Source organism: Helianthus annuus, chromosome 10 (genome assembly GCF_002127325.2).
Source record: "Helianthus annuus cultivar XRQ/B chromosome 10, HanXRQr2.0-SUNRISE, whole genome shotgun sequence".
Taxonomy (NCBI): Eukaryota; Viridiplantae; Streptophyta; class Magnoliopsida; order Asterales; family Asteraceae; genus Helianthus; species Helianthus annuus.
In genome coordinates this window covers 76,517,634-76,589,722 of record NC_035442.2, presented here as the reverse complement: position 1 = coordinate 76,589,722, position 72,089 = coordinate 76,517,634, and the positions used below count along the sequence as shown (strand labels likewise).

The window sequence follows — 72,089 nt, the reverse complement described above, 5'->3', positions numbered from 1 at the left end:
ATTAAGCAAGGCTATTTATATATAATCTACTATGTTTTATAAGTTTTTATTTATGCTTACTTTAGTTTAATTAAAACCAAAGACAACTTATGTTTTTACCGGTAATTCAGTGGCAAAGGTCTAGTATTATTTCTCCGCCCATTTTCGTGGATCGATACTTGGTTCTTACCGATACTTTATTACATATATGATGGGGTACACTTGCCTCTTTCGTGTGTGTTTTGATGTAAAAGTAATAATCACTTTTATAAATTTAAAACCAATTCGTGTGTAATTTCATTGTAAAAATATGTGTAGTCACGCACGTACCAAGTTTTTGGCGCCGTTGCCGGGGAATGGCGAGTTTTAGGAACGACCCGAGTCATTGTGTTATCGGTGTATATACTTGTTAATATTTGTGTTTATTTTCATGATTATTTATTTGTTGATTTATTTGTTAATATTTCTAGCTTTTAATTCAATTTATTCATTTTCGTGATTCTTTTGTACACTTGTAAATTTTTATTCTATTTATTTGTTCAAATCCGGATTTATTTATTCATTTATTCTTTGAGTTTTCGGCTCTTAAAAATCATTTTCATACTAGCCGATTCGATTATTTTCGTTGCTTTAATTTTTATAAAAATTTCGGCCCATTTTCGGATTTTTATAAATTTTACAGCCCATATTTATACATATTCTGCTTCTATTCAGCAAAAAAAAAAAAAACAGCATTATTATATTAATAAAATATTCATTGTGTCAGTTTTTCGTTTGCAGGTTAATGTCCTCAACTCCCGCGCCCGCTATTGCTGAGCCGACTGACGAACCAGCCCATAATCTTAGAAGAAGTAAGAGGTTGCGCGAAAGGTCGCTTGTCATTGCACAACGCATAGCAAATGCAATCGACGAGCCGGTGATTATCTCTGAAGACGAAAGCTCAGGGGACGAGGAGAGAGTCGTCATGGCGGACGACGACCGACCGCTAAATGAAACAAATCAGCCCGGAAGGGCAGGCCTGGAGCCGAGTATCCTTCAGCCTACTATAGATACTCCTACTTTTGAAATTAGACCTAGTATTATTAATATGGTACAAAATTCTGTACAGTTTGACGGACGTGAGCATGAGGATCCTGGGAGACATATCGCTGCTTTTCTCGCTGTCTGTTCGACATTTAGGATTACAGGTGTTTCGGAGGATGCGATTCGGTTGAGGTTGTTTCCGTTTTCGTTACGTGACAAAGCTAGAGCTTGGCTTATGTCACTTCCTGCCCGGTGCATCAGGACCTGGAATCAGTTGGCAGAGCAGTTTATGCAGAAATATTTTCCACCTGAGAAAACGAACAAACTACGGAACCGGGTTGTTTCCTTTCGCCAGGACGAGGGCGAGTCGTTGCATGCGGCTTGGGAGAGATTCAAGGATTTGTTGATTGATGTGCCACATCATGGCTTCTCCAAGCGACAGTTGGTTTTGACGTTCTATCAGGGGCTCAGCAATAATATGCAAGAGCGATTAGACGTGAACGCGGGAGGCGATCTTGGAACTAAGACGCCGACTGAAGCGTATGATATTATAGAAAAAGCTGCGTTGAAATCCAGCTCGCGTCGGGAAGGAGATAGAAGTCGATCATCATCAACATCATCTCGCTTAGGAGTTCATGCTGTAGACGACTACACGACCATTACTGCATAAATCTCGGCTCTTACATCGAGATTCGACAGGTCCCAGATGATTGCGCATGCTGGCTCGGGATGTGACCAGTGAGGAGTGTCACACGAGCCTGGGGCATGTTTTCAGAGAGTCGTATATGGGGGCCACGAAGAAGTAGATTTTGTGAGTAATCAGGTAAGGCCGCAGAACAACCCGTACAGCAACACCTATAATCCCGGTTGGAGAAATCACCCAAATTTTGGGTGGCGAGCGAACGCAGGAAATCAGAACCCATTGGGGTTCACTCAGCGTGCTCCAGCGCCTCAGCAGGGTCAGCAGTACCAGCAGTACAACCAACCCTACCAGCAACGTCCATATTCGTACCAGAATCAGGGCACTGGGAGTAGCTCCCAGCAGCAGGCCCCTCAGTCTAGTTCCAAGCTGGAGGATATGATGGCTCAGCTTCTCTCTAGCTCTGAAAAACGATACCAACAAAGCGAAGATCGTTTTCTAGCTAACGAGGGAGAAATGAGGAGTCAGAAAGCCTCGATTCAGAATATCGAGAATCAGGTTGGTCAGCTGGCACAGATGATGTCCAAAAGACCCCCAGGCGGTCTTCCGGGTAATACAGAACCAAACCCGGGCGGACACAGAGATGTGAATGCTGTCATGACCAGGAGTGGAAAAACTACCGGACCCGTCATATCGGACTCAGCACCGATCACTGAAGCGGTCCCGACTGACACACCGGACGAGGTGCAAGCCAGGCTGCGCCCAGCAAGTACAGCACAAGTCCAGGAGCCGGTCAAAGATTACACTCCTCCAGTACCTTATCCAGGCAGGCTGAAGAAGCAGAAGAATGAAGAGCAATACGGTAAGTTCCTTGAGTTGTTTAAGCAACTACACATCAATATACCGTTTGTTGAAGCCTTGGCCCAGATGCCAAAGTATGCGAAATTCCTTAAGGATATCCTCTCGAATAAACAGAAGCTCGAGGATATATCATGTGTGGTGATGAATGAGACTTGTTCCGTCGTTCTGCAAAACCGTCTGCCCACGAAAATGGGAGATCCTGGTAGTTTCACGCTCCCGTGTTTGATTGGAAACATGTCTGTTAGCCATGCATTGGCTGACTTGGGAGCGAGTATTAACCTTATGCCGTATAAGGTTTTTACTAAACTGGATCTGGGTGAGCCGTCACCCACTAGGATGAGCATTCGGTTGGCAGACCGCTCAATAAAGTATCCGCGCGGATTTGTGGAAACATGCTTGTAAAAATCGATAAATTTGTTTTCCCCGTGGACTTTGTTATCCTTGACATGTACGAAGATTCAAGAGTACCTTTGATACTTGGACGTCCTTTCCTCAATACAGCGAGGACAATTGTTGATGTGGCAGCTGGCCAAATCACGCTCCGAGTGAATGATGAGCACGTGACATTCGATATCAAAAGATCGATGCAGCATCCGCAAAGTCACGATGACATGCTTTACTATGTCGACATTGTCGATGAATGTGTGTGCTCTCATTTTCAAGGTACTATTGACGAGATTGATTCGGACACACGTCTGTCGTGTGGGGACCTGATTGGCATTACCCAGGAGGGCCACGATTTCGAGCAGCCAGTCTATCAGATTGGTGACGATGGTTCCCAGAGTCCGGAGAGATTTCTTGAAATTGACCATGTGAAAAAGGAGGAAGCAGAGCCTTCGGTTGAAGATCCGACGCCTTTGGAGTTGAAAGAACTCCCGCCACATCTCGAGTATGCATTTCTGGACGAGGAGCGTCGCTTAGCGGTCATAATTTCGGCATCATTGGAAAAGGATGAGAAAAATCAGCTTCTCGAGGTTCTGAGACTTCATAAGAGAGTCATTGCATGGAAAATCATGGATATCAACGGCATCAATCCTTCTTTTTGTACTCACAAGATTCTGATGGAAGACGAGTACAAACCATGTGCACAGCATCAGAGACGTTTAAATCCAAATATGCAGGACGTGGTGAAGAAGGAGGTGATTAAATTGTTGGATGCCGGCATGATTTATCCTATTTCTGACTCTGTATGGGTGAGTCCAGTGCAGGTTGTACCTAAGAAAGGTGGTATGACTGTAGTCTCAAATGATAGGAATGAACTAATTCCTACCCGTACCGTCACTGGGTGGCGAGTTTGCATTGACTACCGCAAGCTCAATGATGCTACTCGCAAGGATCACTTCCCGCTTCCATTCATCGACCAGATGTTGGAACGTCTGTCGGGGAAGTTGTATTACTGTTTCCTGGACGGATTCTCTGGGTACTTCCAGATTCCTATCGCTCCTGAGGATCAGGAGAAGACTACCTTTACATGCCCCTTCGGCACATTCGCCTACCGACGGATGCCTTTTGGGTTGTGTAATGCACCAGCGACCTTCCAGAGATGCATGGTTGCAATTTTCCATGACATGATCGAGGATTCCATGGAGGTTTTCATGGATGATTTTCGGTGTTTGGGGATTCCTTCGATCACTGCTTGGAAAATTTGAGAAAGATGTTGAAGAGGTGTGAGGAGACGAATCTGGTCCTGAACTGGGAGAAATGCCACTTCATGGTGAAAGAGGGCATAGTTCTGGGACACAAGATTTCGCATGCTGGTATGGAGAGCCAAAGTGGATATCATTTCACGACTTCCGCCTCCCACCTCTGTGCGAGCGATACGGAGCTTTCTCGGTCATGCCGGGTTCTATCGGCGATTCATTAAAGATTTTTCAAAAATCGCCAGACCCATGACCCGTTTGTTGGAGAAAGACGCTCCGTTCATATTCGGAGATGATTGCTTGAGAGCCTTTGACCTTCTCAAGCAAAAGTTGATTGAGGCCCCTATTTTAGTTGCACCGGACTGGAGTCTGCCATTTGAGATTATGTGCGACGCGAGTGACTACGCTATAGGGGCCGTTCTTGGCCAAAAGAGAGAAAAGCACTTTCACCCGATCTATTATGCGAGCAAAACTCTTCACGACGCTCAAGAGCATTATACCACGACTGAAAAAGAGCTCTTGGCGGTCGTTTTCGCATTTGACAAATTTAGATTGTACTTGGTGCTTTCGAAAACCGTAGTATATACTGATCACGCTGCCATCCGATATCTCTTCAGCAAACAGGACGCTAAGCCACGTCTGATCAGGTGGATCTTGTTGCTGCAAGAGTTCGATATCGAAATTCAAGATAAAAACGGTGCGTTGAATGTAGCGGCTGACCATCTATCTTAGTTAGAGCATGGAGACATCGTGGACGCGCATTGGGATTCCATAAATGACAACTTCCCACACGAGTCTTTGATGAGTGTTGAGATATGCGATGAGTCGCCATGGTTCGCCGACCTTGCGAACTACCTTGCTTGCGGGATTCTGATTAAAGGGTTGACTCACCAGCAAAAGAGGAAATTCTTTTCGGATGTCAAGCACTACATTTGGGATGACCCTTACTTGTTTCGGGTTGGTGCTGATCAGGTGATCAGGAGATGTGTTTTAGGGAAGGAGGCGACCGATATTCTGCGCCACTGTCACGAGGGACCTACCAGAGGCCACCATGGACCCAACTTTACCGCCAAGAAAGTGTTGGATTTCGGGTTTTATTGGCCGACTATATTTCGTGATGCGCAGAGTTGGGTTAGAGCGTGCGATGCTTGCCAGAGGGCGACAAATATATCGGCACGTGATGAAATGCCTCAGAACTGGATTCAGGTTTGTGAAGTCTTTGATATCTGGGGGATAGACTTCATGGGACCATTCCCCCCCTCACGAGGTAATAAGTACATCCTGGTTGCGCTTGACTATGTATCGAAGTGGGCGGAGGCACAGGCCTTACCCACCAATGATGCCAGGGTGGTCGTGAGATTTTTGAAAAGCTTATTTGCCCGGTTCGGCGCTTCGAAAGCGCTTATCAATGACAGAGGGACGCATTTTTGCAATACTCAGCTCGAGAGAGCTTTGTCCCGTTACGGTGTGCATCACAGTCTATCCACGCCCTATCATCCACAGACAAGCGGGCAGGTGGAAGTCACGAACCGGGGGCTGAAAAGAATCCTTGAGCGGTCGGTAGGTGCAAACCGCAAGGATTGGTCGGATAAGCTTGATGAAGCGTTGTGGGCTTTCCGTACGGCTTAGAAGACGCCTATTGGGACTACTCCCTTTAGGCTTGTGTACGGAAAGGCATGCCATTTACCGGTTGAGTTGGAGCATAAAGCGATGTGGGCGCTGAAAACCGCAAATCTGGACTTAAAAGCCGGAGGTGAAGCCCGGTTTCTCCAGATTCATGAGTTGGAAGAGTTGCGACAACGCGCTTATGAGAGCTCCGTGTTGTACAAGAAGCGCACGAAGAGATTGCACGATAAACGCTTGAAGGACCACAAAGAATTCCAAGCGGGCGATCTTGTTCTTCTTTACAACTTGCGGTTGCGCTTATTTCCCGGAAAGCTTCATTCACGTTGGACAGGCCCATACACGGTTAAAGAGGTATTTCCGTATGGGACTGTTGCAATAGAGAACGCGGACGGCGTTATTTTCAAAGTAAATGGGCATCGCTTGAAGTTGTACGTTGCCGGGCCGACAGAGTCGGTGATGGAGGTCATTGAACTCCAAACCCCGCACACATCATAAGTGTGGGGAGGAGAGAGTCTACGCTGCTGACTCATGGATCAAAAATGCAGCAAGAGCGTATTTTGCGCTTTAGGGGTAGTATCGTCATTTAGGATTTATTTTTCTAGTTTTAGCTTGGAGTCTTGCTATCGACTCGTCGACAAAAAATTAGCATGAGTCTACGCTACTGACTCGCCGACAAAAATGTAGCAGGAGCGTCTTTGGCGCTATAGGGGCAAAATTGTCCGTTTTTATGTTTTTGTAGTTTTAGCGTAATTTAGGTTAGTTAGGTAGTTTCCGTTAGTTTGTACAGTTTCTATTCGTGCCGAGCGAAGGTTCTATGTTGCAATATTGTTAGAACAGTAGGCGTGTTGAAAAAATGGCGAAAAACGGCCAAAACAGTTGCTGGAAATGGCTTCTGCAGAAAAATTCTGATCTGCAGCTGATGCACGACCGTGCCAGGATTCGCACGACCGTGCGTTTCCGAGCTTCTGGCATGGTGGATCGCACCCTCAGTGCATCACCGAGAAAAATGAATGTTGTCGGCGACGCACGACCGTGCCAAACGGAGAACGACCGTGCGTCAGGCTGAGGGCAGTTTTGTCATTTGGCACTATAAATACCCTTATCTGCAGCCCCCATTCACAATTCGCGAAACCCTACCAGCACCAGGCTGTTCCAGAGCGATACTTCATCAAATCGCACGATTTTTCGCACGATCTCACACCCTTCTTCGCACGGTACGTTCCTAGTTGTAGATTTCTTGTTTCCTTGCTTTCTAGGTAGATTTCCTCCGATTCTTCAAGGGATTTATTAGGGTTCTCTTCATAAACAAATCGAAACCCTAACCCTTGTTTGAATCTTGCTTATCGTGAACACCCGGTTAAGTTTCCGACCCCTGTTTGTGCAAAAAAGTTGTTGATTTTGGGAAAATTAGGCTATTCAAAGTTCAGGGGGTTGAAATCTGCAGGTCACCAGTCGCACGGTCGTTCCTTGGATGGAACGGTCGTGCCGTTCCGGGTAAATCACGATTCAAGCTTGTTGTTCGGTGTTGCACGGTTGTGCCGATTGACCGCACGCCATGCAGTTCCGAGTTCCCTGGGCAGATGGTTTACGTCATCGGCGACGCACGACCGTGCGTATCGCCGCACGACCGTGCCGGATGCCCAGATCAGATTTACAGCTCCTTCATAATTGTGCGTTCTGCTGTTTTCGAATAAAATTTTTCCTGTTCCATGATTTCTAACTATATTCCTCGTGCAGATGAATCATCCCTTCCTACAATTCAACCCCAACGACGAGCGTGAGGCTTTATGCATTCCAAAAAGAGACGCACTATGGGCCCGGAGGGGGCAGTTCGGAGTCCCTAGATGGCTGGATTGGGAAGTAATGCAAGAGCTCAATCAGTATGACCGTTTAGAGAACATGATGAGTCGCCCACTTACAAATCTGGTCGGTTGCAACCGACCCGTTTACTTGGAGCTGACCATAGAGTTCTTTGCATCATATGCCTACGAAAAACCGGTTGCTGCTCGACGACCCAAATTCCGCCACAAGGAGCGGATAGCTTTCAGATTATGTGGTCGATGGCACAGGTGGTCGGTTGGTCGTTTGGGTAGGAGGCTCGGGATTTACACTAGAGAAGACATGGATGATCCCGATGTCTTCACAGAACAGTTCACCTTCCCTTCTGATGCAGCACGGGATGCGTTTTGGGCTGCAAATGCCGTTGGGGACCCATACAACCCAAGGATGTCAAAAGCCTCACGACTTAGAGACCCTCTGGTGCGAGTGATGCACCATGTGTTTAGCCACACTATATGCGGTCGCATGGACAGTCTTGGTAACTGTCCAACACCTAATTTAATTTTTCTATATGCATTGGTGGAGAAGGCACCCATCAACTTAGCGGCGCGAATGGTTGAATACTTTGTGAAGTGCTCAGGGAGGACTCCTAGCAGTCAGATACATGGCGGTCAGTATGTGACCGAAATTGCATACAACGAACACCTTATGACTGAGGAGGTACTTCAGGGTCTCACTCTGATAACCGAGGGGGTTCATGTTGACATCAGGTCACTGAAGGCGATGGGGGTAATTGTTGAGACTGATCACGGGGATAGGTTGAGGGGGCTCAACAACGAGGTCTGGGACCCGTTGCCCCCACTCCCAGCAGAGGAAGAGGAAGAGGATGTAGAGATGCAGGAGCAGCACGGACCGCACACACCACCGCACCACACACCGCCACACCAGCCGCAACACCATGAGTACTACCAGCATCAGGATTGGCCTGAGTTTTATCAGCAGTTCCAGCAGATGCGTGTTACGCAGGAACAGCATGGTACGTACATCGACCAGATTAGGACCAGCCAGGACCATATCCGGGCTAGTCAGGATCAGCTCAGGGCCACGCAGGATCAGCTGAGGCATAGCCAGGAGAGCTTATACCAGGGGGTGAGTGCCGGATTTTCGTACCTATTCGGGGAGATGCACCATGCATATCCCGACTACTTTCAGCACCCTCCACAGTTCCCACCGTGGAACCCACCTGGTTATGGCGGTGCGGGCCCATCCTTCACGAGAGACGATGACGGTGATGACGAGTAGGAGTTGGTGGTGATGTTAGTTGGTGGTTTTTATTATTATTTTAGTACTTGTCATTTCGGGTTTTCTTTTTGCTTAGTATGTCGAACACCCTCGGATTGTATTGTATTTTAAAACACTTTACTTTATGTTGTGTCTTTATTTGGATTGGTAGTATTTATGTAAATTATGGTTTATTTGTGTTTATTCTGTTACTGTTCTGTTTTGCTGTACCATATGACATACTTGCAGATTGTGGCTATCAAGTCTTTGACCGGAGCATATGACAGACACAGCTTTGGAAGTCTCGATTCATCAGATATCATCTTGAGGGGAGTACTATTATCCTTTTTCTCTATATTTCGGGTTTCGCATTGGGGACAATGCGAAGTTCAAGTGTGGGGAGGGGGTTAACTTTGTTAACTTTGTTTGTCCTCATATATATATATATATATATATATATATATATATATATATATATATATATATATATATATATATAAATCAAAAAATCAGAAAATCAGAAAAATCATTCAAAAATACCTGTATTTTGTATATATTTTAGTAAATAAACCGGTTGGTTGTGTTTTAGAAAGCTTCGGACTTGATAAAAACTCGACAAGCAAAATATTTTTGAAAAAGAAAACCGGAAAGCGTGACAAACAAAGAAAGACTTACATGATAGTTTTCACACTTTTACCCATTCCATCCGTTACGTGAGCATTTTGAGCCTATTGTTATATATTTGTTCATTTCGGATATAGGAGTGAGCCGGATGTTATGTGTAATATAGAACTTGTCACTAGTATGCTTGTTAAAACCATGAACTTGTGGATTTGTGTAAAAGTGATAGAGGCACTTAGATTACCCCTTTGTTGTAAACCTTGTTCTTTGTGTTGTGCTCCCCGTTCACCTTATATTACCCTTTAGGATTAACCATGTCGAGCCTTCCCGTTTACCTTTGTTTACCCATATTATCGCCCACTTAGCCAAATTTAACCTTTGTATGTTTTAAACCCTTTTTAGTGTTGAAACTCGGACAAAAATAATCGTTTAACTAGCGTTTGTTTCAGTTTATTGTATAGTTTGCTTAAAAAAACACCCTAAAATAGGGTGAAGTTGATAAAATCGAGCAATTTTGAACATTGAAATGTTAAAATTTCGTTGATAAGCTCGATTGCGCAATAGTCGCCTTTTTAAGGCATTCGTATGTATAGTTGTATACGTTATTGCTAGTTAAACGCTACTACCGAGTTTTAACCATTTTCGCCACTTTATATGTCTACTTCCATACCCTTCGCCCAAGCCTAACGTTACAACCCGTAAAGACCTCTTGATTTACACTTATTTGCATGTTAGTTGGTGGAGACGAGATCTTATGACAAGCTTATGATATTACATGTTTCATTGACGAGGCATTGAGTGTTTGCACATATACATTATATGTATGTTTCATAAATAAAACCGAGTGTGTGTGAACATTGTGAGTCGCGTGAAGATTAACATGTTGAGTCGATTAAATGTGAAGTCACGGCTTTTTGGTTGTCGCTTTATAATTGCATATGCTTGTTGGGTTTGAGTCTTTTGATGTTGTCTTTCGACAAACCGGCTAACCGTTTATAGTAGTTTTCAATAAAATAGTGTAAATTATCGTTCTTGTTTGTTTCCGTCTTTTATTGCTTTTTAGTTCAGCTTGCTTGAGGACAAGCAAGGTTCAAGTGTGGGGAGATTTGATATTCGCTAATTTACACATATTTTAGTCCCCCGTTTTACCCCTATTTTATGCGTTTTCGGCCGTAAAACCGTCATTCGGATACTTAATTATCTACATTTTTGTTTACAGGCCTAAAACAACATACCAGACAAGATGATAGCGAAAACGAGGACTTTCCGGACAAAACGACGAAGCTGTGAAACTGCTGTTAGAAAACTGACCTGGGCGTTTGGAACGGTCGTGCGACCTCATGCACGACCGTGCGTCACCGATGACCTATGAATGACCGGCAAAGAACGAGGCGTGCAACTCCGAGTGCAAGGCATTGAAGGCCAACCCGAAATCGCACGGTCGTGCCGTATGCGGATCGGTCGTGCATATCCGACGATCAAACAAGACCTCGGAACTGAACGACCAAAGAACCAAGCGTGCAACTAAGACTTCAGTGAGGAACGGCCGTGCCAAATGAAGAACGCCCGTGCGAGACCGAAGACCAGTCAACGATCTGTGACGTCACGTAGTATGGTGGACCACCACCAATAATTGCTTAAAGTGCACGGTCGTGCGATCGGAAGAACGACCGTGCAACATCGAAAAAGCATAAAAACAGAACAGAACTATTCTATTGTAACTCTGGAATTTTGGAGAGCTTTGCAGGCGACTTTGAGGCTCCGAAGGCTTCTGCTTTCACTTGGATTCAAGCCACATTGCCCGGTTTTGCTCATTTACTATCCGGATTCTTAATCTTGTGCTTGTTTATGGTTGGGTTTTCTAATCTTTCCATGTTTTTGTTAATCTTTCAAGCATTCAGATTAATATTTATGTATTATTGTAGCCTTTGGGCAAAAACACAACAATCCCTTGCTTGATTATAACCATTAGTATGTTAATCTTTGTTTCTAATGACACTTTGAAGTATTTTCTATGATTATCTTTGATGATTAGTTTGCAACCTTGTTATTGATATTGATTTCTTGATTATAAGTAATTGTGTTGGATGATTGGTGCTTGGTTAGGTAAGATAGTTGAAGAATGAAGCTTATTTAATCATGTATTAGTAAACTTTAAACTTTGTTAACTAGCTTAACTTGGTTAAAATGTGGGCACCATGATACTCTAACGGGTTAGTGGTTTAATAAAATGTAATTATTGTTAATCAAGAAAGCTTGCCTTCACGAAAGGACTCTAACGGGTTAGATGGTGTTGTTACGAATTCTTGCCATGATTTGTTAGCTTAGTTAGTAGTTTCGGCCAAAATTGCTATCTTGGTGAATTTATGCGTAAGATTTGTAAAATGAACTCGGTTGTGATTTAATCTGGTTTATGCTTGTCTCGGTGGTTGCATTGTGTTTATCGGTGTTGCTTTCCTTGATTAAGTGAGGTTAGAAAACTCCTAACGGATGACTAACTTATTTTTAGGAGATTTTCATATACATTTATTTATCAATTGCACGTTAAAGAACAATTTTAGGTGGTTAAAGTGTGTTTATCGTTTTAACTTTCCGAATGATTGTCATGTTAGGATTCCCGAAAGGGATACTAATTGTCTCGAAATGGAAAATTGACCGAATGCTTCTAGTGCCAAAACTGACTTAGTTGACATGCTGTGGTTGTATATTAAGCAAGGCTATTTATATATAATCTACTATGTTTTATAAGTTTTTATTTATGCTTACTTTAGTTTAATTAAAACCAAAGACAACTTATGTTTTTACCGGTAATTCAGTGGCAAAGGTCTAGTATTATTTCTCCGCCCATTTCCGTGGATCGATACTTGGTTCTTACCGATACTTTATTACATATATGACGGGGTACACTTGCCTCTTTCGTGTGTGTTTTGATGTAAAAGTAATAATCACTTTTATAAATTTAAAACCAATTCGTGTGTAATTTCATTGTAAAAATATGTGTAGTCACGCACGTACCAACTCTTACGATCAATCTTGGATCCCGAGACAACTCGCACACTCTATGATGGACAATGGATGATGGTGGTGGATGATGGTGTTGTGATGGTGGTGGGTGGTGGGTGAAGTGTGAGAGAGGTGGTGTGCTAAGGGATGAGTTGAAATGGCTCCAAGCACTCCTATTTATAGGCTGAACAGAAGCCTGGGCACGACCCCGTGTCCGTCTGACACTCTCTGTCTTCATTAACTGTAATTCGCAATTACAATAAATGCGCCTGCAACATTCTGACCACGCCCCCGTGTCCACTGGGCACGGCCCCGTGGTGGGCAGTAGAAGCTTCTATAGGTTTGTCTTTTCTGCTGCTTCTTGGCACGGCCCCGTGCTCGCTGAGCACGGGGCGTGTTCAGTCTTCTGGCTTCTCTGTTTTGCTTGGGAGATGCTGTCGAGGGGTCAGGCAATCCACTTTTGTTCCTTTTCTTGTATTTATGTTAGATTTTGCTATCTTTTTGCTTCTTTTGTTATTTTGAGCTCATTTGATCCTGAAAACACAAAAGGAAGACAAAAGCATACTTTTTCCAACATTAGTACTAAAAAAGGGTTAGTTTTAAACCACAATTGATGTACTTTATATGTTGCATTTTGTGCACATCAGCAACCTTCAACTGATAATATCCCAATCGTAGATCGATCTTCATGTAGCAACTGGATCCCGGTAGCTTGATCGAACAAATCGTCAATCCTGGGTAAAAGGGTATCGATTCTTGATAGTCAACTTGTTCAGCTCTCTGAAATCCTCTCACATCCTGAAGGATCCATCCTTCTTCCTCTTCAACAAAATAGATGCGCCTCAAAGCAAAAAGCTTGATCGAATGAAACCCTTGTCCAGTAGCTCTTGAAACTGACTTGACATTTCTATCATTCTCAGACGGTGCTTAATCTATCAGGAGATTGTGAAATTGGGCGTAGCACCGGGTACCAGATCGATTCGGAATTCGATCTGTCTCACAGGGGGCAATCCAGGTAAGTCTTTTTAGGAGAAACTTCTGGATAATTGCGAACAATAGGAATCTCTCCGATATTTGGCCTTCATATCCATCACATTAACAAAGAACGCATGATAGCTTTTTCGCAACAACTTGAGCATCCTCAAAACACTGACGACTCTCAACCATCAACACTCGACAATCGATGCCCGATCGGTCTTTGTGAATAACTTCCGCCTTTCCACTATCATCAGGACGAGGTATCCTAGCTAGCTTCTTCAAGCGATAGTTCCCACTCCGCTCTTGGATAGTCAATCCATTCTCACATCCGCGTCAAGGCTCCCCAGCTCCACTGGAAATATACCCACACTAGAACTACGATCACCTAACTAAACACTATAATCGCGAACGACCTCATCAGTAACGATAGCAGGATCGACGTGCTTTCCCAACATTCATCTTGGAAGCTTTACCCTCGACATTCTGACCCCTCATTTCAGACACTCTCTCTTGAAATGTCCTTGCTCACCACACTCGTAGCATCTCTCGAGCGTAACTCCATCCAACGTACTCTTAGCATAGTATTCGCAAGTCAGATGTCTAGTCCGACCACATCTGGCGCACTTTCTCCGCTCATCCTCGTGAGTCTTCCTCTCAAGACCACTCCTGCCATCCCTGGCATTATACTTTCCCGACTCTCTAGGGTTAGCTACACACGCTTCTCCAATCTGCGTTCCTCACCACGCTTCTCAACGGTATCTTTCCTCGAACTCTCAGACTTTCGCTTTCGCGAATCCCCAGATCTTGGCTCGGAATGCGGAATTATTTGAATGGTCGACCCGCTATGACGACCCGACATCACGCATACCATTGCCATGTCATTGCATAGGGTGGCAATAAATGATCTTGGGTTACAACCCTGGAGTGTTTTATGTGTACAACTATGTACAGTTCACAAAGTTAATGAAAAATCAGAATTACGCTCCGATTATGTCATAACACGGGAACTACTAAAACTTCCCGATCATTATATCACCTGAAGGGTTTCCGATCTGTGTCCCATCAAAATTTTGGTTAGCATCACACTGTTCCATGGCAGTATTAACGTGTTGGGCTATGAGTTGTGCCAACTCTTTTGGGGTAATAGGTAGTCCAGAACCTTGTCTCACTTCTGGCGGCATTTCATCGTTTCTATTATTACAACATAATATCAACATAATACGATATCCTAAATAATTCAATCATTAAATGCAAGTGAACCATACATTGCGCATGTATGATATCCACATTTTAATGAGAACAATTTTTAAACCAAAAGGAACTCATTTGATTTATATCAGAAATTTACAAAACTTGTTTTTAGTACAAAGACTAATCAGAATTCGGCGTGTCTACATCAACACCCGCAATAAGTCTATATGAAATTTCCTCTAAATATAAAAAAAAGGCACGCAAGCCATAAATAGGGTTTGTCAAATGAGACATACGAAACAAACAACAGAAACAACCAACAACTAACGCTTCAATCCCTGGAAGTCCAACATCTTCCCAACAAGCTCTCCTACCTCATCATACTAGTCCATCTGTCCCTCTAAGTCCTTCATTGTCTCCATGCCTCCGCGTAACGTGGCGAACTGACGATCACAGTGAGAGCGATTGACCCAAACCCCTTTCTGCATCTTCAAAGCGAATGCTGTCTCAGCTCTCGAAGTCGAATACGATCTCTCCAACGGGTCGAGTCCTCTTCCTACAACGAGTGTAGACTAAAAGAGGTGTAGCAAAACACGTGATTCGAATAGCAGAACAAATGATTTGTAACGATGGGCGAAAGAATCTCAAGTGTTGGCTCGACATTATCAGTGAGCAGGACGACTAATGGCTCTATAGACCGAGACGTGACATATCGTAACCGTACAAAGTAAGTGTGTGATCAATATGAATAGTAACACATAAGACCCAAATAAACAGAAAATCACGTATGCACATAAACACATAAAGGTTTTCATACATGATAAAATTTTTCTATGTTTATTTGAAATTCTTGGCTTCGAGAATTTTGGATTTTATATTTCAAAATTCTCCGGTTGAAGTCTAGTGTTTTCCTCCAAAAACATCTAGTTCGCTAACAACCAATGGCTCTGATACCAACTTCTGTCACACCCCAGAAACGTCGCAGCGGAATATAAAACGTAGTGGTGACGGAAGCTGGTGCCCATTTATATCTTGATGATTGATGCATTAATTTGTTGGACATATTATCTTATTCAAAACTTATGTGTTTAACATTACGTTTTAAAATATGACACAACCACGACATAGTTAAGTTGTTTTGATCCTCACGGATCTTAATACATTCGTCCCAGAAAGTTTTAAAAGTCAGTCCAACAATTTAAGTAACAAAACATGCATCAAGAACCACAAGATACGCCATAATTCCCGAAGCCGAACTCAAGTACCTGTAGAACACGTTAAAATCAAGTGTCAACACAAAGGAAGGTGAGTTCACATATTCACATACAAACAAATTATTTATTCCAAGGAAAACTTTTGGTTTAGGTGTTTATTTGAAAACATCCATATAATTTTGAAAGTCCGTTTTACTTCCTTAATAAAATCCATAGGCCTTCCGTCGTAGTTTCATGAACCCGACAATATTGTTACTACCCAGGTTTTGTATATTAAATTATTGCGTCAATTTTCAGACTCGTATGTTAGCTAGATGATACGAATTATATATTAACCATGCAGGGATAATCAATGCTAGACAATAAACAGAATATCAATTTGTCGTTTGACTTGACACGGGGCGACTGGTCACGACAGGGTTGTCAACCCGATAGATCTACCAACAATTCCTCGTGTGCAATACTTAAATGATTAAATGACATCATGGGCGCAGGGTTCTTTCTCAATGAACCATATGATATCTGCCTCACGTACAATATATATATATATCCTACTAATATGACAATTTAATACACGATGTTATACGAATCCCCTGAAATCCCCGATGAAATGTAAGCCTATGCTGATACTTACTCTCTTGAGACCAAGCAATATTCGTACCAACTACACGGTCATTTTCCCCCAAACACCGTGCATAATCCCGTTTCCACCCGAAACATATTTATTCTTCAAAACCATTTCATCCCAAAATATATATATAATTTCCCAAATATCCATATATTTTCAATGAAAATATATAATTTATATCAAAAGGTATGTTTTATTTCAAAAACATTATTAAACCCTTTTATTGGAGTGTTCTACCCCCAAAATATATACAAAACAGTAAAAAGAGGGGTTTAGTGACATTCACCTTTGGGCGCGTATTTTTTAAATAACGCAATCCCAGAGATTGATTTCTACACGTCCTATTATATATATAGGAATGACTTTAAATCAATACACATAACACAAAAATCCTAAGTTTCTCCGTTTCTTAGAATTATCACATAACTTTGAGATTTTCTCGAAAAGTTGTCATTTTTTATTATGTTGGCACGTTAATATATATATATATGGGTCCATATATATATATATATTTATGATTTTGTGACTTGAACGATTTTATTGGTGACCATTATTGTGTAAATCCGTTAACTCTTCCGTTTATACACAATATACCTATGATTTGCGCGTCGTAATATATATACCTAAACGTACACATAAATTAACACCGTAACACACGTACTCTCGTTAACTTATCTATTTTGTCATTTTTAAAGCCAATATACATAAAATTTCTTATATGTATCAAATTTCATGCTCGACAAACAAGTTTCACGTTTAACACGATTTTTACCGTTTCTACCGCACAAAACGTACAAATATATACATGCATAATCCAATCTTTAAAATCATGTTAGAACTTAACATATTTTCACTTTCTAATGTTTAAATCACATAACATATTTTATTACATAAGATTCACCCAAAATTTTACCCACACTAGTGTACATTGAAAAATGCGTATTTTAGCGATTCGGTGACGTTTTCGGGCGTCGGAAGTCACGTATGACCAACCAAACACCAAGTGACCTTAAAATTAGTTAAAATACTTATTTTTAAACTAAAAACATCAGTTTATTTACTGATCTAAATTAGTTTTGTAAAAATCACTCGAAAAGTCGATTTTGATCGTTTTAACGCATAGTTTTGCGTTAAACGTTACTATAACCATCCCAACTCGAAACGACTTGATATTTTAACACAATACATGTTATTTACTGATTAGAATAGTGGTTATAATCAGATATGTGTAGTTTTTGTGTAAGTCACATAAATCATGCGATTTCACGTATTTTACAACTTCTAATGCACCAAGTACAACATGCAAGGCTAGTAAACATTATGACAAAGCTATATATCATCAAACATTTCAAAATAATCTTATTTTAGTGTTTAGAATCTGATCAAAAATTATTTTTATCAAATCATATCTAAATCATCATTTCATGATCTCAAATCATCATGCATGTTCAAGTAAATGCATCTAATGCATCCATATAACATCATCATCATTTTATATGAACTAAAATATATATCTAATCATATATTTAAATCATGTTCTGTCACACCCCGACCACGAAAAACAACAAATCGTGGCGGAAACGTCGGGGAGTGTTGTAACAGAATTATTGTTTCATAACACATGGATTGAAGTTCTGTTTTATTGAATTAAATGTATTACATTACATTGAAATTAGAAACAAAACATGAACAAATAGACTTTCATTGTTATTAAGTCACTAAGGTCTCGTCCGTTCCTATGTGAGCATTCATCAATATCATCATCAAATATCACCAACTATGGTACCTGAAACACATGTGAAAATACGTCAGCATAAAAATGCCGGCGAGTACATAGGTTTTATGTGAGTGTCAGATTCATGGCTCGTTTATGTTTTGAAAATATAACTTGACACCTTTGTTAATTGATAAATTAGAAAACCAAGTTTTGTAAAATGTTTGTAATGTAAATTGAAATAGCTATGTCAAAACAGATTTGTTTTATAAAACCTTGATACCATGAATCTTACTCAAAACATTTGTTTAAGTAAACCCAAATTGTAAATCGTTTTTGAAATAAAACTCGAATGTTTTATATTGTTAGAAAAACCTTGTAATATAACTTTGTTTTGATAACCTTGCCCAAGTGATCTAGATAACGCAACGATATATAATGTGTTAAAAGCACTTATATATAGGAAGTACCAGCAGCGTATCCACCATGCTTTTAACACATTACACCCGCCCCGTTACCTAATCACTTCCCTAACCCAACGGTTCAAACAGTTTCAAATGGTTCACACAATCAATCAGCTTCAAAGGTTCACATAATCAATCAGATTCAAACGGTTCACATAATCAATCAGATTCAAACGGTTCACATAATCAATCAGATTCAAACTGTTCACATAAACCAAAAAATTTCAACGGTTCAAACAGTTCAAAATGTAAAACAATGTGTCCATATGCTGGATGAACATATGTAACAAAATGTAATATATAAAAATCAATGTGCTTGCATGCTAAGTGAACAAACATAGCAAAACATAATGAAATCGTGTACTATACGTGTACTAATGAACATAACAAGCATATGATGTAAAAAACATAAAAAACACGAAAGTAACAAGTAGGCACATGTGTTCCACACCAAAACAGTTTAAAAACAGTAAAGGAGGGGACTATGTACTCACTTGAGGATGCTTAGAAGTCTTGAATAACAACAAGCAAAGCTAGAGGGATCACAGAAATCAAACGACACAATGGGTCCAAGCTAGGGAGAACTTGATCTATAATACTTAGGTATGAAGCAAAGACTTCAACTTAGAGCATTAAAATGATCAAGGGTGCAGACAAATGAAAGAGTGCATGGCTATTTATACTTTTCGATAAACTGTTAAGATCATTCCTTGCTAAAGAGGGAACAATCTTGGCCATCCATGTGGGCAAATGGTTTTCAAATACAAGGGGACATGATAAACCATCAAAAACAAGCAGATGGTAATGAAAAACCATGAACAAAACCATAAAAAAACAAGCCCAAAGTCCCAATTCAATGTTTCTGATCTGTAAGTCTGACGCTGGCCGCGTAAGAATAGGCTTGGTCTTATGCCCCAGGCCTAAGAACTTTGACAGAATTACAGTTTTAGCCCCTGCAGCCCAGAAACTTGGTTTTCGATGCATTTTGACACGTTTAAGCCCCGTTAACCCCATTTTAAGGCTCTAAAATGGAGTTAAAGTATAGGGAACTTAAAATATGCTCAAAAACATCTCGGATGTCGGTTCATTTGGTCGTACGGTTGTGTTATTCGGGTAATTACGACGGAAGTCGTAACGGACGCAAAAACGATCCAAATCACGCGACGAATGGAATTTTATCATGCTAATCACTAAAATAAAATATTTTAATGATTACATAAATTTTTGGAAGTCCGGATATATTCAGAACATAAGATATGCGCGAAAATGCAAACTTATGCACTTTTTGACGCTTTTAGTCCCTATTGATCAAATAAGTTTATTTTTGCGCACCAAACACCTCAAAGCCTATTTCTAAGCTAAAAGGTTATTTACGGCATATTTAACTTATGATGAAGTTACGGAATGTTCGTTACATTACGAATCGGCATACTTTTGCAGTTTGTCGAAATTAGTCCCTGTAAGCGAATAAACTTGATTTCGACACACCAAACCCTGCAAAACTTATTTCTAAGTTATGTAAAGGTTATTTAAGGTATGTTAAGCCCATGTCACTGTTCTGGAGCGTTTGTTGCATTAAACTGATTATATTTACGCATCAGATCGCGTATAATCTTCCAGAAAGCGATTTAAAGCTCGAAATCGTACAAGAATTGATATGTTCAAATGATACACATATCTATACAAATCCCAAGTATGAAACATAATATTTCATTGATTTGGTATTTGTTTGATGGTTGCAGAGGCACATGTATCACATGTTCAAATATTCAAACATTCCATACTTCACATCATCATCATCTACTCATTTATTTATAAAATCAAGACATATGCTTATATCCTTACACATTTAAGACTTTAATCATCAAAATTTCACTTGCATGCGTACCTATACATACATACACGACTCATATACATACACACTTATGATTTCAAAACTTCACTTTATCATGTTCATCTTTTAATCATATGAACTTTCATAAATCACCTTTTGATCATGCATGCATTTCATTTTCGAGAATCAAATCAAGCAATAATTAATCGAAATCAAAACTCAACTCAAATACACATGTATACACACACTCACGGTTATACATACATATACACATACATTCATTTTTATTTTCTTTAAAAACCCATTTGTTATTAGTTTCAAGTTTGTGTTTAATTCCAAGAATAAGAGAAACCTTTTTACTATCATCTTCATCACAAAGAATCAATAACATTTTTAAAAGATTAGTTTTTATACCTTCAAGATTCAAGTGGGTTTTGACATGATTTTTGATGTTTGAAAGCTTGTTTCACCAAGAAAGCACCTTTTGATCATCAAAATAGCTTGGAAACACCTTGGATTTAATTTAGTTCTTGCAAGAACATCAAAATTTCGAAAATATGAAGGGGCTAAGAGGGGTGTTCGGCTGAATTATTGTAGAGAGAGAATGAGTCTGTGTATTTTTGATTAAGGTCTTTCATTATGGTGATATTTGAGAAGGCATGGAAGGTATCATCATCACTTGAAGATTTCTAGGCCAACAAGTGTTGGAGAGAGGAGAGAAGAGTATTGCATGGCTGCCATATCACTTTCCTTGTCTCCCACCTCTCATGATTTCTCATGTATATATATATATATGTAAACTAGAGTCAAAACTGGTATTTTACTGGATACCGGGTATTTTATCTAGCGTTTTAATCTCGTTTTAGTGTGTTTCAAATTATTTTTATCACTCTATAAAAATAAGCTTACTAAAATATAATTGAACAATATTTTGTTTGCCGGGACTAACGACGTTGCCGGTATTTAGCAGTATGCACGCTGTGCTGCGTGGTACACGCTTAAAATCGCAAAAATAGGAATTTAAGCGTTTTTATTTATTTTTATCATTCTATAGTAATAAACTCATCAAATTATTATTAAAATGATTATCAGTTGCCTTGATAGGCTGTGTTGACAGTATTTTGTCGGTACACGCGCTGCATCGCGCGGTGTGCGTTTAAACTCGAAAAATAGAGTTTCTTAGCGTTTTAAATTATTTTTCCATACGGATATGATTAAAATAATTATTCTAATCATAACAGACTATTTTTAGGATTTTAACACTGATCGGGTGGTCACGGACGTTCGTTTCGCATTTTAACCGTTTCGCGATAAGCGTTTATCTTATCGTTGTCAATATAATTTTTACCAAAGTTTAAATTCACTAACTCATTAAATACCATATATAAACATCATAAACAGTCAGATACAACCTCTTACCTATTCATAACACGTGTTACAATTGTACGGTACGACCTGAAAAGCCGGGCGTCACACTGATATGTAAAAAAAAAATAAGCTGGTTCATTATGTGGATGATGATGTGGATTTTATATGAAAAAATATATATTTTTAGTTATATATATACATACACAGACACTCACCATCTTCACCACCACCACTCCACTACCTCACTACCACCACAACCACCCAACTCCCACCGCACAACCACCATCTTAAACCCCTTCCGACCACCACCTACCATCCATTCCCACAATCCTTCAATCTCCAATGAAGTCAGAACCTCTACAACAACAACAATGGAATTAACCCTATTTCCGTTCCACCACATCGACATCTACTCCACCATATCGACCAATGCTCCAACAACAATAATGGAATTAACCCTATTCCCACGGTTCTGGATCCTTCATCGGTGACGGTTAGGTCAAGTTTGAGAACCACCGATACGAGGGTGTTTGTCGGTCAGGTGACGATGGTGGGGCTGAATCTAAGATGGCGATGGTAGGTGGTGGCAGAAATGGCAGTGGTGGTGGGTGGAGACGACGGCGGTGTTGGTGGAGATGGCAGTGGTGGTGGAGGAAGTGGAGGTGGTGATGGTGGTGGGTGGAGGTGAAGGTGGTCGGAGGTGATGGTCGTGGGTGATGGTGGTAGATGATGGTGGTGGCTGGAGGAGATGGTGGTGGCAGTGGAGGAGGAGGAGGAAGTGGAGGTGGTGATGGTGCCACATAAGTAGCCAAGTCAACAAATAACAAAGCTGTGTTCACGTCATCAGCCACGTCAGCAAAAAACCAACTGGGTTATAACCCAGTTAGCAAAGGATCATTGGGGGCCAAAATCTTACAAGTTGGGATTGTTACAGGGAATTTTTGAAGTTGGGATTATTAGTGGCCAACGGGTGAAACTTCGGATTATTAAAATCCAATAACACTATTATATATAGTGTAAAAAAACATTTCGTACTTCCAATATTTTTTGTAATATGTACCAACCAACATAGTGATGATTTTTGGAAGCGTGTAAACGACATGTATCACAAAACTTTGGGACGAGATTTCTATCATAAAAACGATAGTCTCTCGTCTAAGTGGCGTGAAATAATCAAGCTATGACTACCTTCAACGACCACTACAACTTAAGGAATAACCAAAAAGTGTCGAAACGGACACCGACTTATTGACTCGTGCGATGACAATGTATTCAGAAGGAAAAAAATGGGCCACCTTTAAATTTCTTCGTTGTTGGGATGTTGCAAAAACTCCTCAAAATGTGCACGTATACCTTTAGCGGGACAATCATCGTCCAAAAGGTTTAAAAGTTGTTCCTCCACTAGTCGCTCGGATGCTCGTGCTGAGTTTGAGATCAACTTAAGTGACAATGATTTTGAAGTAGAGCGCCAACCTAGTAGAGATAAATAAAAAAAGAGGGCGTAAAAATCATACACTACGGGTGATGAAAGAAACCCCATGTTGGTCGGCAGCGAAGATCAAACGACAACGTTTAATGTCATTTAACAAGAAAGAAGCACAAAAAATGGAAGCCATCGAGATGTTGAAGCAAAAGCAAAGTAAATCGGATATGAAATTTCTCGCTATGAAAATCGATCACCTAGGCGACGAAGAGAGGGAAATGTAAAAAGAAACTAAAAGAAGAAATAAATGCAAAATATCGTACTTAGTTCGGTTTTTTTAGCTTTTCTTTTGTTTTTTTTATATTTATGTAGTTTTTTATTTAAATTATGTAACTTTTTTTTAATTAATTTATTTTTTATTTACATTTTCTAATCCTTTTTTATTATATTTACTTATTAAATAGGTATTTTAAAAAAAAATTAATACACATTTTATATAAAAATAATAACAAAAAATAGATGTCACGTGTCGAATAACGACAGTGTTTTACATCCTTTCCCACACCTTATGTTTTGGCACAACGCCTCATTTCTGACATGTGCTAACGTATCATCCATATGTCGAGTAACGCCACTTATCAAGCCCTTTAGAACATACGATCTAAACTTAGTATTCATACTTAACTAGTAATTAGACCCGCGCGCGTTGCGGCGCGGGTACATTGCAAACATCAAATGAATTAGTTCAGGCGTTATGTGACGTATACATCATATGAAAATGCGTGTTTTAACGTATCCGATTTAACTCAATAGTATTGTGGTTGGATCAAAATGTAAAGTCAAATTGATACAGTACACTCATAACGTATTTATATGTGACCCGACTCATATATAGGAAACATTCAAGAAAAATAGCATAAAACATGTATAAAGGGAAAACTGACACGTGTACTCAGACATGTTCACATCAAGGGTTGAAATTTTATCCCTAGCAATTGCGGCAGGGCCAAAACGTAGAGTAACTCAAATTTATACCGTGGAATGAGAACGCATTATATTTGACCCCATTCGATTCAGAACTAAATTTACGGTGAAACGTAGACCAACTGAAAACGTCATAAAATAAGTACGAAAACGTATTATATTTGGCATGACTTGCTTAAAAATGGTTTATGTCTAAACATAGATCAACTCGGCTTTAGATCGACACACAAATAAAAATACGCACATAAAAATCATTTTTAGGTAAAGGAACGAAAGGGCTAAATTTGGAACTTTATAACTCGGGTGGGTTAAATGATATTTTTACAAAGTTCTTAAACATAACGACAAATAATAACAGTTTTTAAAATAAAATTAGCGAAAGAAAATTTAGTTAACTCTTTAGACTGTGGGGTGTGGGCTTTGGTTGGGGGCGTGGGTTGCCCTTCAACGCCAGCTTTTCCACCCCTGGTTGGCATTGGGCTGGGTGTTGCCCCTTTGGCGTGGGTATTCTGCCTGGCGTGGGGCGGGGGGCAGGTGAGCTGGTTGGCTTTGGTTGGCTGGTCCAATATCCACCTGGCTGGCCATGCAACACCGCGCCTCTCCACACCCCACTTTTCTTGGGGTGACCTGGTGGAGCCCACCTTCGCCACGTGTCGTGCAAAGCCCCCAAACCCAAGCCCCCCACACCCCGCAGTCTTAGGAATTAGTTTGAGTTAGATAAAAATTACAATTTTCAAAAGTTGAGGGTGTCGTAAAATAAACTAATAGTATAGGGGTTAAAACCGTAATTTTTAAAAGTTGAGAGGTTGTATAGTGAATGGAAAAAGGAGGGACTGTTTTTATAAATGCCACCAACTTTTGAATGAGTTGTAAAATGGATTAATAATACAGGGGTTAAAATTATAATTTCAAAAGTTTAGAAGATAGCATGATAGGTGAAATAAGGCAAGGGGTTAAAGTGAAATTTTTACTAAACTTTAGGAAAGCCGGTGGAAATTTCCACAGACTTTCTCTTTTAAGATGTATGTATAATGTATAATATAATAATATCTTAGAATTGTTAACATTATGGAATATGGAATAATATATTAGTGTGGAAAAGAAAACAGTTTGGAGAGGGGAGTGGTTGGGTGGTGAGGAAATATGGTGGTTGATATGTTTGTTAGTGGGGCCCAGGGTAGTCACGCCAGTTGCATGTGAGATTAAGGTGGGACCCAAAGCCCGGGTTTTATTGATGTACGAGGGAGGGAGGGTTCTCTCTCCCGCCAAGCAAAAGCAAAATGGGGCCCACAGTAGCTGCTTTCCACTCCTTATACAACGTGGCCACTCGTCCCTTACGCGTGGTTCACTATGCTTTGCATGTAAGTAATCATATGACTCCTTTGTTTAATCTAACACGTTAATTTTCAACTCATCATTCTTATTTTATTTTATTTTATTATATTTTTGAGACGAGAAACAAAAATGATTTATGTTAGATTTAGTTCATAAAACTTGTTCCGTCATGCTATACGGGCCGTGTTTGACATGACGCGTGTAACACGACTATTCAATTTGAAAACAACACGGTTAACAAAAGATGAGGTCAAATATATATCCTTACATATGATTACCGCACTCATAGGCGAAGCTTTTTTAAGGGGCGGGAGGGTGCGACCGACCCCTCGAACTTTTCGCTCAGTAGTGGAGAGTATGTAGTTTAACACAACCCTTCACTAAATATATCATAATAATAAACGAAGTAGAGACACTAACATGTTGATCAATTCAATAACTTGAATGATACAACATGACACATTATAAGCACTTAAATAACGTAAATGATATGACACATTCAACACAAATATTGACACAATTCACGTAACTGGTTAATAAATAATAAGACATAAGTAACATGATAAAATACAAGTTATACAATTTTTAAATTCTTAACAAGGATTTAATCATGAAATATCTTACTATTTTTAAAATTGTAAATGTAGGTCGTTTTAGTAATCACACCTCAAACATGTCATGTCATTGCGTTGGTTATTTTTGTCATAAGCAAATCAAGCAGGTGAACCGGTCCACACATTTTATTGTGTTATTAGAGCGTCAATCCGTCTATGAGCCGAACTCATTTGGTGCTATGTAATGTCGGGTCGTTTCATTAAGTGTGCTCAATCAAATGAATGAAATAATAGTAAAAACAAAAGTCCTCAAAAATAGAGGGAGGGGAAGCCAACTGCCATTGCCAATAAATCACCGTCCCACAAAACATCAAATCCACAAATGGGCCTAATGAAAGAAACCGAATCTTGAGTATGAATAACATCCATTAGATCCAGCCGGATATTGTTGTCCAACTTGCCCGCCCACCATTAATTTTCATGCTCCTAAATTTAATCCATGGGAGATTTTATCAAGTTAAAAATATTATTTATAATCTTATAAAAAAATATAACAATGTATACTACCTTGCTCCAACTTTCGATCCTAGTGTGGTTCTATATGTACACTACTTTTCAGTGGTTATGCATCATTTCAACTTTTAAACGATAGAACTTTTTTCTCAAGAAAAAAAAGAAAAAAATGTTTTGGCACGGGAAAGTCACAATTCAACCCTCTCTTTTTTTCGTTTTTTGGGCTTTGGAAAACAAATGTTAGATTTGGGCTTTTGGATTAGGAGATGCCCAACCACATAGAACAAACATTACGACTAAACATTTTTTTATAACGATAAATTTCTTTTAATCCATCTCATCTGTAGGACTTGAACCTAAGACATTCCCCCTCTCAAATTAAGGTGTTTAAAGGTTTTGCATTTGTCAATGGACTAACACCCCGTTACGACCAAACCAAATAGGCTAATATTAACACTTCTAAGCAAAAAATTAGAAAGGCCAGGCCCCCTCTGGACCCGAGTAAATTGCCATTTTCGTCCCTGAGGTTTGGGCATGTTTGCCATTTTCGTCCAAAATGACACTTTGGTACCATTTTGCCCCTCACATTTGTAACTTTTTGTCATTTTCGTCCAAATGCCTTACCTAGTCACTTTATAACGTCAAATTGGGGTATTTTTGAAATTTGTTAATGATAAGGGGGTAACTTGTAATGTTTACTCTTTAATTTATAATTATAATGTTTTTTTAATAATTTTTTTAATTTATAGAGTTTCATCAGTCCCCCCCCCTCTCTCTCTCATCTTTCTCTCTCTTCTCTCATCCACTATCACCACCACCACCATCACCACCACCACCGCCACCAATCCCACCACCTCCACAACCACCTTCATATCTCTTATTCTCTCTTTACTCTCTCTCTCTCTCTCCAACCACCGCCATAACCCCCAACCAGTGATTCAATCAAATCTAGCAAACATCATACAACAATCTCAACAAATTCTAACAAGTGCAAATCTGTATACACATAAGCATTTCAATAACAGTCATTTTGCAAAATACATCAAGAAATTCTAACTGATCGATTCATATATCTGAACTCATCGTACATTCAAACAACAAAAAAGTAACTTGAATAACAGAGTTACCTTTTTAGCAAAATAAGAAGCAGTATCACCCATTTCTTATTCCCCCACGAACCCAAAACAGATCCTTGAGCAGAAACTGACGGATTAACATCATCATCATCATCAGCATCATCCACAGGAGGTCTATCATTCAACAAAAAGCTCGACCCTTGACCATACGGCGAATCATCATCAACAACCTGATCCAATGTCATCTTGTTCAATTGAAAATCGAAACCCTAACCACCCGTCACCATTAAATTCACCAAATCTCTGGTTAAAAAACGATCTAGCTCTCAATCACGTCATATGTACCGCTGTTCATCACTCAACAACCACCAACCAACTCCACCAGCAACCGCCATTAGCATCATCTTCATCAGATCTGAGCGAAACCCTAGATTAGAAACATCTGGCTGTCGTAGTGAAAGAGAAAAACAGTGAGAAAGAGAGAGAGAGTGGTGGTGGTGGCCGGCGACTCCTCATCTGCCATCACCTGTGACACTCGAGGTTTTTCCGAACGATCACCTTGTAATATTTTGTGTGTATATAAATATTATTAAATGGAAACGTGATTTTTTTTACTTGATATGTGTTGTGTATGTGCATTAAATATAAATATACGTGAGTCGAGACCATGACTCGCAACCGGGCGGTTGCGAGTGGGCCTTTGGGCCGTAACCGGTTTGAGCCGTAACCGGCTTGGGCCGAAACCCATGGCTTATGTTGGACCCCTTGTATATATATCCCACCTTTCCCCCACTTCTTTCATTTTACACACCAACACACCCCTTAAACTCTCTCACTAGAAACCCTCTCCAAACACCACTTCTCTCCTTCTCTTTTCGGTTCAAGCTTGGATCCCGGACAAGAAACTCGGACAAGTTCATCACCACTAAACTCGGACACTTCATCTCCTCGGCTTCTTCCTTTATTTCGGCTCATTCTTCTCCTTTTCAACCGGTTAGTGATTATTATGTGCATAGGGTTTATAATGTTGTATGAACTAGATTTTTATGCATGTTTGGTTAGAAATATTATGCTTGGTTAAGAAATACTATGCATGATTTTTAGGAAGATTGTGAAGTTTTAACTATATGAGTTAAACCTTATGTATGATACTTGCTAACATGCTTAAATGGTTATGGAATAATGGTTTAAGGATGTTTAGGGCCAACCGAGTTATGTTAATGCCACTAAGTGTATGTTTTACTTGTTCTTGCATATTAATCTTGTTAGAAATAGGTGATTTTCGGTCCAAAAATGTGTGATTATGTTGGCATGAAAACCCTAGAAATTATGAACATAGGATGAACTTGTTGAATGTGGGTTGAAGATTTCAAATAAGGCAAAGTTTGATCTATTTTTACTACTAGTCAAATGAGGAAAAGTGTTTGTAGAAACCTTATTGGTAGTTTCCGGATTTGGGTCTGAATTCTCGGTACAATTTGGACTGTCTTTTCTGCATCATCACGTGTACATGAAAATGACAGTTTCCGACTCGCAACAACGGCATTACGACTCGCAACCACAGTATTCCGACTCGAAACCACGCAGTTGCGACTCGCAACCAAAGCATGACAAGTCGAAACCTCGAGATTGCGACTCGAGACCACGCCGTTGCGACTCGCAACCAAAACGTGATGACTCGAGACCACGGTTGCGACTCGCAACCACAGCGTGACAAGCCGAAACCACCTGGTTGCGACTCGAGACCAGCTGGTTGCGAGTGGGCTGTTCATTTTAGTTATTGGGCCATTCTGTGTTGGACTATCTGTTAAATGGACTTTGTGATGCTGTGTTCTGTTTGACTGTGTTACTGTTAGGGCTGGCCCAATAACCCCATGACTGTTTACCTGTATGTATGTTACGTGCCAGTATGTGTTTTACGTGAATGTTTGTACACCGAACCTGACCTATACCGGTAACCATGTTAGGACGTGGTGACCAACGTGATTGACAAGTGACCTAAACCTACCGAGCAACCCAAGGTGAGTTCACAACTTAAAAGCATGCGTCCCGGTGGTTTGGGACACGAGACTAACAACCCTATCCCCTGGTAAAAGGGGATACCATTTACATACTTTCCCTAGTTATTGGGAACAAAACTTATTTTCTTCCCCGGTATTGGGAAACCTTTTGGTTAATTACTGTTTATACGGATTGCAACTAACGACACTAAACGAAACTCTATCACTCAAGTCCCTACTACAAATACCGATTAGTCGCCGGGTTAGGCGAGCGGGTTATTAGTTGATAGCGCTATTTAGGTGTTTACCAGCCTCACACCGTGCCCTGGTTTGGGACGGTCGTGAACTAATGTACTCAGAAATCCGTCAATGATGATAGAACATTGACATCGGGGCATCCTGCGGATACGCAACGGTTACCTAGTGTTCGGTATTGGAAAAACAGTTTAGTCGCTAACTTTTGGGGTAGCTCCCCAGGGCATGTATAAACGGATAAATTAACCGGTGAAACAAAGTTTTTGGTAATTAAAAACTGGACAACTAGTGAACTCACTCAGCATTATTGTTGACCCCTTACTGCATGCTTTGCAGGTAACCAGTGACGATGGAGCTTGCAGCTTGGGAACGTGTAGTGTCTATTCACCCTTGTGTTGGGTGTTACCTTATTTTGAAACATGAACTTTGTTTTAACCTACCGTACTTATGCTTCCGCTACTTAATACTGTTTTGGAACTTAAAACTTTAAAACTCTGAACTTAATATTTGCTAAGCTTATGAATAGTAAGTATTACTTTTGTTATCAACTTAAGTATTCGGTATAATTGGTGGCTGGATCCTGGTCAGTCACGCCCTCGAAGCGGGTGTTATCCGCAGGTGGATTTTGGGGGTGTGACAGATTGGTATCAGAGCCATTGGTTATAGTGAACTTGGTTTTAAAAAGGGGAAAATCTTTTTGGAGAAAACCAGACTATAACCCGTGACTCGTAACGACACTACACTCCAAGTGCAAGGCTCGACACATTTGACCTCATAGCTCGGACCAGTGTTTACTTGTTGCTTACTTTATGTTTCCTGTTATGATATTTGTACTAGTGTGCCTAAACTAGATAGATACACCTCTCTCTTCTATCTCATTCTCGCTACATTACGGCATCACACTCATACTGTGTTTTCTGGTTATGAAGACAATGAGTGGACGTGGAAGAGGAAACATTAACATGACGCAGGCTCAGTTCACTAACCTGCTCAACACAGTGGCTGCGGCTTTTGCAGCTCACCCTTTAGGTAAGCTCGTTGTTTTAGGATGTTTAGATCCTACCGCCACATCGACTTTTCGCCTCTAAACCTATACGCTTCGCTTCTCACGAACAGGTCAGCATGCACCTGCGCAACCACCAGTGTGTACTTTCAAAACTTTCATGGATTGCAAGCCTCTCCCTTTCAACGGCACTGAGGGTGCCATAGGTCTTCTGCATTGGATTGAGAAAATTGAAGCTGTTTTTGCTGTTTGCGAGTGTCCCCCTGCGAACTGGGTGAAGTTTGCTACTGCTACACTTGAAGGAAGCGCGCTTTCTTGGTGGAAGGCGCAGATTCAGATGTTTGGGTTGGAAACTGCAAATGCTACTGCGTGGGAGGATTTCAAGGATATGATTAAGGATGAATACTGTCACCGGGATGACATCCACAAGCTCGAGAACGAGTACTATGAGCTCAAGATGGTTGGGTCGGAAATTGAAACTTACACCAAGCTGTCTAATGACTATGCTGCTCTTTGCCCAAACATGTCCCGACCAATGTACCGAAGGATCGAACTATACATCAAGGGTTTGGCTCCAGAAATTCGAAGCCATGTCACTTCAGCCAACCACACTACCATTCAGCCGATCGTTCGACTTGCTCACAAACTTACTGATCAGGCCGTGGAAGAGGGCAGGTTGCCCAAAAGGATCAGTGCTACTGTCGGAACTTCTAGTGACAGCAAGCGTAAGTGGGAAGGAAGTCAAAGCAAGGATGCTAACCCCACTCAGGCCCCAGCACAGCAAAGGAAAACTGAAAACAGCAAGGGCGCTCAACAACAGGGTGGCTATCGTGGAAACCACCCCAAGTGCAACAAGTGCAATCGACATCACAGCGGACAGTGTGTGAAGGGCCAGTGTCAGCGATGTAACAAAATGGGGCATGAGGCCAAGGATTGTAGAAGTCAGTTCCCAGCTAGACAGAATCAGCAACAACCCCAACAGCAACAGCAGCAGGGAAACAACCGGGCATGTTTTAAGTGTGGAGCTGAGGGGCACTTTAAGAAGGATTGCCCTGAACTGAATCAGAACCGCAACAATAATCAGGGAGCTGGGAACAACAATCAGAACAACAATGCTGGGAATGGTGCTAGAGGAAGAGCTTTTGTGATTGGAGCTGGAGAAGCAAGGAATGACCCCAATGTCGTGGCGGGTAAGTTCCTACTCGATGATCGTTATGTTTCTGTGTTATTTGATTCCGGTGCCGATGCTAGTTATGTATCCCTACGTATTAGTAAGAAGCTTAAGCGTCCGCTTTCGTTACTAAGTTCTCCTCATATCGTCGAGTTAGCTAATGGTAGAAACATCGAGGCCTCACATGTTGTCAAAGGCTGCAAACTAGAGTTGTCTGGTCAGACATTTAGTATCGACCTTTTCCCTGTTACTCTTGGAAGCTTCGACGTCGTTATTGGTATGGATTGGTTATCCAAGCATCGCGCTGAGATCCTCTGTCAAGAGAAAGCAGTTCGTATTCCTCGCCGTTCTGGCAAACCCCTCATTGTACAAGGTGGCAAAAGTGGAGAAATCTCCGGCGTTATCTCGTTCTTGAAAGCCCAGAAGTGTTTACGAAAAGGGCACACCGCTATCTTAGCACTCGTCACCAACACGCAGGAAAAGGAAAAGAGGATTGAAGACTTTCCAGTAGTGCGTGACTACCCCGAGGTATTTCCTGAGGAATTACCTGGACTCCCTCCCCACCGTCAGGTCGAATTCCAAATCGAGCTAGCTCCCGGAGCAGCGCCTATAGCTCGTGCACCTTATCGACTAGCCCCCGCAGAATTGAAGGAACTCTCTACTCAACTACAGGAACTATTGGATAAAGGGTTTATCCGTCCTAGTTCATCACCCTGGGGAGCACCGGTACTCTTTGTTAAGAAAAAGGATGGCACGTTCCGAATGTGCATTGACTACCGTGAGTTGAACAAGGTTACCATCAAGAATCGTTACCCTCTCCCGCGAATCGACGATTTGTTTGATCAACTGCAAGGATCGAGCTACTACTCTAAGATTGACCTGCGATCAGGCTACCATCAGTTAAGGGTCCGTAAAGAAGATATTTCCAAGACTGCATTCAGGACTCGTTATGGTCATTATGAATTCCTCGTTATGCCCTTCGGAATGACCAACGCCCCTGCAGTGTTCATGGATCTCATGAACCGGGTATGCAAACCCTACCTCGACAAATTTGTGATCGTGTTTATAGACGACATCTTGATCTACTCGAAAAGTCAGGAAGAGCATGAACAGCACCTACGCCTTATCCTCGAACTCCTTCGCAATGAGCAACTGTACGCCAAGTTCTCGAAATGCGACTTCTGGCTTCGAGAAGTCCATTTCCTTGGGCACGTGGTTAACAAGGATGGAATCCACGTCGACCCAGCTAAGATCGACTCTATAAAGAATTGGCCTACCCCTAAGACTCCCACTGAAGTTCGCCAATTCTTGGGATTGGCAGGTTACTACCGCAGATTCATTCAGGGATTCTCAAAGATTGCACAACCCCTCACTACACTCACTCAGAAAGGCGTCACCTACAAGTGGCATGAAGCACAGGAATCTGCTTTTCAGAGGCTTAAGGATAACCTCTGCAGTGCTCCTATTCTCTCGTTACCTGAAGGCACTGACGACTTTGTGGTCTACTGCGATGCGTCTATTCATGGACTCGGTTGCGTGTTGATGCAACGCGAGAAAGTTATTGCTTACGCCTCTCGACAACTTAAGACACACGAAAGGAACTACACAACGCATGATTTGGAACTGGGAGCAGTGATATTTGCGCTTAAGATATGGAGACATTACCTGTACGGTACCAAGTGCACCATTTACACCGATCACAGGAGTCTCGAGCATATCTTTAAGCAGAAGGAATTAAACATGCGTCAACGTCGATGGGTTGAACTTCTGAATGACTACGAGTGCGCCATCAAGTACCATCCGGGCAAGGCCAATGTTGTAGCAGACGCCCTCAGCCGGAAAGACACTGTACCAAAGCGCGTGCGAGCATTGCAACTTACCATCCAGTCTAGTCTCCCTACCCAGATTCGAAATGCTCAGGTTGAAGCTCTGAAACCAGAAAACATCAGGGCTGAGTCCCTGCGAGGATCGAGACAGCAACTAGAACAGAAAGAAGACGGCGCCTACTATGTGGCAGGACGCATTTGGGTCCCACTTTACGGAGATCTACGAGAACTTGTGATGGACGAAGCCCATAAGTCCCGTTATTCAGTACATCCGGGTTCAGATAAGATGTACCACGACTTAGGGACCACTTACTGGTGGCCTGGCATGAAAGCCCACATAGCAGCCTACGTTGGCAAATGTTTAACCTGCGCAAGAGTCAAGATCGAGTATCAGAAACCAGCAGGCCTACTACAGCAACCCGAAATCCCGAAATGGAAATGGGAACAGATTTCCATGGATTTTGTTACAGGGCTACCTAGATCTCAACGCGGGAATGATTCTATTTGGGTGATAGTAGATCGTTTGACTAAGTCTGCACACTTTTTGGCCATTAAGGAAACGGACAAGTTTTCTACCTTGGCAGAAATCTATTTAAAGGAAGTAGTCTCCAGGCACGGGGTGCCAACTTCTATTATTTCCGACCGAGACGCTCGTTTTACTTCCGAATTGTGGCAAGCTATGCACAAATCCTTTGGCTCACGTTTGGACATGAGCACCGCTTACCACCCGCAAACGGATGGGCAGTCTGAACGCACCATCCAAACCCTGGAAGACATGCTTAGAGCATGTGTGATCGACTTTGGCAAGAACTGGGAGAAGCATCTACCGCTGGTGGAATTCTCCTACAACAACAGCTATCACACTAGTATTCAGGCGGCACCTTTTGAGGCATTGTACGGTCGTAAATGCCAATCACCTCTCTGCTGGGCGGAAGTTGGTGATAGTCAGCTTACAGGCCCAGAACTGGTAGTAGATACAACGGAAAAGATATCACAGATCAGGCAACGCATGGCGGCAGCTCGTGACCGTCAGAAGAGCTACGCTGATAAGCGTAGGAAACCGTTAGAATTCCAGGTCGGGGACCGGGTTCTACTTAAAGTCTCACCGCGGAAGGGTGTGGTCCGTTTCGGTAAACGGGGCAAGCTGAATCCACGGTATGTTGGACCATTCGAAATTACCGAGAAAATCGGTAAGGTTGCTTATAGATTGAACCTGCCTGCAGAACTGAGTGCAGTGCACAACGTATTTCACGTATCTAACCTGAAGAAGTGTTTGTCGGACGAAACACTTGTGATTCCTTTTAAGGAACTGGCGATTGATGAACAGCTACACTTTACTGAGGAACCGATTGAGATCACGGATCGAGAAATCAAAACCCTCAAACGTAGCCAGATACCCCTTGTGCGAGTTCGTTGGAACTCACGACGCGGCCCAGAGTTTACCTGGGAGCGGGAGGACCAGATGAAGTCCAAGTATCCCCAGTTATTCCCAAACGAAAACCCCAGCACTGAAGCTACAACCGAATTTCGGGACGAAATTCCAAACTAACGGGGGGATGATGTGACACCCCGTTGAAACACGCTAGCTTGGCAGTGGCTGCTTCAACTTTCGGGACGAAAGTTCTTAAAACTTGGGGATAATGTGACACTCGAGGTTTTTCCGAACGATCACCTTGTAATATTTTGTGTGTATATAAATATTATTAAATGGAAACGTGATTTTTTTTACTTGATATGTGTTGTGTATGTGCATTAAATATAAATATACGTGAGTCGAGACCATGACTCGCAACCGGGCGGTTGCGAGTGGGCCTTTGGGCCGTAACCGGTTTGAGCCGTAACCGGCTTGGGCCGAAACCCATGGCTTATGTTGGACCCCTTGTATATATATCCCACCTTTCCCCCACTTCTTTCATTTTACACACCAACACACCCCTTAAACTCTCTCACTAGAAACCCTCTCCAAACACCACTTCTCTCCTTCTCTTTTCGGTTCAAGCTTGGATCCCGGACAAGAAACTCGGACAAGTTCATCACCACTAAACTCGGACACTTCATCTCCTCGGCTTCTTCCTTTATTTCGGCTCATTCTTCTCCTTTTCAACCGGTTAGTGATTATTATGTGCATAGGGTTTATAATGTTGTATGAACTAGATTTTTATGCATGTTTGGTTAGAAATATTATGCTTGGTTAAGAAATACTATGCATGATTTTTAGGAAGATTGTGAAGTTTTAACTATATGAGTTAAACCTTATGTATGATACTTGCTAACATGCTTAAATGGTTATGGAATAATGGTTTAAGGATGTTTAGGGCCAACCGAGTTATGTTAATGCCACTAAGTGTATGTTTTACTTGTTCTTGCATATTAATCTTGTTAGAAATAGGTGATTTTCGGTCCAAAAATGTGTGATTATGTTGGCATGAAAACCCTAGAAATTATGAACATAGGATGAACTTGTTGAATGTGGGTTGAAGATTTCAAATAAGGCAAAGTTTGATCTATTTTTACTACTAGTCAAATGAGGAAAAGTGTTTGTAGAAACCTTATTGGTAGTTTCCGGATTTGGGTCTGAATTCTCGGTACAATTTGGACTGTCTTTTCTGCATCATCACGTGTACATGAAAATGACAGTTTCCGACTCGCAACAACGGCATTACGACTCGCAACCACAGTATTCCGACTCGAAACCACGCAGTTGCGACTCGCAACCAAAGCATGACAAGTCGAAACCTCGAGATTGCGACTCGAGACCACGCCGTTGCGACTCGCAACCAAAACGTGATGACTCGAGACCACGGTTGCGACTCGCAACCACAGCGTGACAAGCCGAAACCACCTGGTTGCGACTCGAGACCAGCTGGTTGCGAGTGGGCTGTTCATTTTAGTTATTGGGCCATTCTGTGTTGGACTATCTGTTAAATGGACTTTGTGATGCTGTGTTCTGTTTGACTGTGTTACTGTTAGGGCTGGCCCAATAACCCCATGACTGTTTACCTGTATGTATGTTACGTGCCAGTATGTGTTTTACGTGAATGTTTGTACACCGAACCTGACCTATACCGGTAACCATGTTAGGACGTGGTGACCAACGTGATTGACAAGTGACCTAAACCTACCGAGCAACCCAAGGTGAGTTCACAACTTAAAAGCATGCGTCCCGGTGGTTTGGGACACGAGACTAACAACCCTATCCCCTGGTAAAAGGGGATACCATTTACATACTTTCCCTAGTTATTGGGAACAAAACTTATTTTCTTCCCCGGTATTGGGAAACCTTTTGGTTAATTACTGTTTATACGGATTGCAACTAACGGCACTAAACGAAACTCTATCACTCAAGTCCCTACTACAAATACCGATTAGTCGCCGGGTTAGGCGAGCGGGTTATTAGTTGATAGCGCTATTTAGGTGTTTACCAGCCTCACACCGTGCCCTGGTTTGGGACGGTCGTGAACTAATGTACTCAGAAATCCGTCAATGATGATAGAACATTGACATCGGGGCATCCTGCGGATACGCAACGGTTACCTAGTGTTCGGTATTGGAAAAACAGTTTAGTCGCTAACTTTTGGGGTAGCTCCCCAGGGCATGTATAAACGGATAAATTAACCGGTGAAACAAAGTTTTTGGTAATTAAAAACTGGACAACTAGTGAACTCACTCAGCATTATTGTTGACCCCTTACTGCATGCTTTGCAGGTAACCAGTGACGATGGAGCTTGCAGCTTGGGAACGTGTAGTGTCTATTCACCCTTGTGTTGGGTGTTACCTTATTTTGAAACATGAACTTTGTTTTAACCTACCGTACTTATGCTTCCGCTACTTAATACTGTTTTGGAACTTAAAACTTTAAAACTCTGAACTTAATATTTGCTAAGCTTATGAATAGTAAGTATTACTTTTGTTATCAACTTAAGTATTCGGTATAATTGGTGGCTGGATCCTGGTCAGTCACGCCCTCGAAGCGGGTGTTATCCGCAGGTGGATTTTGGGGGTGTGACATCACCCTTCACGATCGCAGAAGAGAGAGAGAGAGAGAAAGAGAGAGAGAGAGAGAGAGAAGAGAGAGAGAGATGGGTCGGATTTGCGATGGTTGTGCCGGAGTTGCAGGTTGTGCCGGAGTTGCAGGTTGTGCCGGAGATGGTGCCGGAGTTGCAGGTTGTTGATGGTAGTGGTGGTGGCGGCGTTTGTTGAGGGTGGGAGATGTGTGTATGTATGTGTTGTATGTATGTATGTGTTGTGATATATCTATAACACATAAATAGCCGTTCAAAAAAAAAATCTATAACACATAAATTGCAAGTTACCCCCTTATATTTGAAAATTTTCAAAATTACCACATCAGACAAATATAAAGTAACTTGGTTAGGCATTTGGATGAAAATGGCAAAAAATGCCAAACGTGAGGGGCAAAATGGTACAAAAGTGTCATTTTGGACGAAAATGGCAAACGTGCCCAAACCTCAGGGACGAAAATGGCAATTTACTCTCTGGACCCTTATATGTTCTGCCCATGACGACAATACAGGCATATAGCCATACAAGATGTTAATTGGGTGTTTTATCCTTGCATTTCACTGTAGGACCGGTTTTGACGCCGTTCGATTGCGTAACGAACGTTCGACGTGCGGAATCCGTGAACGTGCGTGACCGAACACAGAATAACGTACTAGAAACGTGAGTTTATTGATGAAGATAACGTGTACGATACAAAAATCACGTGGAGAGACTTTCTCTCTCTAGACTTGAATCACCAAAATCACAAATGGAGCCAAAAGTCTTAAACATTAAATCTAAGGCTCCTATTTATAGGCCTTGGAATTAATGAGACTTCTCATTAATTACCAAAACTCCACCTTGCTAAATCTAACTAAATATTACAATATAAGCTTGATTTCTTCGGTTTCTCGCTACAGCTCGGATTGACGAAGGCGATAGACATTCAGTGCACCAACAATCTGCCCCTTGGATATTGCCGCAGTCAATCCGTAGTGAAACTCGTAGCGACTTGTCTTTCTCTCTCTCTTGAGTCTTCTTTAAGATTTAACGTCTTCAGCAAACACAGACTCTCTCTTGCTCGAACAGAATCCCGGTGGATCTGTCTTCAGCTTCAGCTCCCCCTTTCGGTAGACTCTTCAGGCTCCCCCGTTCGTCAAGCTTCCGTGCTTTTGGGATCGACGCCTGGCTTTCCGTAGCAATAAAATCAGAAGCCTGCACATCTCAAACTCTCTATTACAAACCAATAAAGTTGTGATTCAACTTAATGAATCAACTAAACATTTGAGAATCATTTACATTTAAAAATGATCAAAAATTTGAAATATTCCATCTCAAACTCTCTATTACAAACCAATAAAGTTGTGATTCAACTTAATGAATCAACTAAACATTTGAGAATCATTTACATTTAAAAACATTTGAGCTTCAGCTCCCCCTTTCGGTAGACTCTTCAGGCTCCCCCGTTCGTCAAGCTTCCGTGCTTTTGGGATCGACGCCTGGCTTTCCGTAGCAATAAAATCAGAAGCCTGCACATCTCAAACTCTCTATTACAAACCAATAAAGTTGTGATTCAACTTAATGAATCAACTAAACATTTGAGAATCATTTACATTTAAAAATGATCAAAAATTTGAAATATTCCAAATTCTGATTCAACTTAATGAATCATCTTAAACATTTCAAACCATTTAACCAACCTGTCTGTTCATCAAGTTTAGCCTTTGAGATTTTGAATATCAACTCTCCAACATCAGTTGTCGAAAATCTTTTTGGATTTTTCAAAATAAGAAACATAAAATGCAATAAGGAAATATTTACAAACAATATTTTTGTGAGTTCGTGTAAGAGGATCATATCAGTTTTGTGACAAATCACTAACACCGTTAAGCTTTAAACATACTCAGTTCTAAACAATTTACCTAGATTGTCAGTATATTGATCCACTTTAAATTTTCACACAAATTTCAATCGATTCGAGATACGATATTAATGTTTTAGAAACTTAAACTTAATTGTGTATCACTCTACTTGAATCTACTCCTGTATCCAGATCCCAATGTTCAGTCTTACAGGTGAGTATACCACAGATGATATCTGTAAAGGGGTTATTTGCGAGGGCCATGAGAGCTCAGGTCGATACTTCCGTATACGCAGAGAGATGACGGCTTCGACTTTTGGTGGGTCCCCTTTAGAGGATCTTTTGATTACAACAGCAACGACTATCAATTTTATTGTTTCATCAGCTTGCTGAGGGCGATGCTATGTTTCAAGCATTTTGCAGAAAGCATTATCCGGGGACTAGGTCAGTACTTCCATACAGCAGAAGTCCCGGTATAATACCCCAGATATCACTGAGTATAAAGACCTAGTATCTCAGAATATGGGACCTTTCAAACAAGATTTCGGGGGTTACCCATATATTCAAGAATAGTTACCCACGAATCAAGCAAGTTTGAATTAGGTTTATATCTCGTTTCAATTTACTAAATGTGCAAAAACCTACTGACACATCCGCAATAAGATTGTTTATCACTTTTAAACTTTCCAATTCTTTAGCATGTTGTGATAGTCCACTGTTGTACTATCATTTCCTCTTTTTCACAACAAAACTCATTTTTGATTTTATCATGTTTTTGGCTTTTTCAAATTTTCTAATAATGTTTTTGGATTTTCTGAAAATTTCTACTCCCCCTAAAATGCAAACACATTAACGAAAATTGAAAACAAACTGTACAGAAAATTGACAACTGATATCAAATCGCATCAATTCGCCATTCACTTGGCATAAACAATCAGAACTCCCCCTATCAACAAACTATTTTCCCATTTAGATTTCAAAACACTTAAGTTTGTTTTAATCAAAATGGTTTTTCCGGAAAATAAGTTTGGTTGATTTTACCATTTGTAAGTATATCAATACTAGGTTCGGGGATGTGGTTCATCATCTTGTCTTTCAATCACTTATAGGAAAATACAAGTACAAATTAATGTCCTTGATTTACCATTTGCAATAATGCACAATCAAATCTTCTTACCAACTTGTAAACAACTAACACAAACAAACCTTTTTACCATTTGCATGATTGACATTACCGTAGTAAATTCTTCAAGAAAGATGCCGATTCATGATCCACGATTACAAACTTGGGATCTCCGGCAAGTCAGGTTTTTCATTTGAACAGTTTCACCCAAGCCTGACTGTCCTTGGGTGATTTTGAATTCTTGTTCATCAATGGTGGAAAGTTTGCATCATCCATTGATAAGCCTGAATTCTTAGTTTTTACCTCAATAACTGGCTCTTCTGGTTTTGACGCACCAGAATCATTGCCTGAATGTGGCTTGTCTGACTTTGACGAGCCAGATTCATCGCCGACATGTGGCTCCTTTGTTTCCGAAGAAACAGATTCATTGCCACAAAATGTTACCTTCTTCTTGTCCTTTTTCGTCCTCAGATTTGTATCTGATGAATTCGCCTTGATTGACTTTGCAGTCGAGAGAGTTGATTCATCAGAACTCTTATTCGATCTGTCCGGTGAACCCCAGGACAAAATCTTCTCGAGATACTCTCTCGCCTTCTTCCTCTTCTTCCTCAGTTTGTCTTTCTGCCCTTGTGAAAGCTTCACTTTCTTTTCTTGAACTTTAGGTTCTTGGACCTTCTGTTCTTTGACTTTCTGTTCTGAAACTTTCAGTTCCTTGGGCTTGACATTGACTGGTTTCTTTGCCAATTTCTGAGAATTAACCCCCAATCTTTCATTTGATCTCCTTGGGCAATCCCTGGCAATGTGACCTCTGATTTGACATTCATAACATCTTCTTATCTCAAATCTTTGTCTCTGGCAGTTAACAGCAATGTGTCCTTGATAGCCGCAATTGTAACACACTCTGTTATCATACCAATCACCATTGTCACACCAAACCCTCAGATCAAAGCACTGTTTGGCTTGGTGATACTTTTTCCTCCTCTTGATTGTTGGATTTGACTTTTGAGCATTGTGGTCCGACCTGCACCATTTATTGCCAACAATTTTTGAGTTTTCATTTTTCAATTTTTGTACTTTTTGATTGTGATTGGATGATTGATCTGATGAGCTTTTATTTTCTTTTTGTACAATTTTCTCAGTTTTAATTTTTTGTTTCTGTTCCACTTTCTTCTTCAAAGGTTTTTGCTTAGAGCATTCTCCCTTTTCAGTCGATTGCAGAACAGTTTTTTGAAATTATTCTTTTAATTTCAAAAACAATTTTTGTTTTTCAATTTTTTCATTTTCATCATCAGATTTCTCATCACAATCTTCAACTTTGACATTGTCAAAGTTTGTGACATTGTCCTTTTACACGATCGTATACCATCAAAGCAATAGGCGTAAGCCTTACCCTGTATAATAACATTAATTTTAAAAATATGAAACCTTAAACATTAAAACGTAAAAAAAAAGTCAATTAAAATAATGACGAATAATAGCTGTTTAATAGAATTTATCCAAAAAAATGGAAGCATTTGGCCCCTTTTGTTGCCCGGAAATCTGAGTGACAGAATGGGCATGGAAATAAGGGTATAAGGAGTGGGCGGCAAACTGGTTCGGCAAAAGGTGTTTGCCGCTCGGAAACACCCCCGCCAACCAAGTTTGCCGCGCGGTTTGGTTACCTCTTTGGCGTTTGGTCACCGATCGACAAAGGTCAAAAAATGACCGTTGGGCATGTGTAACGGCTTTATAGCCGTTTAAAATAAAAAAAAAATTATATTTTCTTTTAAAAATTAAACTATAAATACCTAACATAGATCAAACCCAAATACTTTCAAATTTATACCCAACCAAACAAAAAAATACCAAACATTTACCCAATCATTTCAAAACAAAATGGCTGATGAACTCCCGTTATGGTTCCCACCCGATAGTAGCGACGATTCATCCGATAGTAGCATTCTTTTTTTCCAAAATCTCATCGAAGACGCTGAACTTCAAGACACGGGCACATCTAACCGAAGGAGATATATTGAACGTTAACGTGAGGTGGGTCATGAGACACTCATGGCGGATTATTTTGGCGAAGACCCGAAATACAACGACGATATTTTTCGGCATAGGTTCCTTATGTCGAAACGTTTGTTTCTAAAAATTGTGAGCGACGTGGAAGAGAATGACTCATGGTTTCAAGAGGCCCTCGATGCACGAGGTAGGAAGGGCTTTATGCCGTTGCAAAAGGTGACATCGGCTATTAAACAACTCGTAACTAGTAACACTCCAGACGAGAACGACGAGTACTTGCATATGGCCGATAGAACTTCCCGCGAGTGCCTAGAATATTTTTGCGACACGGTTTGCAAAATATACGTTCCTGAGTTCTTACGTAGACCAACAAGCCACGGCATGGAACTTTTATACGAAGCTCATGAGGAAAAACATCACATTCCAGGTATGTTCGGTAGCCTTGATTGCACCCATTTAGTTTGGCGATTTTATCCCACAGAGTGTCACACCCTAACTTTTGCGGAAGCGTATGATGTGTGACTAGCTCAATATCGTTGCATTCAATTATAACGAACAACTATATGACAAAAACAAGATGTTCATCTATTCATAAATTTTGAAATATTACAAACCCAAGTTGTTAAGTACCAACCAACAAACTTCAAGTTTAACTTACAAACCATTCAAATAGAAATAAGTTCCATAAAGGACTTTTAAACAAAAGACTTTTTAAATCAAGGCTTTGATTCGTATATCTTATCTAAGAAAAGATATCCAAATCAAACCCTCTAAAAGTTGGATGACATCAATCTTGAAAACACTTCTTGAAATCTTTCAAACACCGCCAGATCCATTAGTTTCCTGAAATACATGTAATTTGAAAACATCAACAAAAGTTGAGTGAGTTCATGTGTTTTGTATGCGCGCTCGTATAAACTTGTAATCATTTGTAAGTATGCCTTTGTAAGCCGGTATGAAAGCGTTTATGAACAGATCAATTAATAATTTGCAAGGTCATTAATATGTGTGCAATGGTGTAGGAAGGCTTAAACCTAGCGGATTTCGTACTGGACTACCCTGCTGGAACGACATAGTCACCACATGGGCCAACTCGCGGACCCATAGGTGGGGCTCGCAACACCTAAATAGATTTATCACTCATGCCCCACGGTCTTCATACGAAGATTAATGGTCTTAAGTTAACGCCTATCCATTAACATGATCTAACAGTTCATTCCTTAGCTAACCATACCATTTGTAAACATTTGATACATTTGAAACATGTATTTTACCCCCGAAGTTATAAATCAGAAAACAATTAAAAGAAAAGGGGGACATGAACTCACTAGTTTACGTCCTGCGGTCACGTATACTCAAAGATCTTTTCCTTGTGTCGTACCACTACCTACACGCGTGTTATGTTTAATTAGACGTTTAGACCGTGTAACGACTCTTAGTCTTATTCACTAAGACTTATTTTGGAATTGGTGTACTTTGAGTTATACGTTGGGTATATATTATATAATTTCCAAATTATATAATTATTAGTTAAAATAATTATTTTAACTTAAACTATTTTTATCCAACTATTTGGAATATTGTTAAAAATAATATATTTTTAACTTAGTTCATTTTGTATTCCTCACACAAATATTTTCCCAAGTATGGGTATACTTGTACTTGTGTATTTTCATACTTGTGTATTTGTATATGGGTATTTTGCCAAGTATTGGTAGTGTATTCCGGTATGTATTTATACGTATGAGAATACGTATTTTCTTGTATTTATTAAGTATTTTGTACTTAAATTTGTGTATAATTTTCCGGAATATTATTTTTATAACACCAAATTTATATTCTTAAAATATATGTATTTTAAGAGGATTTTTATAGAAAAATAGCTTTACTTGGCAAAAATAAGTATACTTTCATACATTTCCCAAAAATAATGTATTTTTAAGATTAATCTTAGAAAATATATATTTCTAGTTTTCACCCAAAATAATATACTTTTAAATTGTTTAAGAAATATATACTTTTCTTCACTCAAAAATAATATATTTTCTATTTGACAAAATATGATATATTTTGTAATAGTTATAAAAATCCATATTTTTTCGTTTTCTTCGGTTTCAAAAATACCGTTTGTCATACTTGTCGAGTTATGAATTTATTTCCGGAATATATAATTATAGTCCATATGTCTGTTTGTCCGATTGTCCGATATTCGGGTATAAATTATATATTTATTTTCTTGTGATTTTGGTAATATTTTCATGTTACAATTTTTGGTATTTTGGTGGGGTGTATTATTTTCAAGTCCTAACTTTAATATAACTAATACAGTCAATATACAAGTAACACATAATTTGTGACATCTAAATATATATTTTCCTAAATATATACTTAGTGATTTTTATTATCAAAAATCAACCTCCAATATTTGTAAGTTTTGTAATAAAAATTATGGCAAATTTTTATATTAAAACCAAGATCAAAATTTACTTGTAAACACTTGTTTAAAAATATTTTTCTAAGTGTTTAATTTCTACAAAAATTTTGCCATAGTTTCCCCTTAAAAATGGTGGTTTCCATGCTTAAAAGCATATCATTTTCTTTTAGAAATTCATTGTAGGATCGATTTCGACCTGAATGAGTCGTTCGGAAGAGCTCTAGTCCATTTCAGAGGCGGAAACTAAGAAACGGATGTGAAAACAGCTTGAAATACACTTTAAACCTCTTGTATATTGAAATAACAATGTTTACAAACAGAGGAAATACCGGCAATACCTCGGTATCACTTGGCCCTTTCGTTACAAATGACATAAACATGAAAGCTATTTATAGTGAGGACCACTACCGTTTGAAACCCTTCAAACGGACACTAGCTTCAAACGGAAGCCTTCAAACGGACACCCTTCTCAAATGATTCTTTCAAACGATCACCTCTCAAACGAAAGTCAACATCTTCAAACGGTCAACATCTAAAATCTTGTTTTGTCTTCATGTGATGATATATATGATGATGTCACTATTGTGATGTCATCATCAAAGATGATGACATAAACCTTGTTCCAAACCGCAACGAACCCGAGACTCGATATAAGACGAAGACGACAGATGAATGCACCAACAGACTCCCCCTCAGATGTTGACGAGTCTTAAGTGTCGAGTCTTCAACGTCTTCAGTCTTTATTAGTCTGAACGCTCTCTGAAATATCTCACAGTGTAAGCATCCTCAAATCTTTCTCTTCTCTTTTCATCATCATCAACAGACTCCCCACGAACAATCTCTACTCGGATGTCTTCAGACTCCCCCTTTCGATATGCTTGGATCGCAGTCTGGCATGTTGAAATCATAAAGTCTTCAGGTATTGGAACCTGGCACTCTATCTTCAGATAACCTGCACATTCTCTACCCAAAAATAAATTTTCTGATGATAACATGTAAAAATAATCTCATCATCTAATGAATCACTCGCAGAAATTATACAATCAAAGAATGATTTTACAATGTTAATCTTTGATGAACCATTTGAAGATATATCATTTTTATTTTCAAAACAACACACTCTCCCAAACTGTCACGACCCCCGACCCCATCCTGGCCGGAATCGGTGCCGTGAGCAGTCCAGTGGTACCGGTGGTTATTTTTGAAAAATGTTGCAGCGGAATTTTCATCAGGACCATGAGTTAGGAAAAATATCAGAGTTTATAAAACACTGGATTTGATTTAAATGGGATAAACCCCTGTTTTACAATGGTAGCTTTAATAAAGATAAATTTTATTTTATAAAACAATATTTCTTAATTTGATTAAAATAAACCACTTCTTGATGCCTTTCAGTGCCGTATCTAGCCTTTATTCCAATCTATGGTAATTACCTGAAACATGTTTGAAAAAGGTTTTGTCAGTGGAAAATACTGAGTGAGATCATTCCATTTTTTATAAAATATATTGTTATACCTTACATTATTAAGGTTTTTTATATTTATTTGTATTTACCCCACTCAATCAGTATTTTGTCACATGATGGCAGTTCCAATATAACAGCAATAATATCACTCATTGGCTTACTTTCGTCCAATAGTGAATTTATCAAATAACTATACTTTACTATTATTCAATTTATCTGTCATTAGGCGATTCCTGTGACGGGGTCATATCACTGTTGATCATTCTTTCAACTAGTGACTCTGGTTATATCACTGTTGATCATTCTTTCAACTAGTGATTCTAATTATAACACTGTTGATCATTCTCTCAACTAGTGTCTTTGGTCATATCACTGTTGATCATTCTTTCAACTAGTGACGCTGGACATGATGATGTCCTATGACATTACTTTGTCAAATATATTATTTATGGCACAAAAGCATGTAATCCAGAATAATGACATTTTATGTCAACTATTATAACTTATTCAATATGTCAATTCACTAATTATAATATCATGATATAGTAACCTGACTACAAATAGAATACATTATACTTGACTTTATTATGGTATCCACCATTTAGATTTATTCTTAAACATACATTAAATTTATTAACAATTTAATGTTAAGATAATATTAGTTATAATTGTGGTCATGCTATTATTAGCTAACTTTCTGGCTAATCGTAAAGAGGATCAAATAATGTATAAAACTTCCCATACCAGCAGTTATTATAAAATATAATAATTTAATCACTGTAAGTATAACTGGTAACCATTTAGGATTTTTAGAAAGCATTTGTAATATAATTGTATCACAAAAGGTGATAAAAATGTGATAAAAGAGTATGGACTCACAAACGGTGAGAAAAGAGAAATGAACTCACATTGCAGATTTCTACGGGCAAAGTTTAGTCTACATATAAGCCTAGATTTAATTTGAGCAGAGTCTGGCCTACTGAATTGCCTTGATTAACCTAATAACAATTCACACAAACGGGGTTGTAACTAACACAGCAGTTACGACAATTCACGAGATTAAACCCTCACAACGATTAATAAGTGCAATACTTAACAATTCAATCGGATTCACAACGAATAACAGAGCATAGTCCGAATTCGAACAACACTCATATATTCAAGTCGAAATCACTATGAATAACAAAGTATAAGCTCAATTTGAGCAGCACCCGGAAAATCGTTGGATAGTTACAATCGATCGGACGTTGAATCGTAATAGCGATCGAGTTATTACCCTGATTGCGACAGCGTTTCGAGGTGTGTGTGTGTTAATTGTGGTAAACAGAGCATAACTCCGTCAAATTTCCGACTTTGTTCGTCGTTCAAGTGTCCAGAATCAAGTGCCAATGTTCTGCTATTTATACCCAATTTTGGCACTGCTTACGGACCGTAAGCCTGAGCCCTTACGGTCCGTAAGGGACACCTAAAATTCTTTGGCTTGCCCCCCACGGGACTAGCCCTGATGAGTCAACAGTTTTGGCCAATAGAATTCAAACAACGATTTATTAAGATAATCGTTAACTAGGTTTTACCCCCCTTGAGTTTAGGGGTCCTGATCCTGATTCCGATTGTTCTGAAACTTTCAGGGTTTGTGTAGGATTACTTGGGTGTCTTAATTAGGTTTTCCTATTGAATAAAATAATATAATAAATAGTGGTTTTGACGAGGGTTGTTACATCCTCCCCACCTTAATAAAAATCTCGTCCTCGAGATTTGGGTTATGATATTTCTATTAGATTTATGTCATAATTTAGTCAATAAACTAGATTCTTAAGGTAAATGACACAGAATCAAATTTTGTGAATACTAGCTGTATAAGTAGGGTTCAAAAAGTTCAATTGAAATAGTTCAAGAAATCGATGACAACCGAATGAGATGAAATGATATAGTTTCGAATGGAACTAGGTTCAAGCCAACAGATATATGATCAAATAGATATCTGTTTACAGTTAGTGAATGACTTTTTAGAATAAAATTCATGGTCAAAAGAAAACTTACTTTGATTGGCAACTGGGGAAGACTCAGAATCAATAAGGTCAGAATGAAATAATAGCACGAAGATGATTGTTAATTATCGAATCATATCAAGAGAAAAATTAGTGTGTTGACATTATTGAATTTGCAAGGATACACCGAAATACAACAGAGTTTAGTGTATCATTGTCTTAATACACAATTGTATCAAGACTACTTTCAAATGATGAGGCAAACGAAAGATATACGTGGGTTTTGAATGATTCGTATGTTTATGATAAGCTACAAGTTTATAACGATTCCGCAAGGTGTCGTAATGATTGGAATAATTTCAATAATTACGGTGCTCGAACAATTTCACCGTATAATTAACTGAAAGTTTAAATGAAGAAAACTTGGATATTCATTTCAAATAGGAGTTTCAATTTATAATGAAAAGACCAAATGAAATATTATAGAATTTTCGATAAATGATGAAAGAAACGTTTAAGAAGTACACCGGAATATGATACGAATTTGTGTACTTTTATCTTAACACATAGTTGTATTAAAACTGATTAAGAATATGAACAAAAAAATTAAAATTCGTACATTAGGAGTGAAATTGAAAATAGCTCAAGCTACAAATTTATTATGACGCCACAAGGTGTCATAGTGATTGAAATAGTAGCGGTGAATGAAACGAGTTTCACCATGATGTAAATCAAATGAAGTAAATCCGAATGTTTCAAATAAATCTAGTAGGATTTTTGAACTGAAATGGAAATAATGAAATAATATTTTTCGATCAAAGATGATAAAGCAATAAAGATTACGAAACGTTCGATTGCTGATATAAAAATCATCAAGAGATACACTGAAATATGAAATGAATTTGTGTATCATTATCTTAGCACACGATTGTGTTAAGATTGATTTTGATAAGATAACTATCAAAGCGGATTTAATATAAATAATAATTAAACCCGTATGTAAGAGGTGCAACGAGATTAGCACAAGCTTCGAATTTGTGAAAACGTCACCATGAGGTGATCGTAACCAAATAAATGATTCAATGAAAGTGAAGATCAACCAAGTCGGTTATGGGCTTGAATAGATGAAGTACTTGGCAAAATTTATTTATTTAAAACTTCTACTTATATTAGGGTTAAATAATAACTTAACTTAGATATTATATATCAGTGACTATGTCTGGAATCATCTCTGCTTCTTGTGTAGTAAGTACGTATGCTCGCGCGTTCTTCTTAGCTCCGTCTGTTGTTCTAGCCTTGTTGTCAGATGCTTTTGGTTAGTTTCGGGCAATATGGTTTGATGTGTCCGGTTTCCCCGCAATTGTAACAGACGTTAGTTTTCCTTCTACACTCTTCCTCTATATGCCCAGTCATCTTGCAGAAGTCACAGTAAGGTGTTTTCCTAAAACGACATCGTCCTGAATGCGTTTTGTTACAGTTTCTGTAGATAGGTTGCTCCAATAACGGTTCAGTTTCTTTCTTCTTGAATTCTTGGAAAATTTTCTGGGCTAACTTTTTTTTCTTGTTTTCTTCTCTTGTGCGGATTAGTCCATCTGTCAGCATGTTAGCTAGTTCAACTGCTTCCTTAATAGTCTGTGGTCTAACGACTTTGACTATGTCTCGGATTTCGCTAACTAATCCCCAAATATAACGAGAAATTAGTACGGGTTCTGGTGAAGCCAGAGTTGGTACCATTCTTGCATATTCGAAGAATGTTGTCGTATATTCACGACAATTCACATCTATCATTTTATGATTTAAGAACTTGTTAGTCATTCGTTTCTTTTCATAAGGAGGACAAAATTTCCTTTCTACCATTTCCTTGAACTTTTCCCAGTTCATGGCATAAGCCATGTCACTTCCTTTTGCCTGAAGAATAGTATTCCACCATTCTAAGGCTTCTTCCTTAAAGAGGTTAGATGCATACATCACCTTATCTTCTTCAGCACATTTGCTGATCGTAAGAACAGCTTCCGTCTTTTCCAACCATCGCAGAACAGACGTGGCACCTTCACTTCCTGCGAACTCAGTTGGTTTACAGGCTAGAAATTCTTTGTAGGTGCATCCGAGAGTCATCGCCTTCTTCTTCTTGGGAAATGGGGTTTTGGTAATATCATTATTATCACTATTGACACTATGGTTAAAACTATCGTCACGGGTATGCTTGCTACTCGTAACTTTGGTGGGTTCTAGGGGATTTTTAATAGCTTTAATTATTAAAGGTAAAGCATTAGTTATTCCTTGAGCTATTAGATTTTCTATAGCATTTTTATCCAAAGGATTTTCATTATTAGTATGAGCTTCTGGATTATGTGATACTTCATTCGACATTTGGATTGCAAATATTTTCACTTATTAATATCACAGAATAATTAAAACAAAATAATACCTCCAGGATATTATATGTGCATATTGACATATACATATTCATGTACAACACATAAGTTAATTTGTATTAGTTTCCTAACTTTATTGTTTAGGTATTAAAGAACACCTAAATAGCTTAAACAAGTGGCTTAACTTATACTAAGGCATCTTTTCTTATTCAACCTTTGAATGTTATCAGATGTGCTACCAGTTAATAGCAATCTCCTAACTCTTTTATTTAAGTTTAAATATTATTATCACAACACTTATAGGCTCAAAGTAGTGACTTAGCTCTGATACCACCTTCTGTCCCGACCCCCGACCCCATCCTGGTCGGAATCGGTGCCGTGAGCAGTCCAGTGGTACCGGTGGTTATTTTTGAAAAACGTTGCAGCGGAATTTTCATCAGGACCGTGAGTTACGAAAAATATCAGAGTTTATAAAACACCGGATTTGATTTAAATGGGATAAACCCCTGTTTTACAATGGTAGCTTTAATAAAGATAAATTTTATTTTATAAAACAATATTTCTTAATTTGATTAAAATAAACCACTTCTTGATGCCTTTCAGTGCCGTATCTAGCCTTTATTCCAATCTATGGTAATTACCTGAAACATGTTTGAAAAAGGTTTTGTCAGTGGAAAATACTGAGTGCGATCATTCCATTTTTTATAAAATATATTGTTATACCTTACAGTATTAAGGTTTTTTATATTTATTTGTATTTACCCCACTCAATCAGTATTTTGTCACATGATGGCAGTTCCAATATAACAGCAATAATATCACTCATTGGCTTACTTTCGTCCAATAGTGAATTTATCAAATAACTATACTTTACTATTATTCAATTTATCTGTCATTAGGCGATTCCTGTGACGGGGTCATATAACTGTTGATCATTCTTTCAACTAGTGACTCTGGTTATATCACTGTTGATCATTCTTTCAACTAGTGATTCTAATTATAACACTGTTGATCATTCTCTCAACTAGTGTCTTTGGTCATATCACTGTTGATCATTCTTTCAACTAGTGACGCTGGACATGATGATGTCCTATGACATTACTTTGTCAAATATATTATTTATGGCACAAAAGCATGTAATCCAGAATAATGACATTTTATGTCAACTGTTATAACTTATTTAATATGTCAATTCACTAATTGTAATATCATGATATAGTAACCTGACTACAAATAGAATACATTATACTTGACTTTATTATGGTATCCACCATTTAGATTTATTCTTAAACATACATTAAATTTATTAACAATTTAATGTTAAGATAATATTAGTTATAATTGTGGTCATGCTATTATTAGCTAACTTTCTGGCTAATCGTAAAGAGGATCAAATAATGTATAAAACTTCCCATACCAGCAGTTATTATAAAATATAATAATTTAATCACTGTAAGTATAACTGGTAACCATTTAGGATTTTTAGAAAGCATTTGTAATATAATTGTATCACAAAAGGTGATAAAAATGTGATAAAAGAGTATGGACTCACAAACGGTGAGAAAAGAGAAATGAACTCACATTGCAGATTTCTACGGGCAAAGTTTAGTCTACAGATAAGCCTAGATTTAATTTGAGCAGAGTCTGGCCTACTGAATTGCCTTTATTAACCTAATAACAATTCACACAAACGGGGTTGTAACTAATACAGCAGTTACGACAATTCACGAGATTAAACCCTCACAACGATTAACAAGTGCAATACTTAATAATTCAATCGGATTCACAACGAATAACAGAGCATAGTCCGAATTCGAACAACACTCATATATTCAAGTCGAAATCACTATGAATAACAAAGTATAAGCTCAATTTGAGCAGCACCCGGAAAATCGTTGGATAGTTACAATCGATCGGACGTTGAATCGTAATAGCGATCGAGTTATTACCCTGATTGCGGCAGCGTTTCGAGGTGTGTGTGTGTTAATTGTGGTAAACAGAGCATAACTCCGTCTAATTTCCGACTTTGTTCGTCGTTCAAGTGTCCAGAATCAAGTGCCAATGTTCTGCTATTTATACCCAATTTTGGCACTGCTTACGGACCGTAAGCCTGAGCCCTTACGGTCCGTAAGGGACACCTAAAATTCTTTGGCTTGCCCCCCACGGGAATAGCCCTGACGAGTCAACAGTTTTGGCCAATAGAATTCAAACAACGATTTATTAAGATAATCGTTAACTAGGTTTTACCCCCCTTGAGTTTTAGGGGTCCTGATCCTGATTCCGATTGTTCTGAAACTTTCAGGGTTTGTGTAGAATTACTTGGGTGTCTTAATTAGGTTTTCCTATTGAATAAAATAATATAATAAATAGTGGTTTTGACGAGGGTTGTTACACAAACCATCTGTTCATCATGTTTAGCACTTGGAATTTTGAAAATCAACTTTTCAATATAAGCTGTCGAAAATCTTTTTGAATTTTTCAAAAATTTATGCTAAAACACACTAAAATCTTTTTGAATTTTTCAATGTAAAGAAATGAAATGCAGAGAAGAAATATTTACATACAATATTTTTGTGAGTTTGTGTAAGAGGATTATATCAGTTTATGAGACAAATCACCAACACCGTTAAGCTTTAAACATTTTAAGTTTTAAACGATTCACTTAGATTGTTAGTATACTGGTCCACCTAGTTTTTCACACAGAGTTCAACTGTTTCGAGATACGAGTTTAATGTTTTAATCACTTAAACTTATTCGCGTGTCCCACCTTAGAATATACTCCCGTATCCAGATCCCAATATTCAGTCTTACAGGTGAGTATACCTAGATGATATCTGTAAGGGGTTAGATGCGAAACCGTGAGAGCTCAGGTCAGAACTTCCGTTCAGCAGAGAGATGTCGGCTCGACTTTTGGTGGGTCCCCTTTAGAGGATCTTTTTTACAACAACAATGACTATCAATTTTATTGTTTCATTGATTTGCTGAGGGCGGCACTGTATTTCAAGCATTTGCAGAAAGTATTATCCGGGGACTAGGTCAGTACTTCCATACAGCAGAAGTCCCGGGATAATACTCCAGATATCACTAAGCATAAAGACCTAGTATCTCAGAATAAGGGACCTTTTAAACAAGATTTCGGGGGTGACCCATATATCTAAGAGATGTTACCCACAAATTAAGCAAGTTTGAAATTTAGGTTTATATCTCGTCACAGTTTATTAAATGTGTAAAAACCTACTGACACATCATCAGTGAGACCGTTTATCACTATTAAACTCTCCAATTCTTTAGCATGTTGTGATAGTCCACTGATGTACTATCATTTCCTTTTTTTCACAACAAACTCATTTTTGGTTTTTATCATGTTTTTGTCTTTTTCAAATTTTCTAATGTTTTTGGATTTTCTGATGAAAATTTCTACTCCCCCTAAAATGTAAACACATTAAAGAAAATTGAAAACAAACTGTATAGAAACATGACAACCGATATCAAATCGCATCAATTCGCCATTCACTTGGCATAAACAATCAGAACTCCCCCTATCAACAAACTATTTTCTCATTTAGATTTCAAAACACTTAAGTTTGTTTTAATCAAAATGATTTTTCCGGAAAATAAGTTTGGTTGATTTTACCACTTGTATGTATACCATTAGTAAATTCAGGGATGTGGTTCATCATATTGTCTTTTAATCAATTGTAGGCAAATGCAAGTACAAATTAATGTCCTTGATTTACCATATGCAAGCATGTACAAACATAAACAAACCTTTTTACCGTTTATACGACTACATTACCGAATAAATTCCTCAAGAAAGATGCCGATACCTGCTCCTCGCTGACCAACCTGGGAGCTCCGGCATAGTCCTTCAACCTGTAAAATTTTAACAATTTCAAACACTTTTAAAAATCATCCTAATTAAACATGAAAGATGCCGATTCCTAATCCACGATTACCAACTTGGGATCTCTGGCAAATCCGGTGTTTTACTCAAACATAATGTCCACCCAAGCCTCACCAGCCTTGGGTGACTTTGGAACACATCTGTCCCACCAACATTTTGATTTATAAAACTCTTTAGCACCCTTAACTTTCTTATCAACCATTTTCCCGAAAATGTGCTTGACATTCCCGTTGAAAGCTTTCTCAACATCAAATTCTCCCTTATCAGCGAAGAATTGATTTGAAATCTCTACTTTTCCCACTTTCTTCATCAAATTTTCCTTTGACAATGGAGGAAAATTCTCATCGTTCACTTCTGGAACGGAAACGACAACTCTTTTCTTAACCGATGACTCCTCTGATTTTATGGAATCAGATTCATTGTCAGAACTACTTTCTGTTTTAACAGTCCACTTTTGTTTGTTCAAATCACCTCTTCTTTTGTAAAAACGTTTTGAACTTTCACCCTTTTCAGAACTTGAATTTTCAAACAAATTACCATTTTTCACCAATTGTTCTTTTTTATCATCACAAATCTTTTTCAAATTTGAGTTAGAAGAAACTCCCTGTTTTTGGTAATTGGTCTTGGGACAATTCCAAGCTATGTGACCAATTTCTTGACATTTGAAACAGGTTCTTCTGTCAACTCTTTCAACAAACTTTCTCACATTCTTCTTCACTTCAGCAAGAAACTCTTGATTTGTCTGCTTCCAAAATGGTTTCTTCTGTTCATCCTCTGAGCTTCCTCCTGAAACAAATTTTGTTTTTGGTTTATAAATTTTCTGATTTTTATAATTTTCTGACGAACTAAAACCAAGACCTTTCTTTTTGAGATTACCATTATGGTTTGGTTGCTTTTGGAAATTATAACCACAACCGTAACCCATTTTCTTGTTAACTCTTTGTTTAATCCTTGAAGTGTAAGGTTTAGGTCTTGCAGTACGATTTAAATCTTTTATTTCAGAAATATTAATTTCTGTTAACTTGAAAACCTTTTTGATCATTTCAGTTTTAACACTTCTTATTGGGAATTCCTCATCAAAATATAATTTGTCTGAATCATTCAATGTATATGCTACTTTGACTGATCCGTCATTCAAATTAGATTTTGATAACAGGAATTCTTTATTGTAAACCCTCTTAACCAGTGAACTCGGACTTTTCTCAGACGAACTCGAACTATCTGACTTAGACTCCGACTTTGACTCTTCATCCATATCCAACACCTGATCGACAACTTTCTTAACTAACTCGGACTCATGATCAGTGTCAGACGCTGTGAATGTGACATCAATATTGTCTGGTAATTCATCAGTGATTTCAGACTTTAATTTGATGCTTAGAGCCTTGTCTACCCTTTCCTCATTTGGTTTCCTGGGGGAATAACTCTCAAAGATAGGAGGCGGACATCTGTTATACTTGACACTTTGTGGCTTACCAGTATCCTCCTCTTTTTCTTTCTTCTTCTTGAAAGCTTCAAGACCTGTAACAGTAGGATAAACCCGATCAATTAGATAATCACAAGTAGTATAACTCAAAAGTAATCGGTTAATCCTTTCACTCTCAATTTTCTCAAGTTCCAGCTCCTTCTTCAGCTTAGCACAATCTTCGATGTAATCATTAATGACACTTTGCTTTGTCATCAAAGTTGCACTCATTTTGTCATTTGCTTTCTCAATTTCTGCATTCGTTCTTTTCAAACTATCAACTGTGCTGTTCAATACGTCGTATGACTCTTTCACATACTTTACATCAGACAGTAGATCTTCTTTCATTTTCTCTAACTCAGCAATCTTCTTGTCTTTTCCTTCACAATCTTTGCAAGATTCTGAACATTTATCACAAGGCTTCGTAACTTCAACTACCTTTTCAACTATCTTTTCAATTTCTACAGTCTTTTCAACTTCCACAAGTTTCTCGACCTCGACAATCTTTTCTACTTCGACCACTCTTTTCAACTTCAACTATTTTCTCAACTTCCACAAGTTTCTCGACTTCGACAATTTTCTCCACTACAATCTCAGCAACTGCTTTATCTTTTGTTTCTACAGTTTCAGTCTTCGCCTTTTCATCAGCGAGTAGCTTTGCTGCTTCTAGCTCTCTCTGCAATCAAACAATCTTCTTCTGATTCAGCATCTCAACTTTATCTGCATAGAAAAAATTAAAGCTGTCAGGATCAATGCTTTTTCTACATTTGTTAAGATACTCTTCCTCATCATCCGTATCAACATCGCTTCCAAGATCTGGAAATATCGGAATCCTTTTCTGACAATCCTCATTTTGATCCAGAATTCTGGTAACAAGTGCCACATCAGATTTAGTTCCGCTAGGTATATACTTGTCCCAGCTAAATCCCTGTGCAACAAACTCATCACTTTGATCTATTATCCCAAAATAAGCTTTCCTATTTGCTTCTTCAATCATTTTCCCATGAGCAGTTTGCGGTTCCTTTTGTTTAGGTTGTTGATCGATTTGATGAAAGATTGATTTCTGATAATAATTGCTCTTTTCTTGACTTCCAGTTGACTCTTGGTTCTTACATTACCGTTTAAGGTGACCTTTTCCTTTACATCGGAGACAAGTAACCTTTGACTTGTCAAAACCAAGTGGAGAAGTAGCCATTCCTCGAAACTCATCTCTGCCCGTAATCTGTTGAAATTTTTCAGCTTTCCTGCAGGCACTAGCCAAACACCATTTCACGTCCATCAGCTCAAGCTCTTCTGCATCAATTTGGTCGTAATCTTCTCTTGTGAGCATCGGATTACCAATTCTTCCAGCAATCAAACTTTCATATGACTCTAACATGGCTACAAGAGATTCCATGTGTTGCTTAGCCACTTCAGGAGACAGATTCTGACCATTCTGAATAGTTAAAGTAACATTGCACTGCAGATTATTTGGATTTTGCTTTTGAGAACTAGGGGTGTTGCTGTTTGGATCAAAGCTTGAGAATGATGAAGTAGATCCGCCACTTTGAGTTGTAGTACTTGCACTTGGACTTGCAGAACCATCTGCACTGAATGCAGTACTAATCTTTGGACTTTGACTGGGAGTGGCCTTAAACTTGTTCCCTCGATAGTACAGACTGACATCTTGCTTCGCATTCAGATTTGTCATGATAGCTGTCTTTTGAATATCCAGCTCCTGCTCTTCGATTTTCTGAATAAACTGAGCCAAATTCATGCTCTCGGACTTTCTCATAAGTTTCACAACCATCAAATATGTTCCCCACTTATGCTGTGGTAACGCCTCAGCTAGTTTGTCGACCCACTCATCGTCCTCTTTCTTGATGTCCAACCTACCCATTTCCAATACCAGATGACAATATCTATCTATAGTTTGCTTGGTTGTTTCATGATCAAACGCAGTAAACATGTCAAACGATTTCTTCAATAATGCCTTTTTGTTTTTGATCATATCAGCACTCCCTCTGAATTTCTGAATCAAAGCCTCCCAGATGGATCTAGTTGTACCATTATGTTGAAGCAAGACAAAAATGTCTTCTTTAACTGCTTGCTGAAGAATGCTGTTCATCATTTTCTCACTCGTGTATTTTAACTTGTCAGCTTCTGTAAAATCATTAAAACCCTTCTCTAATCCACGTTCATTCTTTGGTTTCTCATAATCTTTTAGCAATGAACACCAGGCATCGAATCTGTAAGCTTGAACCCAGTTCTCGAATCGGTTTTTCCAACCCTGAAAATATTCAATGTACATGAGTTTCGGTGGTTTTTGATGAGTTCCCGTCTCATTCTCATTATACACGCTTCAACAGCGGTTACAGGGGCAACCGGTGTTGCGAAAGTATTGTAAAATTCTTCAGCCATGTTTCAAAACTCAGATGATACTTCGGGAAATACCTGACAACACACAAATAAAACACAATCAGTTTAAAGATTTATCAATTAATAGAAACGAACTGGTACTCGAACTGGTGAATATTCTGTGCGGACTGAAGTTTGACACACTTTGCGGACTGCTATGACCCGGAACAAATACGAATGATTTGACCCTTTTACGTGCAAACTGACTGACTTTCAAACGACCTGATGAATACTTCAAGTGAACTGTACAAAATTCAAACGATCTGGAATTCGTATGACCAGGAGATGATTTTAACCACTCCAAGTGAACTGATGACTTTTTCAAGCAACCTGAACAACTCGTGTGATCTAAGGAACTCAAACTTCCAACAACCTGAATTGGTGCGAATAGAATTTTGTGTGGACAATCTCAAACCTTGAGCCGAGATATTTAAGTGACAAACTGTTGGTGCACTACATCTGTTGATTTCGTCTTGTATCATGTTATGTATTGTATTGATTAGATTAGGGCGCGTTTTACGAGAAAACTAGAGAGTATATGTGTTTTAGAGAGTAGGTCCGCTTATACGTACATGTCCGTATGTGGGAACCTATCTGGTTAGGTCCGCTTATACGTACATGTCCATATGTGGGAACCTATCTGTTCAGGTCCGCTTATATGAACATGTTCGTATGTGGGAACCTACCAACACTATATATACCCCATAAGCGGATCTCATTTGTAACCTTGTTGATTTCCATACCGAGGTGCTGCCGGTGTGAGAATTGAATGTAAACGCTGTTAAATCAATCAGAAAAGTGATTTAAGAGAATATCTAGCTGTTTCTACATCAGGTACTTGTTTTCCGAACCTGTATCTGATCAAAACTCCTCTGATAGACTCGTACGGGTCAAAACACGATCCTACAAGTGGTATCAGAGCTTCAGGAGGAGGAGTTCTATAGAGATTTGCTGGATTTCATCTAAAATTCTTACTTCTACACCTTCTTTCTTCATCAGAACGAGATTTTACGGTCGGAATTCGCTCAAAATTTCACAGATTGTAGGTTATTGATCATTGTCAAATCCCTGAAAGTTTGACCTTAAAATTCACACTAAAAATGGTCCAAATTAACCTCCGATTAAGGTCCGCTTTTATGAACAAGGTGTAGATCCGCTCATTTGAACCATTCACGTTCGCTTATTTGGACAAATATTGCATTAGGTCCGCTCCAAATTGCTTGTAGGTTCGCTTCAAAGAACAATCTGGTTCGCTTATTTGACACATGGTTCGCTTATTAGACACATGGTCCGCTTGTATGACATCATAGGTCCGCTTCAGTGTCATTTATTTTGATAGGTCCGCTTCAAAGTCTGGTCCGTTCCAAGTGTTCTTGATAGATCCGCTTTTAGTGACAAACTTTAATAGATCCGCTTTTCTGACAAAATTCAAGTCCGCTCATTAGGTCAAAACAAGGTCCGCTCATTAGGTCCGCTCATCTGGTCAATATGGTTTAATCAAAGTAGTCACGTGAAAGTTGTCGGCTTATTCAAAGTGTGTGGTCCAATGAGAGCCCAAAAGAACACATGTTATTGTCAGTAAAGTTGACGGCTGAAGTAATTCATCATTAATGATAATGGAAGGCCATCATTTGAAGTATGAATTGCATGAAGAACTTTGGCCCAATCAAGAATTTTACCACTTTTAACCAAGTTATTGTTGTCAGTTCATTACATACACTGCGGCCCAATCAAGAATTTTAAAAGATAAAATGGTTTATCACTTTTAATTGAGGCCCAATCACCATCAAGTATTAACAAAGTCAATTGGTTACATTTATGGCCCAATGAGAATTTATAAGTTTTAAAATTGTTGTCGGCAACTTGTTTGGTTTAATAGTTGCATGTGATCAGTTTGTATTTTATCAAAGTTGTCGGCCACCTCCAAGTTGAGTTCAAATTGAGTTCAAGTTCTCGGCCCATGTTTCATTATCATCAGCCCATTTTCATTATCATCAGCCCATGTGAACAACATTCTTCGACCCAATCTCAAAAGGAAATCAAAAAGTGGTGTCAGCCTATCTTGTATCTTCGGCCCAAGTTCAAATTAAAAAAAAAAAAAACAAAACAAGCTCAAAGCATAACAGTTCACTAGAGTTGGTTAAGTCCATTTGAATTCGAACTAGTTCCAGGTCGTGTGGTTTTAGCCAGGTCATTGGAAAAGGTCGTTTTGAATTTGATCCGGGTCATAGCAGTCCGCATAGTGTGTCAATTTTCAGTCCGCATGGAATATTCATTAGTTCGAGTGTTTCAGTTCGCATAGAGTATCAGTTTGATTCAGTTGCTTTGATAAGTGTTTTAAACTGATTGTGTTTTGTTTGTTTGTGTACATCAGGTAATACAAGTGTGAAACATGGATACTGAGTTTTACAACGCATTTGCTACAACTCCTGCTAGTCCGTCTGATATTACAAAGACCATGACAATGGAGAATGAAACCGGAACAATGCAAAAACCCCCGAAACTTATGGGAATTGAGGATTATCACGGATGGAAGAAACGGTTCGAGAATTGGGTGCAGGCGAATCATTTAAAAGCTTGGGAGAGCATCGAAACTGAATATGAGAGGCCAAAGAATTCAGTGGGTGTTGATAAAATCATTTCAGAGTTCACTGAGCAAGAGAGGGAGAGTTATAAAGCAGAAAAGATGATGATCAATTTGCTACAGCAAGCTGTTAAGGAAGATATATGTGTGTTGCTTCAACACGATGAAAATGCTTATTCTATCTGGGAAGCTCTTAAGAAGAAGTTTGAGGGAAGTACTGAAATGCTACAAAGTAAAGCAGCTTTGTTGAAAAAGGAGTTTGAGTTGTTTACGTGTATGACTGGTGAGACGACCAAGACTCTCATTGAGAGATACTGTCATCTTGTACGCACTATGTCACAGCTGAAGATAACAAAAACTCCAGCTGAATGGGTTGAAAAGCTTGCTGATGCATTACCGCAAAAGGAATGGGGCACATATCTGATGATATTGAAGAATTCCGGACAGTTTAGCAGACTATCTATTGCACAGTTTATCGAGAAGCTGGAGGCACAGGATCTGGAGCAGCAGAAAATTGCTAGAATGAACAGTTCAACTCATCAGCAAGATATCAAACTGTACTATAAAGGAAATGTTCAAACTGCTGAAGCCAGTCCAAAGATACAAACTGCATTTAGTGCTGGAAATCAGTCTCCGCCTAGCAGTCAAGGATCAGTCAACACTAGTGGATTCTCAACGGTAAATCCTCCAAGTGTTCAAAGTGCATCTGCTGGAAATGGGCATTCGATTCAGTGTAATGTAGCTCTACATCTTCAAAATGGTCAAAATTATTCTGAAGAAGTTGTAAAGCATCATATGGGATTACTGGTCACTGCATTAGAGTCTTATGAAGGGTTGATTGCCAGAAGAATTGGCAATCCGATGCTCACAAAGGAAGATTATGACCAAATTGATGCAGAGGAGCTAGAACTGATGGATATTAAATGGGCCTTAGCGAGCGTTTTGAGGAGAGCAGAAAAGTTTAGATTGGTTACAGGGAGAACTGATTTCTTGGATGCAAACCTTTCTAACTTAGGATTGATAAATCTAAAGTTGTTTGTTTTCGTTGCAGGGAGAAAGGTCACTTTAAAAGAGAATGCAAAAATCAGCAGCCAAGAGGAGAAAAAGATTCATTTGGAAAAGATGATTACTATAAGAAGTCAATTTATCAACAAATCACTTATCAACCAAATCAACAGAAGGCAGCTTAAACAGCACATGGTCAAATGATCGAAGATGCAAACAGGAAAGCTTATTATGGCATCGTTGATCAAGATGACGAGAAAATGGCTGAAGGTTTTAGCTGGGACAAGTTTATTCCAGCTGATTCAAATGTTAAAGCGTTCATTGCACATATTATTCGAAAACCAGAAATGTTGAAAGAATGGATGGAAGTGTTATCAGATGAAGAGAAAAGTGAAGATGAAGAATCTGTTTCATCTGAAAACAGTTCATCAGAAACAAGTGATAGTGATGAAGAAATTGAACAGATTAATATTGGAAAAACTCACTTATCCTCTGATAGTTTTGAATTTTATTTTGCAGAAAAACTGAAGAAACTGAAAGAGAGGAAAGCTGCAAAGGAAATGAAGGAAGTCAAAGTGATTGAGAAGATTGTGTAAGTTGAAAAGATAGTTGAAGTCGAGAAGATCGTTGAAATCACAAAACCCTGTCTTACATGTTTCGAGTCTTGTAAACAATGTATAGAGAAAGACGAGAGGTTTAGTGAGTTAGAAAAGTTGAAAGAACAGTTGTTATTTGATGTAAAGAATTTGAAAAAGTCGTATGATGTATTGAACAGGCATGTGAATAGTCTGGAGAAGACTAACTCTGAAAGAGAGAAAGCTTTGAAAATGATGAATGCTACCATGATGACAAAGCAGAAAGAGATCAACATGTACATAGAAGAATGTGCAAAATGGAAGAAAGAGTTGGATAGTGAAGCAGCTGAAAATGAAAGAATCAGAAGACTGCTGCAAAGTTACAAAGGCTGTGACTACATAATTGATAGAATTTATCCGACAGTTGAAGGATTTGAAGCGTTTAAAGATGAAGAAACAAAGCCAAAGAAGAAGAAGGATACTGGTAAGAAACAGGGTGTCTGTTATAATAAGTGTCCGCCTCCGATTTGGGAAGGGTACTCGCCTAGAAAACCTAATGAAGAAGAACTAAAACAGGTGGTCAATATTAAGCTAGAATCCGAGATAACCGATGTTTTACTTGTCACACCCCAACCGATGGCGGAAACATCGAGATGAGACGTACAAACTGTTCAAAGACATCATAACACTAATTGTGACAATAATTAAAGTTTATTTCATTGATAATCATAAGTTTCATACAATATATAGAAAAGTTCAAATACATAACATAGATTTGGAAATTTAAATAGTTGATGGGTTTCTAAGCCATCCTAGTCTTTTCTTGTTTTTCTTGGATCCTCAACCTGCAGTATGCATTTAAAATACAATCAACAAATAATTGCTGGCGAGTATACAGGTTTGATATAGCATAATAGAGTTAATAGTTTATCAAATCTAATCCATGTGAACAACTGATATTCAATTAACTGTCATACTCGTAACGATGAAATCCACATGTCCAAACCATAGTTACGCAATTAACATAGCCTAACCCTCGAAAGGGTGGTAATAGAGTTAATAGATTAAACCTAACAATACCCGTATATACGGGAGGGGCGTTACAACCTACAGCGCTAAAATTGGCGGATGTTACAGTCTCCCCTACTTTAGGAGATTTCGTCCTCGAAATCTAAGATTAACGTATTTCATAAAAATTTAGAACAATCCACATGCCATACTTAGTTAACAAGATTAACGTATCCCTGGCATGTGAATACACAGGTCAACCCATCGAGTATGTTAAGGTGTGGCTTCTTACGAAGTTAATGACAAGTTTATCACATAAAGTTTAACCCAAGTAACACGAATCCAGTATATCGTATTAGCATGCACGTGGAATAAATTCTAAAATTTTTGAAAAGGAACGTTCAATCATAAAATTTCATTGAGAACGAATAAAAGTTGGTAACTACCTCCGAGGTAAGAGAATCACCTCTAGCTCGTTGGTGAAGTTAGAAAGTGAGTGGAGCTAATCATCAAGGTTTGGGAATCACCCCTATCTTGATGATAAGTTTCCATTTTTTTTTTTTTTTGGGAATATGAGTATTAACAAGCATCAAGATGTATCAAAGTATTCATATATAATGTATTATTTTGTGCATTGCATAAGAAAATGTTCATGTTTAAATGGATAGATTGTGCAATGAAAGTGTTTATCATTGTGTTTTTGATATAGGAAATGCATACTACACCCAAAAGTGTAAAATGGAAAATGGGTCAAGTATACTCACCTTTGGTTGCGTTGCGTATTTTGGAATAAGAATAAATCAAGAATTTCCAAGAGAACGCGCACAAGAAGATTACCCTATTAAATTGAGGATTGGTTTAATTATTTGGGAATTTGTAGAATTAGATACATGAATAAAATAATAGGCATGAACAATATAAATTCCCAAGGTATTTAAATAAATAAAATACAACAAAAGGAAGTTTAAATAAGTGCATAATTATTTAACAATCTAAATAATTATCCAACATTTTATAAACAACCTATTTATAAAATTTCTAGTTTATAAAATTAAATAAATAAATCTGAAAATAAATTAAATAAAAATTCTGATATTTAATTATATAATTCAGAAAATAATTAATTCTGAATTAATAATATACCTGATTTTTTTATAAATAATTCTGTTTTTAATAAATAGATAATAATTATAAATCTGATTATTTTAAACAAATAAATCTGTTTTATAAATTTCTGATTTTAAATTAAAACAGAAATAAAAATTCTGCTTAAAATAATATTCTGAATATAAATAATCTTATAAATAATTCTGATTTAAAAATATAAATTCTGAATATTATTAAATAATAATTCTGATTTATAAATTCTGGAATAAATAAATAAATAATTTCTGAAAATCATATTTTCTGATTAAAATATAAATCTGATTTTAAAACATTATATCTGATTTTTATAAATAAATCAAATGAGAATTCTGATTTTAAAAACAAAATATCCTGATTTAAAATAAATAAATCTGATTTATGTAATATTTCATAAATAAATAGTTAAATATTTCTGATTTTATTTTATTATTAGGAATCAGATATTAACAAATATAAACCTGATTTATATATTAATATAATATAAAATTCTGAATTATATTATTTATAATAATAATAATAATAACAACAGTAATAATCATAATAATAATAATAGTAATCGGAAAAGATAACGGATCGGTAAACGTTACCGGATCGGACGAAACAGGTGTGACCGGAGAAGGTGGTGGCAGGTGGTCAGCGGCTGTGTCCGGTGCAAGCTTCTCCGGCGAATGAAGACGTTCCGGCGACGAGACGAAACGGGTTCGGTTTATTCACGGCTTGGGTTCGAGAAACGGGAGCAAAGGAACGGAAAATGGGTGAGGTTGGACGTGATTTTATAGTAGTGTGGGTGGCCGGTTACGAGATAATGAGAGGTCAGTCCGGTTCGTATAACTGCCGGAGAAGGAGAACAGGCCGGGGAAGACGAAGGGTGTTGGCGGTTATGGTTTGTTTCAAATTCGCAATTAATGAGTGAATAAATAATAAACAGATTCAATCTGTTCACATGTTGGGCTGTAGCCCAGTTGGTCATGCACGTGTGTTTGAGTCGTTCTGGTCGCGGGTTCGAGTCCCGGGTCACGCATACCTTGGGATTTAAATCCCCTTTTTTTGATACAGTTAGTTTTAACTAACTGGATTAGCCACTAACTGAGTTTTCTAACTCAGTTAGTGCTGCCCTTTAATAAAACTAACCAGGTTAGGCTGATTTAACCTGGTTTTCACTAACGGGGTTAGATTAACCAACGGATTTGCTTAAAAACCAATAAAATCCAGAAAATAGTTATTTATTTAATTTAAATTATTATTTTCTTCATCTAAAATAATAATAAAATAATATAAAAACCACATTTAACCCAAACTTCAATATTTTTACCGAATTAGCGTATAAATTCCCAATTTTGAACGGTTTAGGGTAATCTCTTGGCAATGATGAATTAAAGAGTCGAAATTAAGATGGAATTCCTCTGTTTTTACGTGTTTAACATAGTTTCAACGTGTTTAACATAGTTTCAACGTGTTTAACATAGTTTCAACGTGTTTAACATAGTTTCATAGTTTCAATGATTCATAGTATTCAAACACAAAATATGGATAAAATCATGCAATTTCATTATGATTTCAAGTCTCGAGTACAATTTTGGAATTTGAATCAAGTACAACAAAGGTACAACTTACAAAAGTAGAAAGTACAAGTAGACTTTCCAAAAATGGAAAGTTTGAAAATACGAAATGTTACAGTCTCCCCTACTTTAGGAGATTTCGTCCTCGAAATCTAAGAGGAAGACTGTTGAAAAGATGGCATCCAAGGATTCCACAGAGGGAATAGATGAAACTTGATTGTGAATGGGAGTCATATCAAAGACATGGAATAATAGAGAATAGTGGGAGTATGGAAGTGAACGTTTGACTCTAAGTGGATGCAAGTATAAGAATGGCATAAGTATTGGATATACAAAAGTTGCGTAGTAAGAATGGAGTTTCGTCTTGGATAATCGGACATAATGCGTTTGTAAGTTGTTTAAAGTTTGCATTAGGTCCAAAAAGGTGTGCAAAACACTGAATTTCTCATGGCACGTTTCACGAAAGTTTGGTAACGTGGTGAAAACACTTATATATAGGATGTACCAGCGGTGTATCCACCATGTTTTGACCATGTTACGTCCGTTTCGTTATTCGTGTCATGTTACGTTCCATGTCTTACCATACACAGTAGTACACTCTATGGTTCTCATGCGCTTATTACTATAATCCCGTGTGCACCCGCGATTATACCAATCGTCGCATGATCCGCATAGCTTGTACTAATTTGCGTATGAATCAAGGTATACATAAATTTTGAAAATAAGATTGTGTGCGTATAAAAATGTAACATGTAAGCATGTTCGCGTTCCAAATAGTATAAGACTAACGTAAACGAATCCTTCGGGTTTCGCCCGTGTACATGTGCGAATGTATAAATTTTGAGTAAAAAGCATGAGCATAGTATAAGTTTAAATTTGAACACGCACGTGAGCATAAACATAAAACGCATGCCAGGAGTGTGAGCAAAAGTATAAGCATAACGTGTATTAAAATGAGCATAAATGTGAGCACAATTTGAGCACAAACGAATGACGTGGGTATGGACAAAATTCGTATAAATGAGAGTATAACAAAAGTACGAGTATAACATAAATCGTATAAATGAGAGTATGAACACAAGTACGAGTGTGAATACGAGTATAAATATGAGTATAAACATAAGATGCATGAGTATGGTTGTAAATGTGAAAATTAAGTGTAAAACATGAATGTTTAAGTACGAATGGAATGTATGAGTATATATATATATATATATATATATATATATATATATATATATATATATATATATATGAGTGTAAACGTGATCGTATAAATACAAGTACAAGTATGTTGTTGCGACTATGAGTATAAATATGAGTACAAGTGTAAGCATACGAACGTATTGTGGGGAGTACGTGTGTAAATATGAGTCAAAGTATAGACACGAAACGTGTCGTGGTAGTTATGAGTATATAAATACGAGGATCATAACAGACGTGAGAATGTGTCTGAATATAAATACAAGTATAAACATAGCGGTATAAGCGTATACGCAAATTGCATACGTATGAATGTGTATATGATTATAAGTAAAACGGAGGTGTATGAATATGAATTTAAGTATCACGTAAATGTATAATTGTGAGTGTGTGTATAAACGTAAAACGTATGAGTTTTGAATCGTGAGTATAACATAAATGCGTAAGTGTGAACATAAGTGGAAGCATAAAATGTATAAGTATGGACGTAGGGATTAATGATTTTGTTTATAATATAAAATTAAAATACATGAGTTTATGCGCATAAAAGGTTTAAAGTTTTGAATATGAAAGGAAAAAGAGAACGAGTGACACGCGTGAGATTGTTGTGAGATATTGACTAAAACGTGTAAAATGATATACATATATAGTTGTCTGTGCAAAACGTGAAGTTAAATTAGATTGAGTTGTCAGGAATGTAGAATCTAGTTTGTGAATTGTAAAGAGAATATAAAGGAAAACATCTTTTGATTATGCGAAAGGATACTTTGTAAAAGAATGGAAGTGCTATTATGGTTTAAAAAAAAAAGAATTTTCATAGCTGAAAATTTGTCGTCCTTATAAAGTTTCCTTGCCCACGTGTTTTGAATTTAATTAACGTATCAAGCGAGGTTTTGAAAAGTCCTTCGAATTAAAAAGTTTGCATCGTTTTAAGAAGTTTTTCTTTTTTTTTTTTTTTTTTATATTACTAACTTCGAAGTTTACAGATTCTAGTGAAAAGGTTTAACCTTAGGAAAAGGAATTTTGGTATATGAACCTGGTGATCGTGAAAGGTGTCCTTAATAAAATGTTTTTGTTGATCTTGAAAAGAGTTTTGATAACTGATCAGATAATATTTGTAATATTCTGTATGAAAAGTTGGTTTGATTCTCAATTGGAAATTTAGAATTCTTTAGTATAGTGATGCGAGATGAGTGCGTTTTAGTAATTACGTGGAATACGAAATTTTGTGGGCAATAGATTTATTAAACTGATTAGGGTGACAGTAGTATTTTGTGAAATTTTTGAAATCGAGGAATACGCGTTTTTGGTAACATTGAAAATTTTTGTGTATGCGAGCGATGTGAAAATAGATTATAGAATAGGAGATACGTCTAAATAAATGAAGCATTTTGAAATACATGATAAATGATTTAGGTATAAACATGATCGTGTTTACGCAATATAATCTATTAAAGAAAGTATTGGTAACGATCACCTAGGTAAGGGAATCACCTCTAGCTCGTTGGTGAAGTTAGAAAGTGAGTGGAGCTAATCATCAAGGTTTGGGAATCACCCCTATCTTGATGATAAGTTTCCATTTTTTTTTTTTTTTGGGAATATGAGTATTAACAAGCATCAAGATGTATCAAAGTATTCATATATAATGTATTATTTTGTGCATTGCATAAGAAAATGTTCATGTTTAAATGGATAGATTGTGCAATGAAAGTGTTTATCATTGTGTTTTTGATATAGGAAATGCATACTACACCCAAAAGTGTAAAATGGAAAATGGGTCAAGTATACTCACCTTTGGTTGCGTTGCGTATTTTGGAATAAGAATAAATCAAGAATTTCCAAGAGAACGCGCACAAGAAGATTACCCTATTAAATTGAGGATTGGTTTAATTATTTGGGAATTTGTAGAATTAGATACATGAATAAAATAATAGGCATGAACAATATAAATTCCCAAGGTATTTAAATAAATAAAATACAACAAAAGGAAGTTTAAATAAGTGCATAATTATTTAACAATCTAAATAATTATCCAACATTTTATAAACAACCTATTTATAAAATTTCTAGTTTATAAAATTAAATAAATAAATCTGAAAATAAATTAAATAAAAATTCTGATATTTAATTATATAATTCAGAAAATAATTAATTCTGAATTAATAATATACCTGATTTTTTTATAAATAATTCTGTTTTTAATAAATAGATAATAATTATAAATCTGATTATTTTAAACAAATAAATCTGTTTTATAAATTTCTGATTTTAAATTAAAACAGAAATAAAAATTCTGCTTAAAATAATATTCTGAATATAAATAATCTTATAAATAATTCTGATTTAAAAATATAAATTCTGAATATTATTAAATAATAATTCTGATTTATAAATTCTGGAATAAATAAATAAATAATTTCTGAAAATCATATTTTCTGATTAAAATATAAATCTGATTTTAAAACATTATATCTGATTTTTATAAATAAATCAAATGAGAATTCTGATTTTAAAAACAAAATATCCTGATTTAAAATAAATAAATCTGATTTATGTAATATTTCATAAATAAATAGTTAAATATTTCTGATTTTATTTTATTATTAGGAATCAGATATTAACAAATATAAACCTGATTTATATATTAATATAATATAAAATTCTGAATTATATTATTTATAATAATAATAATAATAACAACAGTAATAATCATAATAATAATAATAGTAATCGGAAAAGATAACGGATCGGTAAACGTTACCGGATCGGACGAAACAGGTGTGACCGGAGAAGGTGGTGGCAGGTGGTCAGCGGCTGTGTCCGGTGCAAGCTTCTCCGGCGAATGAAGACGTTCCGGCGACGAGACGAAACGGGTTCGGTTTATTCACGGCTTGGGTTCGAGAAACGGGAGCAAAGGAACGGAAAATGGGTGAGGTTGGACGTGATTTTATAGTAGTGTGGGTGGCCGGTTACGAGATAATGAGAGGTCAGTCCGGTTCGTATAACTGCCGGAGAAGGAGAACAGGCCGGGGAAGACGAAGGGTGTTGGCGGTTATGGTTTGTTTCAAATTCGCAATTAATGAGTGAATAAATAATAAACAGATTCAATCTGTTCACATGTTGGGCTGTAGCCCAGTTGGTCATGCACGTGTGTTTGAGTCGTTCTGGTCGCGGGTTCGAGTCCCGGGTCACGCATACCTTGGGATTTAAATCCCCTTTTTTTGATACAGTTAGTTTTAACTAACTGGATTAGCCACTAACTGAGTTTTCTAACTCAGTTAGTGCTGCCCTTTAATAAAACTAACCAGGTTAGGCTGATTTAACCTGGTTTTCACTAACGGGGTTAGATTAACCAACGGATTTGCTTAAAAACCAATAAAATCCAGAAAATAGTTATTTATTTAATTTAAATTATTATTTTCTTCATCTAAAATAATAATAAAATAATATAAAAACCACATTTAACCCAAACTTCAATATTTTTACCGAATTAGCGTATAAATTCCCAATTTTGAACGGTTTAGGGTAATCTCTTGGCAATGATGAATTAAAGAGTCGAAATTAAGATGGAATTCCTCTGTTTTTACGTGTTTAACATAGTTTCAACGTGTTTAACATAGTTTCAACGTGTTTAACATAGTTTCAACGTGTTTAACATAGTTTCATAGTTTCAATGATTCATAGTATTCAAACACAAAATATGGATAAAATCATGCAATTTCATTATGATTTCAAGTCTCGAGTACAATTTTGGAATTTGAATCAAGTACAACAAAGGTACAACTTACAAAAGTAGAAAGTACAAGTAGACTTTCCAAAAATGGAAAGTTTGAAAATACGAAATGTTACATTACTGGACAATATTGACATCACGTTCACAACGTCCGACATAGATCATGAGTCTGAACTGATAAAACGAGTGGTCGATCAGGTGTTGGATAAGGATGAGGAGTCAGAGTCAAAGTCCGAGTCCGAAAGTTCGTGTCAGTCAGTCAGGAGTTCGAGTT

At 38.1% G+C, this 72,089-nt stretch overlaps 1 protein-coding gene across 1 annotated transcript; it reads left to right on the top strand.

The window, feature by feature from the left end:
* Positions 1-43,016: 43,016 nt before the first annotated feature.
* On the top strand, positions 43,017-44,145 carry LOC110881488. The gene is made up of 2 exons (XM_022129725.1): positions 43,017-43,401; positions 43,997-44,145. Exons 1-2 carry the CDS (start codon positions 43,017-43,019, stop codon positions 44,143-44,145), a joined length of 534 nt encoding a protein of 177 aa, XP_021985417.1.
* The last annotated feature ends 27,944 nt before the right edge of the window (positions 44,146-72,089 follow it).

Bases quoted from the DNA above. Each gene is read 5' to 3' on its own strand.
- LOC110881488 (XM_022129725.1), top strand. From the start codon at position 43,017: ATGGCGGATTATTTTGGCGAAGACCCGAAATACAACGACGATATTTTT. The intron at 43,402-43,996 runs GTATGTTCGGTA...GCAATGGTGTAG, and splicing joins GGAAAAACATCACATTCCAG to GAAGGCTTAAACCTAGCGGA.